The following is a 72089-nucleotide window of genomic DNA, read 5'->3' as shown; positions in this document are numbered from 1 at the left end:
GCTAAATAAGCTAAACCAGAACACCCGAACAAAAAAGCAAAATGGCTGAAAAGACGCGCATAGCATACCTCCAAGAGCAAAAAGCTAGAGCAAAAGATCTGAAAAGATGCTTAGCCCGCCGATAGAGGGTAGCTAAACATGCTAAAACAAACCCAACCAAAAAGCAAAATGGCTGAAAAGACGCCTGACATACCGACGGAGCAAAGAGCTGAAAAGATGCTTGAGCCCACCGATGAGGGTAGCTAATAAGCTAACACCCGAACAAAAAAGCAAAATGGCTAAAAAGATGCCTGAGCATACCGGCCGAGAGCAAAAGAGCTGAAAAGATGCTTGAGCCCGCCGATGAGGGTAGCTAACAAGCTAACACCCGAACAAAAAAGCAAAATGGCTGAAAAGACGCCTGAGCATACCGGCCGAGAGCAAAAGAGCTAAAAAGATGCTTGAGCCCGCCGATGAGGGTAGCTAATAAGCTAACACCCGAACAAAAAAGCAAAATGGCTAAAAAGATGCCTGAGCATACCGGCCGAGAGCAAAAGAGCTAAAAAGATGCTTGAGCCCACCGATGAGGGTAGCTAACAAGCTAACACCCAAACCAAAAAGTAAAATGGCTGAAAATACGCCTGAGCATACTAGCCGAGAGCAAAAGAGCTGAAAAGATGCTTGAGCCCGCCGATGAGGGTAGCTAATAAGCTAACACCCGAACCAAAAAAGCAAAATGGCTGAAACTAAGCCTGAGCATAAATCAGAGCAATTTCAAGACAAGAACCTCCGGCTCCTTGTTCCAAATAGCAAGTGGCTCGAGGGCTACACTCAGAAGATCCCAAGAAGCGCTACACGGTTTTGCTCAAGAAAGCACTCGGATGACGTTTGTTCCTGCTCAACAAGACTTGAAGGAACAAGACGAGGCTTCTAGAACTCAACCATGAAGTGCTCGGGGGCTTGTCGATCCTAGGATGTTTTTGCAACCAGAGATAGGACCAGATGCTGACCACACTCCGAGTTAAGCCAAAAAGAAGAAGCTGGAGATGTCCTAAGTTTTTTTAGTACTAACAAGAACACAAAGTTTGTCAAGACAACGATCTATACCGAGTTGTTTACAAGTCACAGATGAAAGCCAGACAAGCGCTTGACAAATCAAGGAAGTCTGTCAAAACATCAATCTACATATACCGAGTTGTTTACAAGGCACAAACTAAAGCTAGAAAAGCACTCGACAGATCAAGAAAGTTTGTCAAGACAATGATTTACCTAAGCCAGGTTGTTTACGAGGCAAAGAAATACAAACAAAGAAGACATCAACAAAAATAAAGAATCTCCATTCAGTCTTCAAGTATAGTGTTTTATTATAGAAGCTGGAATACAAAGGTTGATTACATCAAGCATTGTCATCAGGAGAAGAAATATCAATGTTAAGATTATCTACAATCTTCCTAGCTAAATCATCGACTTCAGGCTCCAACTTCTCAATAGCATCCAGATACTCTTGACTCTCAGCTTCATCAACAACCTTGGATAAATGAAACTCCGGCGAAAGAACTCGGACCTAGGCAAGAACATTCCTGGTACATAGATGGGCACACCTCTTCACGAACTCCTGGAAATGGGTCAGCACTTAGGGAATGAACTGAGCCCAAGAATGACCATCATCTGCTAGAGTCCGGAGAAGGTCGGCTACTGACCGAAAAGTCTTCCACAAAGCTTTCCAGTTCTTAGTAGCCGTTGTCAACTTGCCAGTCAAGTCCTCAATGGTTTTTTGGGCCTACACAAGATCTCTGTCAGCTCCATGCCTAATCAAATTAGCAAGCGCGAGTTCTTCTTTAGCTCGAGTAATTACCTCCTCAGCCTTATTATGGCTAGTATGAACAAGTGTCTTCATCTCCTCAATACCCTCCGAGAGCTTCTACTTTTCAACTCAGAGAGCTAGACCAAGCAACAAAAGACAAGTCAGCAGAAAGGCGAATTTGAATACAAAGGGAAGCAAAAAAGAACTCGTGATACCATGGCACTCTTTCTTCATGGCCTCCACATTTTTCAAGGCCTCCTGGGCAGCTGCATCCCTCTGCTTTTCTACCTCAGCCACCCGGGCATGGAGAGCCTTCTCCTCCTTCTGATGCGTCTGACGCTCGGTCTCCAACTTGGCCCGATAGAGGTCAAGCTCTATCTTTAGGACACTCACCTCAGAAGACAACTTTTTCTCGATTTTAGACGAGAAAAAGAAGCCGGTATGACCATGAGAAAAAGACTAAGCAAAAAGAGAGAGAGAAAAACAAGACATAAGGATAGAAGAAAAACGAACATCCAAAGAAACAACTTCATAAAAACTTACCTGGAGCTTTTCCCCGAAAGAACTCGCGAAGGTCGCCAAGTTTCCCCAGGCAGCAGTTAGCTCCGACAATCGATGAGTGGCATCAAATTGCTACACCACGTCATCAGCCAAAGGCGGACCACCAGAAGTAAGAAGAGGAGAGGGAGAAGCCAACCGAGGCAAAGAAGGCATGACTAAGGCAATCTCCTAGGAAGCCACGGCCCATCCCTCAGATGAACCTGCCGCCATAGCCACGGTCACCTCAGGAGTCAGCAAATCAGCAGCTGCGTACTCTGTCCCCCTCACAGCCACCTCGATGACCATGCATTCTGAGTCCTAAGACTTAGTACACAAGGGCGCACCAGAGGTTTGACAAGAAGTCGACTAGATGCTCAGGGAGGATGAAGGCCTAAAAGTTGATAAGGAAACTCGCCAATAAGAATAAGAAAAAATGAGAACAGAAGCAAAGAAATAAAACCAGAATTCACTCACTCAGCTATCTTCTTCTTCATAAAACCAAAAGAAGACCTCGCAGGGGGAACCACAGCAGCAAAGACACGGCCACCACCCTACGATGGGAGTAGCTCGGCCGGTACTGGAGCTCCAGAAGAACTCAAACCCGATGACCGCTTACTACAAGGGAACAAAACCAAAGTCAAAACAAAAAGAGGGGTTCAACAACATGAAAACAAGACAACAACTCACCGACGAGTAACAAGGGCGGCATCATCATCCTCCTCTTCCTCACTCTCGACCAAGGCCACCATAGCACCAGCTGAAAAAGGACAAAAGTACTCGGTCAAAGATAAAAACAAAAAACAAAAGGACAGAGCGTATTAATATGCTCACCTAAGAGCATGCTAGCTACAACTGGAGTACCTGGGCGAATACTCGACTGGTGAGACCTCTTGGCAGTAGATGGAGCATAAGAAGAACTATCCACTCACCCCCTCTTTCCGAAAGTGCGAGGAGCTCGAGGAACTAGATGAGGAACATACTCTACATATACATCAAGGTTTGTGGAAGAAACACCAGGAAATATTGTGGTGGTCTGAAACTTACTGGTCAAGGACGCCCCAGCAAGACTACCCCTAGCCTCCACATTTGCAGGGAAATCATCAAGGGGGATTGGATCAGCGAAATTACGCCCCAATTCCTATAAAAGAGTAAAACAACAAGACAAGGAAGATTAAGCAAAAAGTGGATATGACAAAAGACATTCAAAGTACCCGCATAAGAAAAGAACAACTCACAGCAGGGGGCGGGTTGTTAGCACTGTACTCAAGCACCTCCTCATCAGTCAACTCAAGGGCAGGTACCATACGAGAAGGGTCCTCCGCCCTAGAGTACTCAAAACTGTAGTGTTCTCGCTCCTTCAAATGTTGAACTCAGCGGCAAAGAAAACTAGAAATAATCCTGAAGCCGGTCAAGCCTTGTTGTTTCAGAGTGCAAATCCTCTCAAGAAATGACTTGATCATCTAGAGCTCAGCCGCCGTCACAGGATTCTTTTCCCATCGGTCATTAACCAAGGGACCAGATCTAGAATTAACGGAAAGAGGAGGAATCAAGTTGGCGGCATAAAACCAGTCAGCACGCCAATCCCTCACAGAATCAACCAGGTCATAGTCAAAGAATTTGCTCTTAAGACCCTGGCGAAACTGAATCCCATAGCCACCAAGAACATTGGAGCCATCGTGGCGGGGTTGCGGCTTCAGGCAAAAGAAGTAACGAAAGAGAGAAAGAGAAGGAGGAATTCCAAGGAAAGTTTCACAAAGATGAACGAAAATAGAAAGATGAAGGACAACATTGGGAGCAAGATGGTTCAGGCTAACCCCAAAATAGCTAAGAAATCAGTGAAGAAAGGTAGAAGTAGGAAGGCAGAGACCGGCACAGATAAAAGAGACAAAAAAAATAATCTCACCAGGACTTGGAGCAGGGACCCGATGCTCGCCTGGGGCTCTCCAATTAGCAAACTCCTTGCTTTGGAGCAGACCATCACTCACAAGCTCACGCAACTGGTCCTCAGTCGTAGTCTAAGCCGGCTAGACCTTCTGAGCAGCCCTCATGGCCATGGATTCTTGATTTTCAATGACGGAGAGCGATGCTTCCTCATCGACAAAGGTCGCCTGGGACTTACTCACCGACTTCTTCCTACCAATATACTAGCAAAAGCAAGGGGGCACTAAGAATCGAGAAGACTCAGGTGGTAGCGCTGAGATGACGGCGGCAATGGCGACGGTGGAGTTTCGAAGGCTAGGGTTTTCAAGGCAAATGCAAGGTACCAAAGAAGAGGAGAAAGGCCTTTAAATAGATTTTACACCAGTAAAAACGCGGCCCACCAGGCCCGTTCTAACACGGCATGAGGATGCAATAGTCCATTTACCGACGCAGCTAAAATGACAAACAACACAAATCCACACAACGGTACAGTTCAACGAGCAAATTTTAGACTTATCCATCCAGTACCACGGCGGAGTTATCATATTGCTACAAAAGAACTCATCAACCATGAAGCAACGAAGGGTTACCTCAAAAGAAACACAACAACCCGGTCCTTATAGAAAGAACTCGGAAATCTCATAAACAACCGAGACATCAGCATAATAAAGAATGACAACTCAGAAGACAGGATTCTTTCCATTATAAACGGTTTCAAAAAAATAGAAGATTACACATCTTACAAGACCCAATGAATTCGGTACTATGACAAGCAAGGTAGCAAAGAGGAACCCAGACACGGCTAGGCTCTGGAACGACCACATGTTCCAAATTGCTACTAGGTAGAACAAACTGCCCTCGGCTACACTGTTTTCTTCAAAGGATAGACGCAGTGCATCCAAGGCGGAAATCAGCAGCACGGCGGGACAGCATGGAGCAGAGAAGGCCGGCAGGCATCTGTCTACCCAAGACCGATGTGATGCTGGATATGGTGTTAATCTACACCAGACAGTCTCAGGGCAGGCAACGAAGATCAACCCAGAACTGCCAGATGAAGGATCGCATCCCACATCACAAGACTCCCTCCAACTACCGCCACGTACTTCTAAGTATAATGCTGCTGTAGGATTAGTCTACCTCTAATCCATATCACAAGACTACCTCCAGCTATGGCAAGATACGCAAGAACTATAAAATATGCCTGGAGGCTGCTCTATTTCACAAACTACCATATTCATGACTATAGAGACTTCAGACCACGCAACAAAAATGCTCGATGAATCAGAACAACACAGGAGGAGGATATTTATAGGCCAAAGAAGCGGTGCACATAGACCAGGAGCACTAGCGGAAAAAACCTAACAAAGGACACAGTGAAAAGACAGAATTGAATGAAAGAGGAGTCAGGCGTAAAGCAGCAGTACTCGAGAACGAGCATATTTGAAAGAATATACCAATACTATACAACTCATGAACAAACAGCATTTACTATCAACCAGCACCATACAACTACATCTGACAATAGCAGACTACCAGAGAACATGCCAAGAACCTGTATCCAAGTTCTTTTTGATAAAAGAACCCAGCAAGAGGCTCGGGGGCTACACTCAGTGAGTGCACTTTTTTCTTCAAAAAAGCGCACATCACTCAGAAGACTTCCTCAAGACAACAATTTTTCAAACGACATAAGATTCAAGACCCTCCAACTTTTTGTTCCAAATAGCAAGAGGCTCGGGGGCTACACTCAGTGAGTGCACTTTTTCCTTCAAAAAAGCGCACATCACTCAGAAGACTTCTTCAAGACAGACCACTTCAAGGCCACATGACAAAAAGAACCCAGACATAGCTATATCCGAGCTCTTTTCGACAAAGAACCTGGGTATATGCTTAGGAGCCCTTCGACGAAGAATCAGGGTGATTTCAAGAAAAGACCCTCCAGCTCCTTGTGCCAAACAGCAAGAGGCTCGGGGGCTATACCCAAATGGTAGTACTTTTTTCTTCAAAAATGTACACACCACGCGAAGATCTCACGAAACGCTACACGGTTTCGCTCAAGAAAGCACTCGGACGACGCTTGTTCTTGCTCGACAAGACTTGAAGAAACAAGACGAGGCTTCCAGAACTCAACCATGAAGTGCTCGGGGGCTTGTCGGTGCGGGACCCATGGAATACCCCGCAAGAAAGGGAGAAGATCTAGTCTAACTAGGATTCTTCCCCTATAATCTTAGTAGTAGTATTATTCTGTAATCCTACTAGGAACTCTCATTATAAACCGACTAGGATTCTGACCTCCTGACTATATAAAGGAGGGCAGGGTTCCTAGGGACGGGGACTTTTAGATAACGCAACACAACACTTTACAATCAACCCAACGCAAAGGCTAACGCCGACTGGACATAGGGCTATTACTTGATCAACGATCGAGGGTCCGAACCAGGATAAATCGACTGTCTCTTGCGTTAACCATCGAGTTTTGCATACGCTGAAGCCCAAACATACTGCCCCGAATACCCCTATGGCAGGCTATCGGTGGTCAAACATCGATAGATACTTATGTGATTCATGATCAGAATGAATAACAAATTCTTTAGGCCACAAATAATGACGCCACGTCTCTAAAGAACGGATAAGTGCATACAATTCCTTATCATACGTGGAATAATGAAGAATAGGACCATGCAATTTTTCACTAAAGTAAGCAATGGGTTTACCATCTTGCATCAAAACACCCCCAATGCCAACTCCACTAGCATCACATTCTAGCTCAAAAGTCTTACCAAAATTTAGAAGTTGTAGCAATGGTGCATGTGTGAGCTTGTCCTTCAAAGTGTCAAAGGACTCCTCATGTGCCTTTCCCCAATGAAACACCACCCCTTTCTTCGTCAACTCATGCAACGGGGCAGCAATAGTGCTAAAATCTTTAACGAACCGGCGGTAGAATTCTGCAAGACCAAGAAAACTCCTCACATGTGTGACGGTTTGGGGAACCGGCTAGCTCTTTATGGCTTCAATTTTCATCTCGTCCACCTCAATTCCCTATGGAGTTACAACATAGCCAAGAAAAGAAACTCGATCCGTGCAAAAGATGCACTTCTCAAGGTTACCAAATAAACGTGCATCACGTAAAGCATTAAAAACAGCACGTAAGTGATCCATATGTTCAACAAAAGACTTGCTGTAAATCAATATATCATCAAAGTAAACTACCACAAAACGACCAATAAAAGCTCTTAAAACCTCATTCATTAAGCGCATGAAAGTGCTAGGTGCATTTGTCAAACCAAAAGGCATTATTAACCACTCATACAACCGAATTTGGTTTTAAACGCAATTTTTCATTCATCTCCAAGTTTCATTCTAATTTGAGGGTAGCCACTTCGCAAGTCAATCTTAGTAAAAAATTATAGAACCACACAACTCATCAAGCATGTCGTCTAGCCTAGGAATAGGATGATGATACCGAATAGTAATATTATTGATGGCTCTACAATCAACACACATACGTCAAGTTCCATCTTTCTTAGGAACCAAAAGTACAGGAACAACACAAGGACTAAGGCTTTCATGTACATACCCGTGGTCCAAAAGGTCTTGGACTTGCCGCTGAATTTTCTTAGTCTTCTCGGGATTTGTTCGATAGGCAGCACGATTGGGCAAGGTTGCTCCCAGAATCAAATCGATTTGATGCTCTATCCCTCTCATAGTTGGCAGCCCCAAGGGTATCTTAGCTGGAAAAATGTCCTCATACTCCTGCAAAAGGTTAGTGACAGCAAGAGGCACCGAGCTAACAATATCATCAAGCGAAAACATAGCTCGTTTGCATACCAAAGCATAGCAAATATCATCATCAGAAATTTCAGCAAAGACACATTTTGTTGCAAGCATAACACCACCCTTCAATTTAATCCCCTCAACCTTAGAAACAGATGTAGACTTATCCTTTTTAGGTGGGAGAATAGAATTAGCAACTTGCTGATTTTCAGATTGAACATCATTCAAACTAGCAGCACGTTCTCTATCAGTTTGTACAATATGAGCAGGGGTCAAAGGTACCAAAGTAATTTTCTTTCCTTTATGCTCAAAGGTGTATTTATTACTTTTACCATGGTGTGTAGCATCATTATCATGTTCCCAAGGATGACCCAATAAGAGTGAACAGGCTTGCATAGGTACCATGTCACAATCAATAGAATCAGCATAAGAACCAATAAAAAATGAAACTCTACAAGTTTGTGTTACCTTTGCTTTTCCAGAATCATTTAGCCACTGAATATGGTATGGACATGGGTGTGGGCATGTGGTCAAGCCAAGCTTCTTGACCAAATCAGAACTCACCAAATTATTGCAGCTACCTCCATCAATAATGACACGTGCTCGATGGTTGCTGATGACGAAGAAAATCTAGAACAAGTTATGGCGTTGTAGCTTCTCAGGTTGCTGCACTTGTGAGCTGAGCATCTGCTGTACAATGATGCTCCTATAGGCCACCATGGCCTCGTCACCAAGGACTTTGCCGTCCTCCTCATCTGCATCTTGGTCTTCTTCATCCTCAATGTCAGAGGTGCTAATGTAACCATCTTCTATAGCAATATATGCCCGCTGACTTGGGCAGTCCTTCTGCACATGGCCAATGCCATGGCAGCGGTGGCACTGAATGCCCGAAGTGCGTCCCGTCGATGCAACAGATGAGGCACTCTTGGTAGGCACCTGCAAAGAATTTTTACCTGAATCTAAAGGTCATGTGGGAGGTGCCTTAGGTGTAGCGGTAACTCCAGAGGCTGTTGGTCGCTTGCTCGCTGGTGGAGGTGCTCGAAAAGTGGTTGGCTTGGTCAGCCCTGAAGATGGTGCCGAGCATGACGTGTATGTGGTGCTGACCTTGCTCTTGCTATGCTGTTCACGCCCCTGCAATTGCTTTTCTGCAAGCATAGCAAACTGAAACAACTGGTTGACAGTGTTAAATTCTTTATAATCAACAATGTCCTAAATCTCGTGCCTCAAACCTGAATAAAAATGACAAATGGAATCTTTGTTCCCCTTGACAACACTACAATGCATCAATCCCTTTTGGAGCTCACCATAGTAATCCTGTACAGATTTATCTCCTTGTTCTAAACGCATCAATTTCTTACGCAAGTCTCTATGATAAGAAGGAGGTACAAAATGATCACGCATAACTACCTTAAGTTCTTCCCATGAACCAGGTAAAACATCCTGTGCAGCTAGCCCATTCCACCAAATAATGGCAAAATCCTTAAACTCACTAGTAGCTTGTCAAACTCTATGATGCTCAGGCACAAGGTGGGCGCTAAACTTTTGTTCTACTGTCATCTCCCAATCAAGATATCCCTCAGCATCATAATGACCCGAAAAGATGGTATTGTGAACTTAATCTTAGCATAAGGATCATCGGGCACACGGTGATTATTACCTTGATGGTGGTGGACACCACGCATACCTGTCGTGTTACGGTGAAGACATCATCGTAATCTTGCTTGTCGGAAGGCTGATCGATCTATGTTCCCACTGGCATCATGCACCATGTCTTCTAGCAAGAGACCATTGGTGTTGCTACCGGAGACGTCGTTATTGCCCACCACAAAGGTTTCCAACTCAGTAACCTTGTCGGTTAGCGTGGAAATTCGTTTGTCCAATCTCTCCATGCTGTTGCCAACATTGAATTCAATGAGTGCGTCAGTGATGACCTCATTCATCCTTTTTTGGGCATCCTCTACAACAGCTTGTAGTTGCTCTTGGCTGACACACTCGTTGAAACCCTTAGGATTGTTATCTCCAGTCTAATCACTTTCTGCCATTGTAAACACAAAAACAGAAACTAATGGTGAAAGTTATCCCTAACAAATGACTACGTGGTTGCAGTTGCAGTGGTGTCACTTTTCACAGCAAGTGGAAGCATCTTACCAAGCTCTTACAAAGTTCTTACCAACACAAGCAGTGGACGGTACAACCGGCGGTTGATTCGTGATACCTGTGAGGCAGTGGTACCAAGATTGCAAGGCCATTTTTCCGTACTAATCTGAAGAGTTTGTGGAGCTTGGAAGGCATACAAAGAATAATATGTATATGTAGCACATAAGTCAGTAACATAAAGTAATGCTGAATTATAGTCCAGAGTACTTATTCTCGTTGCTGGTCTAAAATGTTCCAAGTACCAGGTGTGTAACAAACAAGTATGATGGATAGCAAGGTGACAGGGGTGTGAAAAACAAGTACGGTGGATGGCAATAGCAACACAAACAAGAAAACAGACAACACACGCTAACACAGCTCACTTTGACCTTCTCTATGTGCTCCTCTAGATATTGTTCCTCTTTTGCCCCTCTCTTTTTTCTATTTTTTGGGCTGTCGTTGTTTTTTGGGAAATTTTGACTTTTTCTTTTTCTTTTTCTGATATTTTTCATTCACTTAGGAGCACAAAAAAAGTAACCATAGAAAATATGAGCCTAAACAAGTGAAAGGTGTGGCCTGTTGAAATTTCAGAAGACGTGCTAAAAATGACGAAAAGCTTGTGACCACGAAAAGGGGATCTTGTGACAAGTTTTTGACCAAAATAAAAATCTTCGACCCCGAAAAGATGAGATGGATGGATCTGATTTTTTTCTGATCTATTTTGATATATGGAACGTCGAAATCCGAGTTCGTATGCGAAAACTAGACCAGTTTTAAGAATTGGCTTCGAATTAGAGGACAAAACGGGAATAATGTGCGCAAAATTGGTCACGGAAGCCAAGATTTGATGGAAACGATGGGGGAAAACACACGAACTGGACTCTAACATGACCTGACCAGCAACAAGACCTCGACCAGGACACAAACTCAACATGACGAGGTCTGAAACTGAAATATGCAAATGCTATGGCGCGGAAGGTTCTAGGACATGATAGAAAAAAGTATGGCACTAGACTATGGGACAAATGCGAAACACTCCAAACTAGGGGATAAATATGAACCTGACGGTATACCTTAGCTTTGATTACCACTTAATGGGAATGGGGATCCCGATCTTCCATCAGGTAGTGATAACTATCATTGCGGCGGAGAATGACACACCGATCCGGCTTCAGATTGAAAGATCGAATCCTGCAATCTTAGCACTACAACTCCTCTGGTTATCAATCAAGACATGGATCCGGTTGACCTCACTAAGAAGGCTAATCCCTACCTGCGCAACGAAGAACATAAGCAAGAACAAGAAAGAAAACAACCAAATTGCAGATGATTGATTAATCTCACGAAGTTGGGGTCTCACAAACCGATGAACGACGAAACTATTCTTGATAGATTAATCTAAGCAAAACCCCATAAAACCTAATGTCGGCGGCGGCGTATGATTATAAAGGTCTTAGGGTCGTCGCCTACCCTAGACACGCCCCCTAATGGGCCCAAACGCGATACACGGTCCATCGGACCAAAAGACGGTATCGCAGCACCCTGGCAGATTCTGGATGCTGACTTATTTCGATGATTCCCGATGATTTTGGAAGCCTTTTGACGTGAAACCACTTGAATTGGCTTCCTTATCAAATTAGCTTTCCAACTATATGTGGATCGTCGAAAACGGAGTTCGAATGCGTCCTGAGTGACCAGTTTAAGGCAGACTGGTCCTGGAGGCCAAGGCAGACTCGAAATCAAGTTGGACCGGGCCTCCTGTTTCTGTTGAACGCCCTTGCTGGTCATCAACGCCTCCACCTCTTCCTCTAAGTCCCTTATGACCCTCTCCAATGTTTCTAAGCAAGATAACATCATTAGGTAGTAGTCTATTCTCAAAAGTATGAAAAGGATCGTTTAAGAACGAGTTCACCTTTAAATTGAGTTGATGCATTCGAGCTCGGGTCATTGGACCTTGCATGATGGTTGTAGGATCAGCGGGTACATCCAAAGGAGTGATGTCCTCATCAGAAGCAAAAGTCGATGTTGGTCGATACACAACCTTGAACTGGTGTTTTGTTTTGTTTTATTTTTTAAGGATTGATTTGATGAACTTTTTTTGTAAGACTGTCCACGTCGTTAGCGGTGCTGAAAATTTTTCTAAGTGCCACCTGGTATCGATGCCTAAACTCCTTTTATACTCGAAGTGGTCACACCAATTCTTTCTTGTGTGTGGACCCCAACCATCAGAACCATCCCCTTCCTTCTCAACTCTTTCTAGCGTGAGAGACTCTTCAGTACTGGCTGGAATAGAATACTTTATTGATCTAAGCACCGAGAAATGAAAATGTGTTGGGTCATGTGAATTTGAAGTCAGCATGGTCGCCACAGCGTCACTACCCGATGCTCCATCTGTTTTAGCATGAAAAAACACTCACGTTGTGGACAGTCTAGCTAACGACTCATAGCTTTGTGCGAGTGGCCCGGCCTGCTGGGTAGAGCGCTACTAGGCGTGCCTTCATTTAGAAAGATTGTGGCCCAGGGCCCGCAACCGCAACCGGCAAGGGGAACGACGGGCAGATGTGGCGGAACTACCAGAAGCCGGTGATGGCGGCCGGCGCCGCTTCGCGGTTAGCTATCCCAGTAGCCCTTGGTTGGTACTCCGCTCCTGCCGTCGCTTTCGTTCGAAGAAGAGGACGAGATCAGGTGAGTTTGGGTCTCGCAAGTCGCAACCCAATGATCTCAATCCCAACCCCATCCTTGCTCGCTTCCTGCCATGCCGATAATTTCTAGCCACAATTCCATCGCTCGCTCGTTCAGTAGCTCCCATCCCATTCCCATCCCGACGAATCGAATCTCCGTGGCCACCTTGCCTAGCCTCCGTCTGCTCCTTCGAACGTGGGAGGAGCCAGACATCAGTCAGCAAGAGGGAAGCCCAAACTCTGGCGCCACTTCCTCTGCACTCCGCGAACAACGATTCTCGACTCTATGGCCGCGACCACCATGATTAGGATTACCACTTTACGTTGCCGCCACCACATTGGCTTAGTTATTACATGACTTCAATCGTCGACTTTGGAGCTATATAGGGAGAAGAAGAAGGACATACACATGGTTTTTATTGACTTGGAGAAGGCTTATGATAAAATATTAAGGAATGTTATGTAGTGAGCTTTGAACAAACACAAAGTCCCAACAAAATACGTCGGGCTCATTAAGGACACGTACAACAATGTTGTGACTAGTGTTCAAACAAGTGATGGAGACAAGAATGACTTCCCGATTAGGATAGGACTACATCAAGGATCAGCTTTGAGCCATTATCCGTTTGTCTTAGTGATGGATGAGGTCACAAGGGACATACAAGGGGATATCCCTTGGTGTATGCTTTTAGCGGACGATGTAGTGCTAGTTGATGAAAGTCGGACAGGAGTGAATCAGAAACTAGAGTTATGGCGTGAGACTTTGGAGTCCAAAGGTTTTAGACTCAATAGAACTAAAATTGAATATATGAGATGTGACTTTAGCACTACTACACGGGAGGAAGAAGATATTAGTTTGGAAGGTCAAGTAGTGCCTAGAAAGGATACCTTTCGATATTTAGGATCAATGCTACAGAGAGATGGGAATATTGATAAAGATGTTAGCCATAGAATCAAAGCAGGGTGGATGAAATGACGCCAAGCATCTAGTGTCCTATGTGATAAAAGGGTACTACAGAAGCTAAAAGACAAGTTTTATAGGACGACGATTAGACCTGCTATGTTGTATCGTGCAGAATGTTGACCTACCAAATGGCGACATGTTCAATAGATAGGTGTCATGAAAATACATATGTTGCGTTGGATTTGCGGTCATACAAGAAGGGATCAAGTTCGGAATGATGATATACGTGATAGATTAGGGGTAGCACCATTGAAGAAAAGCTTGTCCAACACCGGATGAGATGGTTTGGACATGTCAAACGGAGACCTCCAGAGGCACCAGTGCGTAGTGGAATCCTAAGCTAGGATACTAACGTGAAGAGAGACAGAGAAAGATCAAAGTTGACTTGGGTAGAGACAATAAAAGGAGACTTGAAAGGATAGAATATACCCAAAGACTTAGCCTTAGATAGGAGTGCTTGAAAAATAGCTATTCACGTACTTGAACCTTGATTGCTTCTGCTGGGTTTCAACTCTAGCCTACCCCAACTTGTTTGGGACTTAAAGACTTTGTTGTTGTTGTAATCGTCGACTTCGCTAAAGCGACATTTGAAACGTTGGCACTTTTTTTACATGACATTTGGTTCTTTTAATCACTTTTCTCATTTCAAATACATGTATTTTGTCATGGGATGACCATATTGCCCTTCAGTCATATTCACGTAAGAGTGGGCAGGCAGGTGCATGGACTGCCTGGCTGCTGCCGCCGCCTGGCCTGCCTGCCTGGCAGGCTTGCCATCGCCTGGGCAGGCTGGCTAGCACGCTTGCTGCCGCTAGGGTATGTCACACATTATTAAAATTCACAAAAATATAGTAAATTTTGCGGTCCCATTGAGTACACATGAATTCATCTCACATCATAATATTGTTCTACACAAGATTCAAGTCATATTTTTTGCGGTCCCATTGAGTGGGCACTTGGCACTAGCTTGCCTATGACCTTTTTCTCCGCATTTTTTGTAAGTCATAGGTCCTCTGATCATTTTCTTTCCCTTTCCATTTGTTGGAGCTGCATCGTTGTCACATCCCTTCTCACCTTCACCATCGTTGGTAAATTCACCATCTTTGGAACCTTTCTTCCTATGTCCACCTTCCATCCATCCTTTCATTCTTAGTTTCCTTCGTTGTCCAACAGGTAGTTTAGCAAGAGGTGCACCAACTAAAAATGGTAGGTCAACTTGTGGCCATTGTGTTTTATCTATCATTGGCTCAATCTCTCTTTCATAAGCAGCCCTTAATCTATTGACCGGGTAGTAGTCATGCACAAACTGTTCTAGGTCAACTCCCCGATGGCGGGTTACATAGGCCAATACATGTTGACATGGCTTACAAGTGTGCTGCCATTCAAGACAAGTACAGGTCCTTTGGTGTAATTTGATAATATGCCTCTCAGCTCGGCTGCTATGGTCCCACACCTCTGCACTCCAATTAGAACATGGTACAATTTTCAAGTGTCCCAAACCTCTAGTATTTGCCTTTAGCTGAACCATAATAGCTGAAAGTATCCTGCCTTCAGGTAGCCTATATGCAATATTTCTTCTCTTATTCCAAAGTACCATGATCATTTCTCTGATCTTATCAGCAAGGTCAGCAACATGTAAGTCTTTATGGTCTCTAATCCAGTTATTAAATGACTCAGCAATATTACTAGTTATGTAGTCACACTTAATTTCTAGATTGAAACCACACCTATACCATAATAACTTATGATTGGTCTGTAACCATTTCACTGCTTGTGCTGATTCACTTACCATTTTTGCTATATTGTCATAGAATATGTCCTCTTTGTAAGCCCTTGCCGCAAGATATATCTGGCCAAACCCTCTAAATCTCTTCTTGAAATTTCTGACAAGATGATAAAAGCATTCTCTTTGCTCTGCATTTGAGAATACATTCTTCACTGCATTCTCCAAGCCCTTGCAAGCATCAGAACAAACAGCAAGCAGTGGAGGACCACCTATTGCCTTCTTTAATTGTTCCATCAACCAAGTCCAGTTGTTTGTGTTTTCAGAAGCTATGAAGCCATAAGCGAGTGGATACATCCAATTGTGACCATCAACTGCTACAGCTACGGCCAAGTGATCATTCCACCTTCCATTAAATGATGCAGCATCTATGCTCAAATGAGGCCTACAACCTTCTAAAAACCATCAATGCATGGTTTAAGAGCACAAAAAAAAACGGTGGAAATATATTTGACCATCCATAGTATCTCAATCTCAACGACACTCCTAGGGCACCGCTTCATTACCTCGGCCTTCCACCTAAATAACAGCTCAAAACTCTCTTTCCATTTGCCATAAACCTCTTCAAGAGCTCTTTGTTTACCCCGCCATACAGTGTCATATGCAATTTGACACTTGTGATCTGTCTCCAACTTCTTTTGCAATTCCTTAGCACCAATATTTGGACAGCTCTAAGGATACTCATAGCCTTGCTAGCTACCCACTTGCAACTTGGAGTTGTAGTTATCTGCCTCATGCTGGACACACACTCGTGCTTATCGACTAAGACAGATACCTGCAAAACAAAAAATCAATGAGATTGATAATAATTTACATAACAAGTAGAATTAATGAAATAATAAAAAAAATTATTCACCTCCACATTGGCTTGGCCTTTTTGTTTAGTGCCATTTATCCTCCAAAGGCAAGGGCAATCTTCATCACCGGACTTGCAAAAAGCCCTATATATCGTCTTACATGACTTCTCTACTCCTAAATCAAACTCTTTATTGATGGCAAATTGCCGCACTGTCAACTTGAACTCCTCCATTGTTGGGTACAATGTTCCTACCTCCATTGATGGGTTGTTCTTATCATATGAAATGACCATCTCACCTGGTATGGCATCACTAGTAGGAATGGCAGCACCATCAATATCTTGCCCAATCTCATTATCATTCCCCTCTTCATCCATTTGGCAATCAAAGCCTTGTGCAGGTATATTTGTTGTGCCCTCCTCTGTCAAGCCTAAAAACTCACAAATCTACGACTCACTCATAAGTGCAATACGACCTTCGTCATCATGTGTCTCCACTATTTGTATCGTATCCCAATCAACTCTTTCCATATTTTCCACATGATCTACTTGGGACCTAAACAAGTGAAATCAACTTTAACTAATATATACTACTATCGTGGTAAAAAACAAACAGAAAGCATACAAGCATATATACCTTTACACTTCAGGAAGGTTGCACTCTACTGCCGGAAGAGGAGCAGTTGCAAGCAGCGATCTCGCTAGGGCTAGAGCAGTGGACATGCCTTCTGCCGGCTCGTCCAGACCTTTTGTTGGACCTTCTGCTGCCGCATCCACACCTTCTGTTGCCGACGCGGCCAGTGCCGGTCCTGGGATTGTTGAGGCCTAGAGCCAAAATGAAACTCAGACCCCCTTAATATAAAAATCATATCAATAGTACTAAATTTGTAATGGATACTCTCTGACTCATTAATTCATTTACTTCTATAAGAGTGGGTTTTAAGGATCTCTTGAGGAGTTATTCTATCTTAACTGGTTTGGCAAAAAAATTTGTTTCATATAGATTTCTTAGCTTGGATGACTCTTAAAAGATTTATAATGGATACTCTCTGACTCATTAATTCATTTACTTATTCCTTACTCTTTTTTGTCTCCTTTTCTCATTTCTGGAAGACTATTTTTGGCATAAAGTGTTGAAATTTAATAAACGGACAAAAGAAGCAAATGAAACAAAGTCCAAAGGTGACCTGACTGAACCTACCCAGCACTGTGTGACTTTTTTCATGCAGCAATGGTAATCAGTTGCAACCAGAGAAGGTGCATGTGTGACTTGTGAGGATAGGTGCGGTGATCTTTTGAGTCTCTGGCAACTCAAGCTAGCCTTTGCTTTGTGTGTGTTTTGTACGTGTTTTGGTGTTGCTCCTTTAAGAGAGCAGCCAGAGTGACTGTGGCCGGCTACAGGAAGAACACTGCAGATCTCTTTGTGTTCTTGGGAGGAGTGCATGAAGGAGGAGACTCAAAACTGCCATGCCTCAGGTCATGATGCCACACAATCTTATGCTTTCCAAACCATGAAAGCCTGCCCTGAAACAACCTGTGTGTATCTGTTGCCCAAATCTCATGAGCCATGACTTGTGACTGATCAGATCAGCACCGGGTGCTGCTAGTGACCTGGGCTAGCTAGTAACCAGATGGATAATACTACTCCTACTCCAAAAGAAAACAAAAAAAAAAGATGATGGATCAGAGCTAGTAAGATAGAGTAGAGAGATAAGCAAAGGTGAAATCTTCTCTGGGATCCCCACTGCTCCCACACCACACTGTCAATACGTATATACATCGTACATACCTGGGGTCCCTTGGTCTTGGGGCCTAGAGAGGCTGCCCCGTTTGCCCCCATCCAGGGCCGGGCCTAGGCACGGCCATGCCCTCCACTGTCGGCGCGGCCATGCCCTCAGCCAGCCCGTCTAGGCCAGAGGCGGCGGTCGCGGCCACACCAGAGGGCGGCGCGGCTAGGGCACAGGCGGCCAGGCTAGGGCCGGCCAACGCGGCCACGCCTGAGGGCAGCGCGGTAAGGGCAGAGGCGGCTGGCGGCCCTTCTGGATCCGGTGGGGGCGAGTTCGTCTCCTCCATGGGCGGCGCGTCGAGGAGGATTGGGCGGGCGGCGGCGGCTAGAAGAAACGTCGGAAGATGAAACGAAACGTCGGGCTCATGCAAAAGGATACGTAAGGCCAGAAGAGTAAAAGAGTCAATTAAGGAACAAAATACATATATTTTGATTACCAAAGTCAAGAAATACACCAAATATCATCTAAAACAAAATGTCAAACGTTTCAAATGTCGTTTTAGCGAAGTGGACGATTGGAGTCCTGTGTCTCGCGTCCTATACTAGCAACCACGTCGGTCGCCCGCTCCTGCACGCTTCCTCCTAGATGCCGCCGATGTAGACTGCTCGCTCCCCATTCTTCTTGCTGCTCCCCTTCCTCCTCCGTCACCGTCTCCCCGCGCCGGGTTCGGGTCCGCCCAACAGCAGCATTGAAGCGCATCCCTGGCAGCAACACCAGCTGCATGGGTCCAGCCGACAATGGCGCCACCACGCTTCAGCGATCGTCATCGTTCGACCTTCGTCGCAGTCTGATCGTCCCCAACTCCACTGCTGGCACCGGAGACGCCAGTGCTGCTTCCTCAAGACTGCTGTCCGCCGTGAGAAGACGCTTCTTTTCATCTTTTCCTTTATACATTATAAGCTCTTATTAAAATTCATATCTTTTCCTCTCTTCTAGAACTGAACCAGATGCGTGTATGCAGATTCTTGGGGTGGCGCATCTGCTTGTGTCACTGGGCATTGTGTTCGCCACCGACAAATTCCTCAAACAGGCATTCGTCGCCGCGTCCATCAAGTTCCCAAGCGCCCTCTTCGGCATGTTCTCTGTCTTCTCCGTGCTAGTCGTCTTCGACACATTCGTGCCTGCCCTCGCCAAGGCGTTCATGGACTTCTTTGCGCCTGCCACACTATTCATCCAGAGGTGGCTACCCTTGTTCTACGTCCCGACACTAGTCGTGCTACCGCTCGCCGTCAGGGATGTCCCAGCGGCTTCAGGACTCAAGATTTTTGCAATCACTTGTGTATTATTCTCGATCACATTTTTTCTGTCATTGTTTCCCTTTACAGCGAATTTGATTTGTTTCTATCTGTCTAATAACATGATGGAACGACTTAAACTTGAATTGTGACACTATGACTAAACACTTCCGAAACGAACCAGTTCATTTGCAAAAGGTAGATGAGGTTCTCCTCATTATGCAGACCTGCAGAACTACAACCCGAAAGATGCACCCTACTCTTAGATATTGCAGCACGGTACCAGTAACAGTAAGCATTCGCTGCACTGCATGTCATGTTGCAGTACTGTATGATTTCAGGCTCCAGTTAAGTAGCCTGCAGCCCCAGTAAACAAAATTTTGAAAATTGTGAGGTACCTTACCAATTCTTTTCATTGCTATATATATGCTGTCAGGATCTTCTGTGTTATATTTAGCTACCTATGAGATATGATTGCACATGAAACAAATGCTACAGAAGGAATTAGATTCTATTAGGTCCGGGCTCCTTCCCGGCTCCGGCTCCTCCGGAGAAGCCCTGCTAAACGTTTTGGAGGAGGAGCTGTTTTTTATTGAAAAACAGAGAAGCCCCTTACGAGGAGCCCTGCCAAACACCCCCTTAGTTTTTCCTTTCAAAACATTAAATTGGAACAGCTACTTTTATACTGTTTTGATTTTGCCCGCTTTTTCAGTTGGTGGCTGGTTTGCTACCCTCGTGGTTGCAGGATATACAGTGTTAGCTGTGAGAAAACTTGTGAAGACAGAGCTTATTACAGACACAGAGCCCATGAGCAAGCCGTCACCATTTTCTACATCGGAAATCTGGGCATGGTCTGCTATATTCGTTGCATCATTTGGTGTTGCGTATTTCAATCCCACGGCACTTGGTACCACAGCAATAACATGCCTTCCTTTCCTGCTTGCTGCTAATGTGCTGGGATACATGGTTGGTTCTGGGTAATATGCTTATATAAACTCGATCAATAGGATCCAAAGTATGCAAACAGTTTATTCAATTTTGTCTGACGATCTGGGTATTTTCAGGTTACCAGCTGGTGTAAAGAAAGTGTTATGCCAAAGGACCTCTACTCCAACTGGTTAGAGCGTCCTGGCAGCACTCCTCAGGTCCTAGGTTCGACTCCCTGTGGAAGCGAATTTTAGGCTGGGATTAAAAAAATCCCCTCGTCTGTTCCACGCCAAAACACAGGTCTTAGGACCGGCCCGTTCTCACAGGGTGACGGTGCCCCTGTGTAAGGGTGGCACTACTGGAAACAGGGCCTTTGCCGAGTGCAAACTGCTTTGCCGAGTGTCAAAAATCGAGCACTCGGCAAAGACCGCACTCGGCAAAGAACAATTTGCCGAGAGCCGGGCACTCGGCAAAAAAGGGCACTCAGCAAAGGACTTCTTTGCCGAGTGCCAGGCTCTCGGCAAAAGCGCGGCACTCGGCATAGGCTGCCCCGCGTAACGGTGTTCGGCCATGTCTTTCTTTGCCGAGTGCCTGCTGTTACACTCGGCAAAGATTTTTTTAGAAAATACTTTGCCGAGTGCCCCTGACACGGCGCTCGGCAAAGATTCAATATTTTTTTTCAAATGTCTTTGTCGAGTGCCTAACAGCTTCGACACTCGGCAAAAGGAGGAATTAAAAAAATTACATTTTTTTAAATACCTTTGCCGAGTGCTCCTGTGAAGGCACTCGGCAAAGAGGAAATTTCAAAAAAAATTAAAAAAAACCTCTTTGACGAGCGTCTTATTCTTGGAACTCGGCAAAGACCCCCTTTGCCGAGTGTTATGCTCCGACGCTCGGCAAAGTTTTTTTTTGTTTTTGGCCTCTAATTTTTTTGTGCAGCCCTTTTAAAGGGCTGCATAAAAAATTTGGAGGCCAAAAATTAAAAAAAAAACTTTGCCGAGCGCCGGGGCATGGCACTCGGCAAAGGGGGTCTTTGCCGAGTGCTAAGAATAAGGCGCTCGGCAAAGAGGTTTTTTAATATTTTTTTAGAAATTTCCTCTTTGTCGAGTGCCTTCACAGGGGCACTCGGCAAAGGTATTTCAAAAAAAAATATATACCGACGGTCGGATCGGGGCACTCGGTAAAGTTGCCTTCTTTGTCGAGTGCCTCCCTGATCCGGCGCTTGGCAAAGGGGCGGGTGGGGGCACTTAGGCGGGCAGTCCAAGCCACACACACACAGATAGCCGCCGCTCCTGGCCGTCCCCGCGCTCCCACCCGCCAACGTCGGGCTGCCCCCACGCCGCGTGCCGCCCTCCCCTCCCCGTGCGTCGCGCCCGCGGCGGCCCCCGCGCCCGCCATCCACCGGGCCGCCGCCGACGCCGCGTGCCGCCACCCATCCCCGCGTCGTGCGCCGCAGCCCCTCCCCGCGCCGCGTGCCGCCCTCCCTCCCCATGCGCCGCGCCCATACCCGCCCCGCACCCGCCATCCACCGGGCCGCCGCCGACGCCACGCGCCGCCCGCCGCAGCCCTCCTCGCGCCACGCGCCACCCTCCCCTCCCCGTGCGCCACGCCCGCCAGCCAACGGGCCACTGCCGACGCCCTTCCCCACGCCGCGCGCCGCCCGCCGCAGCCCCTCCCCGTGCCACGCGCCGCCCTCCCCTCCCCGTGCGCTGCGCCCGTGGCCGCCCCCCCACTCGCCAGCCACCAGGCCACCGCCGACGTCGCGCGGCGCCGCCCTTCCCCACGCCGCGCACTGGCTACCGTAGCCCCTCCCCACGCCGCGCGCCGACGCCTACCCCCACCCCCGCCCCCATGCCCACATGTGGCCGAGCATGGCCAGCTCACCCACGTCGTCCCGCCAACGCCGGCGGGTGGAGGAGGGGAGGAGGAGGGGGAAGGGGAGGAGGCGAGGAGGAGGAGGAGGAGTAGGAGTCGGTCCTGCCCCCGGTCGCGCCCCGTGGACCGCCTGCCCCGACGCCGCCCGTGCCCGACCCCGTTCCCAACTCCGGCGACCCCGACCCCGACGCCGCCCGCCCCTACCCCCGGTGCCCGTCAGGTATGTCCTCTCTCTTGTTGTTGTCGTGGTGGTGATAGTTGTAGTAGCATTAGTTGTAGTAGTAGTGCTAGTGGTAGTAGTAGTATTAGAAGTAGTGGTAGTAGTAGTAGAACTAGTGGTAGTAGTAGTAGAACTAGTGGTAGTAGTAGTAGAAGTAGTGGTAGTAGTAGTAGCAATAGTGGTAGTAGTAGTAGTAGAACTAGTGGTAGTAGTAGTAGCAATAGTGGAAGTAGTAGTAGAAGTAGTGGTACTACTTGGATATATTCTTCTGCATGGATTGATATCCAAACTACATGGCTTCTCTTGAGACATATGTGCTTGTCGACCATCGTGCCGTTGTTTTTTGCAGGTTTTGGAAACCTCACCGTGCAGGGGAGGTTCTGCCGATTTTTTTTAAATGATAGTATTTTGTTCCATTTTTATAGAGAAGAGCCCGTTGGAGCCGAGTCGGAGTTCCCGTTGCCGTGCCGGTCTACCTGCACCGCGTCGCCTCACCACTACACCGACCCACCATGGCCCCGCTAGCCTGACTCCGCCGCCACCCTAGGTATAACCCCTCTTTCCGTATCATGGTCGTAGATCGCGTAACCCAATTAGGCGTCTCCTGTTCGAAAGAGATACGGTTGGAGGTATGCAGATCTTTGCATATCTATGACTGTATCTATTTTGGATTGTCCATGTTTTTTGGACAGCTCGCAGATGCGTAGATGGGTTAGTTTTCATGGTCTGCTCCGATCCGAGATAGAGTTTCGGCATCTCCTCCCTGTTGTTCTCCAGATACGCACTCTTCTTTGGCAGGACGTGTATCTGGAGAACAGCGGGGAGGTGCTGCCGAAATTCTATCTCGGATAGGAGTAGAGCATGGAAACTAACCTCATCTATGCATCCGCGGGTGGGATTAGGACCTATCCTCACCTATTAGACAGTAGGAACACCATGTAGATGCAATTGATGGTTACATTACTCGCTGATACATATGTTAGAGGATGGATGACCATCAGTGGATGTACACAGGCTGGAGAAGTTAGAGTGATTACACCATAGAATGGATGAACAAGACCGATGCTTTCTTGAACAGTGCATTTGGCAAGGCTACTAAAGGACATTGCCTAGTTTTGTGTCCCTACAGCAAATGTGGAAACAGGAGAAAGGTAAACAAGGTGGAAATGGGTAAACACCTTGTGAAGAATGGATTTACGCCGGACTACACCCGGTGGGTCCACCATGGCTCGTAATGTACGTGTCGTGCTAGCAATAGATGGGTTCAATCCTTATGGAATGATGGCTCCCCATACACATGTTGGCCCATCTTCGTTATCCCCCTTAATCTCCCCCCAGTGTCTCCTTTCAACGACATAACGTATTCTTGTCATTGATAATTCCTGGACACCCAGGGAGTAATATGGGTGTGTTCATGGAGCCCGTGTTTGATGAATTGGTCCGTGCTTGGGATGAAGGGGTATGGACATATGATCGAGCTACAAAGACAACCTTCAAAATGTACGTTTGGTACCACTACTCCCTGCATGACTTCCTAGCGTATGGGATATTCTGCGCCTGGTGTGTTCACGGGAAGTTCCCATGCCCAATATGCAAGGAAGGTGTGAGGTTCATTTGGTTGCAGAAGGGTGGCAAGTATTCGTCGTTCGACAGACATCGTCAATTCCTACCTCTGGACCATCCATTCAGACAAGACATCAAGAACTTTATGAAAGGTGTCAAAGTGACAAACCCTACACCGCGGATGATGACTGGTGCCAAGGTTCATGCTCAGATAGATGCTCTCGTGCCCAATGAAGAAGGTGGTTTTGTGGGATATGGTGAGCAACATATGTGGACTCATATCTCAGGCATGACGAGGCTCCCCTATTTCGATGACCTTCTTCTGCCACATAACATTGATGTAATACACACTGAAAAGTATATCGCCGAGGCACTTTGGGCAACACTTATGGACACTAAAAAATCTAAGAACAACCCTAAGGCTAGAGTAGACCTAGCAACATTGTGCGATAGACCAAATCAAGAGATGCAGCCTCCTAGTCGTGGCAAGACCTGCAGAAGGCCTAAGGCCGATTTTGTCTTGAAAAAGGACCAAAGGAGGGAAGTACTTGAATGGATCCAGACGCTAATGTTCCCTAATGGGTATGCAGTGAATCTAAAGAGGAGAGTGAACTTAGGCACTCTGTGAGTCAATGGGATGAAGAGTCATGACTACCATATATGGATGTTGACACCGTTTTTTTGCACGTATCAAAATAGTCGGAGTGGGCTAATCGGCAAGGGGAAAGTTATTGAATACTTTGATAGCCGATGAAAGCCAGCTTGTAAAGGTGGTTGCCGATAGCTGGTGATGGTCGATGGAAAGGTTGATTTGGACTCGGGCGTTGCCGATGAGGTTGGAGGTGTTATTGTCGATGCCGATGAAGGAAGGCTTGAAGGTTACTGCCGATACAGCAGTAAGTATGCCGATGAAGGAAGGCTTGAAGGTTACTACCGTTACAGCAGTAAGTATGCCGATGAAGGAAGACTTGAGGACTACTGCCGATGAAACAGGGGATATGCCGATGGGAAGGAAGATGGCGAGATTTTCATCGTAATTGAGGCGGACAGGGAAATAGATAGGAGTTAATTTCCTTTTCTATATTTGTTAGAGTATGGTTCATGTAAAAGTCACGCGTTTCCTTAGATATGGGCTTGGTGTCCTAGTTGTGTTCGGTTGTGTCTCTTTAGATCAGGGTATAAATATGGAGTGAGGGGCAATGTAATAAAAAAGATCAATCAATATCAAAACCAATTTTTACTCCTATTTGCATCTACTTACTTTTCGGCGACTTCGTCAATTTGCATATTTTTCCTTTTTTTTATGAGTTCTCATTGATTCGGCGAGCTGCATCGTTTCAGTACGACCTTCGGCGATTCTCGAGTTCCGCGTGAACACCTCTTGGTCGTGACTTCCGGGCGTATCGCTGTTGTCAGGACTAAAGTGTTCGTATCTTCTTCCTTGTCGATTAGCAGGTCAAATCGACTGGCACGCTTTGGATATCGATTCGGGTATTAGCCCTTTGTGTTTGCAGATCCACTTTTGCATCAACACATCTTTTGGCACGCTCGGTGGGACCAATCAATCAATATGTTCAATCCCGAGATCGATTCAGGGAACATTATCGCAGTATCAGAAGAAGATCTCAAGGAAGAACAGAGGCAGGCTATGGAAAAGGCTGTAGAAGAATACAAGCAGCTTTGTCTGAGATCGTTTAGCTTGAACAAGAGTGGACAAGTCATCTAGAAGCAAGATTTGCCGTTGCCTCGGCAGGTTACCTTTGGCTCCAATCCTGGTAAACTTCAAGAGATGGTTAATTCTGCAGTAAATCATGCTTTGATTAATCATTCCAATGTGCTGTCCAATACTGTTCATAATGCTGTGGTTCGAACTCTCAAAGAGGGACAAGCGGCACCACATTACGTTGGGCCTGCCTATCATCAACCAGAGCAGACATCTGTCAAAACTCCATCGGCTCCTTCGGCCGTTGTGGGTACAGAAGTTACTTCCCCTCCAGTATCGGCAGGCTCACCTAATATTCAATCTACACCGATACGATCAGATCAGGTATTACCAGGAGGGCGAATTCAGCTTAATACAGATCTATCGGCATCAGCTATGTCAGGCCCTGTGTCTCAGAATAGCCAGATTCCTACTAATTGGTGGGGATATGGCATGCCTCCGGAGTCATCTGCTTTCAATCCTAGATTACCTCAAGGGTTTGATGCAGTAGGAAGAGCGCCTATACCATCGGCTGTTTCGCCGATGGCTCAAGTGCCTCAATATGTCGCAGCTACTTCTGTGCAACCAACTCCAGGAGGTTTCCAGATGCCTATGGTTCAAACATTCAATTCAAGTCCATCGGCGAGCTTACTGCCGATGCAGCAGAAAGCCCCTGCTATGAGTCAAACTGGGGTTCAGTTCATGCCTCAAACCGGTTATAATTATCCAACAATATCAGCAAATTACCAGCCATCGGTAAGTTTTGTACCGATGAGTTCTAATAATGATTGGTCAGGACAGTTACCTGTTCAACATACAGTTCAGCGAAATCAGCAGGTTGCAGGGATTCAACAAGGTCATATGCAAGCTGGTTTCCAGAATCAAGCATCGGCAGCTCAGCCGATGAATCCTTTCCAACAGACTAATGGACCACAAGTAACGGCAAATATGCCGATTGCTGGAGATCGTGGGCCACAAAGATATGTGGAGGGATGTCAGCAGGCACCTCCGGTAGAAATTCAGCCAGTTCGTCAGCAGGAGGCTGATGCTTTTTGGGCCGATAAGATAGCAGAAATTATGAAGGATCAGTTTGGGATAAAACCCAAAGTCAATACTTATTCTTATCGGACTCCATACCCTCCTGCATACGATTTAATTCCTCTCCCAAATTGGTACAAGGTACCGGATTTCACTAAATTCTCTGGGCAAGATGATACATCAACAATGGAACATGTCAATCGCTTCATTATTCAATGTGGAGAGGCAGCTAACAGAGATGAATTAAGAGTTCGATTATTTTCATCATCTTTGTCTGGATCAGCATTTACATGGTTCATTTCATTACCACCAAATTCTATTATTACTTGGGTTGATCTAGAAAAACAATTCCATAAGTATTTCTTTGCTGGAATCCATGAAAAGAAGCTTACCGATTTGGTAAAATTGAGACAGCGTAATGATGAATCGGTAGAAAGCTTTGTACAAAGGCTACGAGATGTAAAAAATAAGTGCTACAGCCTTGTGCTGGATGATCGGCAGCTTGCCGATCTGGCTTTCCAAGGGTTATTGCCACATCTTAAAGACAGATATGCTTCTCAGGAGTTTGAAAGCCTCAGTCATCTTGTGCAAAGGATCTCTGATCAAGATACTAGGGTTTTTGAACCTAAAAAGAATTGGAGTAAAAAGGTATCATTTGTCGAAGAAGTAGGAGATTCTGACTCTGATGAAGAACCAGTTATCGGCTTAGCTGAGTGGGTTAAGAATAAAAAGCCGATATCATGTCCCTTTGGTCAAAAAGAGCCAGAAAAGTTTACCTTTGATATCACCAAGGCCCAGAAGCCGATGAAAATTGATCAACACCCTTTTCCAGCAAATATGTTGGATGCCAAAGGAAAGACCAAGATATTGACGTCAGAGGCTGCTGAGAAAAACGCGTCAGTGGACCCACAACATCGGATAACTACCGATGATGCAAAAAGTAAGGGTTTGCTAGGAGAAAGCAATAATTCCAAAAATCCTCCTCGACCTGGCATTGTGATTACTCATCGAAGGCAGCAGGAGGGTTGGCGTCAACGTAATGACCGATATCGACAACAGCAAAAAGTGAGACGTCAGGAAGAATGGAATCGACATAAAGATCATTGGAGGTGTCCGTTTTTCATCCATTGCTGGGAAGAAGGTATTAAATTGCTAACTGTTGAAAATTGCCCTGAGTGTAATGGTTATTACGGGGTCAATCGCTCAGAAAGGAGGTTTCAACTTGGTAATCAGGGTTTGTCTATCAATGAGCCGATCAGAGGCAGAGCATTAGTGCATGATCGGCTGGGGGGCAGATTTAGTGTACATGAGAGGCTTGGTAAACGCGCTGGATATTTTCCAAGGAATCAAGAGGAGCTTGAGGAGATGGCAAACGCAAGAGTTCCCGATGAGGAAATATTCTACAGGGACCCTAATATACGTCGTGTAGAACCGACTAGGACTTGTTATCAGCCGGTTTGGAAAACCAAGTTTCCTCGATGGTGCCCAGAGGGTCTGACAAAGACGCAGAGAAGGAGGATGCAACGCGAGCGTCAGGAGGATTTATACCAAGAGGAAAATTCCTCCAATGAAAGGCCCGGTCATCAGCAGTGGCAGGTAAAACACAAAAATAAGGGTCCATCGGCAGATGTTAATATGGTATTCATGTTGCCGATGGAGTTTTTGGCACTATCTGATAATGAGGAAGAAGTTGTTCTCTCTGATCAAGTAGCTCAGTTAACACTAGATCCAATGATGGCTGTTTTTGAGAAACCTACCGATGACGAGAGACAGCATCTTAAGGCTTTATTTGTGAAGGGCAGAGTTGATGGGCAGCCTGTGTCTAAGGTACTTATTGATGGAGGGGCTGCGATTAATATTATGCCTTACGTGATGTATCGGAAACTTGGTAAGGGAGATCAAGACTTGACCAAAACCGATATGATGTTGAAAGATTTTGAAGGCAATGTGTCACCGGCTAAAGGGGCAGTGTGCGTTGAATTGACCATCGGCAGCAAAACCTTGCCAACGACGTTCTTTGTTATCAACGGCAAGGGTGCATATAATTTGCTTCTAGGGAGGGATTGGATTCATGCTAATTGTTGTGTTCCTTCTACAATGCATCAATGCCTCGTGCAGTGGATTGGGGATAAGATTGAGGTCGTCCCTGGTGATTCTTCTTATATCATTGCATCGGCAGAATCAGATACTTATGAACGAACTAAATGCATATCAGGAGAAGCTTGGGAAAAGGAGTTCCTTAGAGTTGCTGATTATGAAATTCCACCGATCCAAGCAGTCGGTTCTGAAGAGGAGTTTTAATGGATAGGTTTGCCGATGATGGAAAATTAGGTCAAGGGTTCACGTCGGCAGATGATTTAGTAGAAGTAGATATTGGTAATGGTGATAGGTCAAGACCTACTTTTATTAGTGCTAAGTTAGATTCCAAGTGTAAGCAGTGAATAACAGATTTGTTAAAAGAATATAAAGATTGTTTTGCTTGGGATTATACTGAGATGCCCAGATTAGACCGATCGATAGTTGAACATCGGTTACCTATCAAATCTGGATTTCGGCCACATCAGCAGCCAGCGCGCCGATGCAACCCTAATGTACTTCCTGACATTAAGGCCGAAATAACTAAATTAATTGAAGCAAAGTTTATTCGGCAATGTCGATACGCAGAGTGGATCTCTAATGTGGTTCCTGTTTATAAGAAAAATGGAAAACTTCGTGTCTGTATTGATTTCAGGAATCTCAACAAAGCCACACCGATGGATGGCTATCCAATGCCGATTGCTGATTTGTTGATTGATGCTGCGGCTGGACATCGAATTATCAGCTTCATGGATGGTAATGCAGGTTACAATCAAATATTCATGGCTGAGGAAGATATTCCCAAGACTGCTTTCAGATGTCCAGGTCATGTGGGGTTGTTTGAGTGGATAGTCATGACGTTTGGTTTGAAAAATGCCGGTGCTACTTATCAAAGAGCTATGAACTTTATTTTTCATGAATACATCGGCACATTAGTGGAGATATACATTGATGATGTAGTGATTAAGTCTGGAGATATCACAGCACATTTAGCCGATCTGCAAAAGATACTGGAGTGCACAAGGAAGCATGGATTGAAGATGAATCCTAATAAATGTGCATTTGGTGTATCGGCAGGACAATTCTTGGGTTTTATGGTGCATCAGCGGGGCATTGAAATCAGTAGGAAGTCTATTGATGCAATTAACAAGGTGATTGCTCCTGCCAATAAGACTGAATTGCAATCTTTGATCGGTAAGATTAATTTCATTAGAAGATTCATATCTAATTTGTCGGGCAAGATCAAGGCTTTCAGCCCACTACTTAAATTGAAAGCTGATCAGGAATTTGTATGGGGAGTTGAACAGCAATTAGCCCTTGATGAAATTAAGAAATATTTATCAAATCCTCCAGTGCTAGTTCCACCTCAACATGGGAAGCCTTTCAGGTTATATTTGTCAACCGATGATACAGTTATCGGTTCAGCTCTTATTCAAGAATTTGAAGGGAAAGAACGTGTTATTTATTATTTGAGCAGAAGATTAGTGGATGCTGAGACGAGGTATTCGGCCATCGAAAAATTGTGTCTGTGTTTATACTTTTCTTGTGTCAAATTAAGGCATTATTTGTTATCTGCCGAATGTACGGTCATATGCAAAGATGATGTGGTCAAGTATATGTTGTCGATGCCGATATTAAGTGGTAGAATCGGCAAATGGATTTTAGCATTATCAGAATTTGAACTACGTTACGAATCAACTAAGGCAGTTAAAGGGCAAGTGATGGCTGATTTTGTCACTCAGCATTGTAATACGGTGGACTCTCTGGGGATTGCTCCCTGGACACTTTTCTTCGATGGGTCCACATGTGGTGAAGGAGCAGGTATCGGCATTGTGTTAATTTCACCTCAAGGAAGGAAGTATGAGTTTTCATTGCCGATTGTTGCTACAGCGACAAACAATCAAGCTGAATACCAAGCCTTGATAAAAGGGTTAGAATTGCTGAAGGAGATACGTGCCGATGTTGTTGAAATCTTTGGTGATTCTATGCTAGTTATAAATCAATTGGCTGGAATTTATGAATGCCGAAGTGAAGCTTTGATTTCGTATTATGAGAGATGTTTGCAATTGTTGAAAGGATTTAGAGGTTTTCATCTTGAACATATCTCTCGATTGCATAATGAGGAAGCTAATCGACTAGCTCAGCATGCTTCAGGGTATCAGCCTATTCAGGAAGTGCTAACATCGGCAGTTGATACCGATGACTGGAGGAAAGAGATTGTCGATTATTTAAAGGATCCATATAGAAAGGTTGAGAGACGTATAAGGTTCCAAGCTACCAAATATGTGCTCCTCGATGATGAATTATATTATCGAACTATAGATGGAGTTTTACTTAGATGTGTTAGCAATGATGAATCGAAAAGCTTGATGGGTGAAATTCATGAAGGAGTATGTGGGGCACATCAATCGGCTTTCAAGATGAAATGGATGATCAGAAGGAATGGGTACTATTGGCCGACTATTCTTGAAGATTGTTTTAAATATTTTAAAGGATGCCAGGGGTGTCAAAAGTTTGGTAATATTCAAAGAGCGCCTGCATCGGCTATGAATCCTATAATCAAACCATGGCCGTTCCGGGGATGGGCTATTGATCTCATTGGTCAGATTTATCCGCCATCGAGTAAAGGACATAAATTTATTCTGGTTGCTACCGATTATGTCACAAAGTGGGTTGAGGCAATTCCTTTAAAAAAGGTGACATCGGTCAATATGATTGATTTTGTGAAAGAACATATTGTTTACCGATTTGGTATTCCTCAGACTATCACTACCGATCAGGGCACTATGTTTACATCAGGAGAATTTGATGAGTTTGCTGTAGGTATGGGAATTAAAATTTTAAATTCTTCTCCGTATTATGCTCAAGCTAATGGTCAAGCTGAGGCTTCTAACAAAGGGATCATCAAACTCATTAAGCGCAAAATTAAAGAAAATCCTAGGAGGTGGCATACAGTATTAAATGAAGCCTTGTGGTCATATCGGATGTCATGTCATGGTGCAACCAAAGTAACGCCTTATCAGTTAGTATATGGACACGATGCAGTATTGCCTTGGGAAATCAAGGTTGGCTCTAGACGAATACGTTCTCAAAATCAGCTGACAGCCGATGATTATAATACTCTTATGAAGGATGAGTTGGAAGATGTGGCGGGTCATCGGTTAAGGGCTTTGGTTAGTATCGAAGAAAATAAGAAAAGAGTAGCTAGATGGTATGACAAGAAGGTGAAAGTAAAAGAGTTTGCCGATGGAGATCTGGTCTGGAAATTGATTTTACCGATTGGGACTAAAAGTTCAAAGTTTGGAAAGTGGTCTCCTAATTGGGAAGGTCCATATCGGATAAATCAGTCTGTTCCTGGTAATGCATATATTTTAGAAACCCTCGAAGGGGTTGTGTTTCCCAGAGCGTTAAATGGAAAATATTTAAAGAAATATTACCCTAGTATCTGGATAGACGTATAAAAGTATAAGTGCCGATAATAGTACTATCGGCTAGAATTATGCAAGGATGTCAATGTCTCATAAAGTGCCGATACAATAAATAAGATTACATGTTCAACAAGGATTGGATAGCTAATATCGCACGCAGGCGAATCTGGTCGGCTTCCTCCATTTCTTTGATATCGTCATCGGCAGCACCCTCCACAGGCTTGAGTTTTTTCTTCATGACCAAGGCTTTGCGAGCCTGGATGTCTCTTTCTTGCTGAAGGGCCTTGATGGCATCGGGTAGCTGGCTTTCTTCTTGTTGGGCATGAGTTAAGGCTGCCTCGACTTCTTTCAATTCAGCCAATAGAGCCATCTTCCTTGCTGATAAATCCAAGATTTTCTGCTTAAGTTCAGCGCCCGAAGTCTGCAAGTTGCCGATGCCCTTGTGCTTCTCATCGGCAATCTGTTTCAGTTGTAGCATCTCTTCTTTGAGTTGAGCCTGAGCTGCTCTATCGGCAATGCGCTGAGCAGCCCGTTGATATTGCAGTTGGCGGCTTTCTAAGTGAGCTGCTGGGAAAAGTACTTCTTCAACATCGGCAGGGACCTGGCCACGAATTGTTTTGAAAATTGCCTTTGCGGGGTCCGAGTCATCTACCAGTTGGGCGGTACCTTGTTGTAGCAAGTTCAGGAGGGTTTCCAACTTGGATTTAGTCTCTGCCGATATTGTTCCCAGTGCAAGGGAAGAACTTGTCTCCTCTCCATCGTCGTCAGAAATGTCGATGGCAAAGGAAAATAGGCTGTTCGAGGAATCTTGTTCCTGAGAGAGAGAAAAGGAGATCAGTTAGGGGTAAGTATGAGTATTGTAAATCAGCTAGGTTGATCGGTTTACCTGTTTCAAGGCAATTTCCTGTGCTTGACTGGAGGAAGCAACCTGGAGTATGTCATGTGGGAGATCGGCTGAGCTTGCCGATGGGATATCCTCTGTGACTTCATCGGTGGTGGGCTCTTGAGGTATGATGGCCAATGACATTGGGGCAGATGTAGGGATCGGCATAGATCTTTGTCGTTTTGGCTGTGCTTCAGTATCTGTTAAAGCTTTGCGCTTTGCTTGGGCATCGGCAACGATTGGCTGGGGGGCATCGACACTTGTTGGTTGTGAAGCTTGGACATCTGGTACGTTTGCCGATGTACCCAATTGTTGCTGCAAAACAAGTGTAAGAGATGATATTTAACCGATAAAATGTAAAGTCAAGAAGCTACCTCTGAAGGTTCATCGAAAGAAGTGGTGCTTGATATCGGCGGAATTGCCGATGATGATCCAGTAGCAGCTCTTACCCCCTGATGATTAAGGTTAATATAGTTTGTGATCGGCATAAGTAAAAATAAACAAGATTGTTACCTTAAATGCTTTGACCAAGGTTGTAGCAGCAGCCGATGGAGTAGCCCTGGATGTAGCCAATTTGGACTTGGAAGTGATGGTCTTGGTACGAATCTTCTGGTGGGTCAAAGCGGCTAAGGTGGGAGCGTTGTAGCCGATCGGCGATGTTGGGGAAACAGGCCGGAGATTGAAGGGTTTCCCACTTTTGCTCACCGATGGTGCTGGGTTGTTAACCTGTTACAAGAGAGTCAGTTACTGATATATGAAGGGAAAAGCAGAAGGGAGTTAAAAGAAACTTACCGCGTCGTCAGGGATGGCATATTCAGGGTCGATCATGTGCCGATATGTGTGAGCAGAAGTTGCGAACAGTTGTTCTTTCCACTCTCGCCACCATTGCTTATATGACTCGGTGATGAAAGATACTGGTGTCCAGGTGGATATATCAACATCTGTAGTATCGGCATCGGGAGAGAGTTGTACTACCTTATTCCAATCTGTTCCGCAGGTGATTGTTTCCCTGGGTTTGATCACATCGGCAAAGCAGAGTTTGATGGGCAGTTGCCCAAAGGCCAATTGGCGGGATACTGCCGATGGGTTTTAAAATTCATACGTAATGTTGGTGTTTTTCCCGCTGCCGAATGTGTTTACTGGAATTGCCCTGGGAGTGATGATAGCCATCATGAGCTCATTATCTTGATTCAGAGTGTCATCGGCAAAGTTGAAAAGAAGGGGGAATCTGTTTTCTTCGTCAATATAAGGCACCCAGGCCCTATGATCACGAGAGAGACCATTGTAGAAGCTTTGAAAGAATCTGCCGATTTGATCTTCGTTGGCTTCTGTTCCAGGAAGGACAATTATGGCTTCACCAAAATTGAGGGGTGAGCGTGTTGCCGATTCATCATCCCCGAGCACATAGTCTTCAGCAATTTCTCGTGGGAATTGTTGAGCAAAAAAGTCCCATTGCAAACGTTTGTGCATATGGGCATTCAGCCACATGTTGATAAACCACCACGGGCCTCCCAGGTTGCCGATGGGTTCACCAAGCAAGAGTTTCTGAGACACTTGATGAAGAAGATGATAAGTGGAGCTCAGAAGGTATCGGCCAAGAGGAAACCTTACGCCATTAGCCAAAAGTTCAGCTGCAGGAAGGAAGGCGTTGGTTGGTCCTACTGATCGACCACAGAAGATAAATTTTTCTAACCACATATTCAGGAATGTGGCATGTTCCCTCTGGTTAAGTGTCCCGGTCTTCTGGTATTCTTGAATATATCCTGTCCAACCGCCGATGTTGCGGGTATTCACCCTATATTCAGACTTTCTACCATAGATGGAGCCTTCATCGGCAGTTGAGATGTCCAAGCCAGTAAGCATGTGGATATCGGCAAGGGTAGGAGTTGCTGGGCCATGTCCAAACATAAAAGTGTTGGTCGTGTCTGACCAGAAATAAGCAGCTGCAATTATCATTGATTCATTTTTCTGCATATCGGCAATAGATAGCCTGATGCATTGGTCTAACCTTCGTTCTGCCCAGTATACTTGCATCGACCTACTAACCCTCAAGTACCAATCTTTCCACCCTTTGGTGGTTTTGGGCCAAGATCGGAATGTGTCTTTCCACAAATTCAGAGAGAAATTTTGGGCTCTAAAGGGGATTCTGTTAACCTCCGCATTGATCAGATCGGTTGGATCTGGGTTGCCCATTGGTCCAAGGCATTGGACGTGCGGCTGATCGGTTGGGATAACTAATTTGTTGCGCAGTTCCTAAGGTTATGGAATCCAGAGAACAGAAGAAAAGAAAAAATCACCAACTGAATGAATTTGCAAAAAGATCAAAGTAAAAGGTAATGGAAGTGGAGCGAACCACGGGGACGTCGAAGTTGATGGCCATTGTCTTGAGGAAGGTGGAGGTACGAGCCGGAGACTTGAGGTTAGCGCCGGAGAAGGGTTCTTGTTGGTTGAGGTCGCGCAGTTGGTCGTCGGAGTCGCCGCCGGAGAGAGAGAATGCCAAGGATTGGAGGCTGAAGATAGAAAATGAGGGTTCCGGAGAAATCTATTTATAAGCCGCCCGGAATAAGGGTATTTTGGACTTATCTCTATGTCGCGCGCACATAGGTCAAGGCGGTTCAGATGGATATGGTAACTGTTCGCGCGATAATCAGGGGATTGTGCAGATGAGTTGATGACAAGTAATCATGACTTGGAAGGGATATCGATACAGGATATTTTAATTCTGAAAATGGCAGCATTATCATGTTAAGATCTTGCCGATGGGTTATTGTTTCGGTATCTTAACCATAATCAAGGCAAGAGTGGTTGGCGATTGTGCGATATTTACTGAAGTGCGTGAATCAAGATTAGATTTGATTGGATTTGATAACAAATCAAGTTTTGGCTTGGAGAATGAGTTACAGTAATCGGGCGAAGGCAAGTGTTATCTGGAGTAAATTTCGGAGCATTAATGGTTTTATACTCCGAAATTGGGGGGCATGTGTTGACACCGTTTTTTTGCACGTATCAAAATAGTCGGAGTGGGCTAATCGGCAAGGGGAAAGTTATTGAATACTTTGATAGCCGATGAAAGCCAGCTTGTAAAGGTGGTTGCCGATAGCTGGTGATGGTCGATGGAAAGGTTGATTTGGACTCGGGCGTTGCCGATGAGGTTGGAGGTGTTATTATCGATGCCGATGAAGGAAGGCTTGAAGGTTATTGCCGATACAGCAGTAAGTATGCCGATGAAGGAAGGCTTGAAGGTTACTGCCGTTACAGCAGTAAGTATGCCGATGAAGGAAGACTTGAGGACTACTGCCGATGAAACAGGGGATATGCCGATGGGAAGGAAGATGGCGAGATTTTCATCGTAATTGAGGCGGACAGGGAAATAGATAGGAGTTAATTTCCTTTTCTATATTTGTTAGAGTATGGTTCATGTAAAAGTCACGCGTTTCCTTAGATATGGGCTTGGTGTCCTAGTTGTGTTCGGTTGTGTCTCTTTAGATCAGGGTATAAATATGGAGTGAGGGGCAATGTAATAAAAAAGATCAATCAATATCAAAACCAATTTTTACTCCTATTTGCATCTACTTACTTTTCGGCGACTTCGTCAATTTGCATATTTTTCCTTTTTTTTTACGAGTTCTCATTGATTCGGCGAGCTGCATCGTTTCAGTACGACCTTCGGCGATTCTCGAGTTCCGCGTGAACACCTCTTGGTCGTGACTTCCGGGCGTATCGCTGTTGTCAGGACTAAAGTGTTCGTATCTTCTTCCTTGTCGATTAGCAGGTCAAATCGACTGGCACGCTTTGGATATCGATTCGGGTATTAGCCCTTTGTGTTTGCAGATCCACTTTTGCATCAACAATGGATTGAGCGGCTTCTTCCGGTGATGGTTCGAGGCTATGTCCTGGAGCATGTTTGGCAAGTGCTGGTAGAGTTGAGCTACTTATTCTGCCAGCTTTGTGCCAAGAAGCTCTCTCGGACTGTCATTGATGACTTGGAAAAAGCGGCACCCGTGTAGCTCTGTAAGTTGGAGAAGATCTTTCCACCCGGCTGCTTCTTGCCGATGCAGCATTTGATTGTGCACCTCCCATATGAGGCACGGATGGAGAGGCCTGTGCAGGACCGTTGGTGCTACCCAATCAAGAGATGTCTGAAGACTCTTTGCAAAAAAAATGTAGAAATAAAGCCAAAATTGAGGCTTCTATTGCAGAAGCATATATTCTAGAGGAGGTGTCGAACTTCACAGAGAAATACTACACTGAGAACCTTCTTAGCGTTTATAATCCACCCTCTCGTTACAATGCTGGCGAAAATGAATCAAACCTCAGCCTTTTCCAAGGGCAACTCAGAAGCACAAGTGCATCGACCACTAAGCAATTGAAAAATGAAGAGTGGTGCAGTATCATGCTACATGTGTTGACCAACCTTGTCGAGGTGTAGCCATTCATTGGGTAAGTTCTGAACGAACTTGTTTCATTTCGCCGTATGTCCTTGTTTCTTCATCCAACCCCCTTGTTTCTCGTTGGTACAGGGAATTTCTTCGTCAATCCTGGCATGGATCAAGGCAACCTACCCCGCAAGAAAATGATACCCTTCTTTCACAGGGTGTGGGACCAGAGAGCCCCGATTTCATTTGTTAGTTCAAACAGAAAGCCCAAACTGATGCGCCTATAAGTGACGAGCTGAGATAGGTTGCAAACGGCTGTGCCGTTAGGGTCAAGTGATTTACCGGTTATGATGTGAATGGATATTGTTTTCACACAGCAAGCTACGAGTAGAGTCGGCCCAATCGAAAAACCACAAACAGCGGAGTTGTTACACCCGGCACTGATGGACTCGACTATTATGGAAGAATTGAAGAAATCTACGAACTAGCATTCTATGGTTCCAAACCTCTTACTCCTGTCATATTCAAATGCCACTGGTTTCATCCTGGAGTAATGAGACGGACCCCTAAGCTTGGGCTAGTCGAGATTTGACAGGATTCCATCTATCCAGGAAAAGATGTCTACTTTGTGGCTCAACAGGTCATCCAGGTTTATTATACGTCATACGCGTGCAAAGACACCGAGCATCTCAAGGATTGGTCTATTGTGCACAAGGTATCGCCACACAGTAAACTACCTGTCCCAAACGATGAAGATTACAACTTCAACCCAAACACATATGATGGAGAGTTCTATCAAGAAGAGGGGCTATAAGAGAGGTTTGACATAGACTTAACCGAAGAGATAGGAATGGAAGTAGACAATGAAATGGATGATGACGAGGACGCTGGAGACGAGGTGCGAAATCTGAAGGACATACAAATGCTTGAGCGATTACGTTTAGGCAATGACAATGAAGACAACATTCCTCATTCGGATAGTGTTGATGAGTTGGACAATGTTGATAGTGATGACGAGACCTATGATCCAGCTAATCACAATCATGAAGATTATTTCTAATACATGTAATACTATGTTTTTGTAATTATGTTTTGTTCATTTTTGCATATATGTCTAATACATGTATTACTATGTTTTTTGTAATTATGTTTTATTCATTTTTTCACTTATTTCTAATTACGTCTTGTTTTTCTTTTTTATTGCAGCTGGGTTGTTGGTTCCACCTCCGCCTCCGCGTCCTGCAGCTGCAGCCTCCGCGTCCTGCAGCTGCAGCTACTCCTATGAGTATGAAAGTTTTTTACTTTCGCTTGTGCTTTGCTTATATGGCCTCTACCTTTCTAGATTAGCTATCCAAATAATCTTGTCTCACATGCAATCTTTTCTCCTTTGTGCAGTCTCCATCTGACGGTGGTTCGAATAATCCACCTCATGCACCTCCGAATGATGGAGCTAGGCCTTCACCACAGTTGCAGTGGCCGAGATGAGTGCACGTTGTATTTTTTTTATTTATTGTTCACTTGGTGATGGACTTGTGATATATTTGTGATGTACTTATAGACTTTGATGGACTTGTGATGGACTTGTGGATTTATTTGGATGGACTTGAGCACTTATTATTATATATGTGATATATATTGTGATGGGTGTGATATATGTGGATGGATGTGTGGATGGATGAGATATATATGTGATGTATGAGATATATATGTAATATATGTTTGTATGAATTTATTTATCATGATGGAATGTAAAAAAATTAAAAATTATCGTTTTGGGGCATTTTGCCGAGTGTTGCACTCGGCAAAGGACCCCGTTGCCGAGTGCCATGGTCACAGCACTCGGCAAAGCTGGAAAAATGGGCGCTCGGAAAACCATTTTTCCAGCTTTGCCGAGTGCCATGACCATGGTACTCGGCAAAGAATTTTTTTTTAAAAAAAATTCCAAACTTTGCCGAGTGCCAGCCAGGGGGCATTCGGCAAAGAATTTTTTTTAAAAAAATTCAAACTTTGCCGAGCGCTGGCCAGGGGCACTCGGCAAAGAATTTTTAGAAAAAAAATAAAACATCTTTGCCAAGGGCTGGATAGAGGGCACTCGGCAAAGAATTTTTTAAAAAAAATAAAAAATCTTTGCCGAGTGCCTGCAGGGTTGGCACTCAGCAAAGCGACCGTCAACGAGTCCGACGCCATGACGGTCGCTTTTCTTTGCCGAGTGCCCCTGGGGCTCTCGGCAAAGCCTTTGCCGAGTACCCGATAAAAGACACTCGGCAAAAAGGGCTTTGCCGATCAATTTTTTACCGTGTGTTCTTTGCCGAGTGCAATTTAGCCTTTGCAGGCACTCGGCAAAGAACGTGAATTAGTAGTGTGGGGCAAGGGTTCAGGGGTAGTTCTCATAGGGTGACGGTTGCCCCTGTGTAAGGGTGGGGCAAGAGTTCGGGAGTTTTCTAGGCCTACGTGAGAAGGTCTTCTTCTTAATGCAATACTTAGAGGTGGTCATACCTGGCATGTCCGGTAAAGAAAGTGTTACATCCAATCATCTCCAGCGCACTTTCTGCAGATTTGGCAGCAGTAGCGTATGGATACCTCTCCGGGTCTGGACTTGCTGCTGTGCTAGCTTCATAAGCTATAAACCCTAATATATAGTCCTACAATTATATCACAAATTTTTTTAGTTTCAGAAGAGTTGCCTTCAAAGCATTAGCGCTGGAGTAACATAGAACATACACATGATATCACTGTGCTCTCAGAAAAAAGTGGTTGTCCAGGTGATTACCTCACAAAGGCGCCCTCTAATCCTGGAGCCGGTGACGTACTAATGGGTTTCCTCGGGTCTGTGATCATATCATTTGCATTCTCAATGTTCAAACAGAGAAAGGTACTATTGCACATGGTTATCTTGTGACATCATTTCGATTAAGCTCTGTTCCGCTGCTAATGCCTTTTATCTGATCGTCAACTTGTCCATGCTCCTGAGCACTTATTTCAGCTTGTAAAGAGGCACGCAGCAGAGATTTTCACATCAGTTGCCATTGCATCGACATTCTCTCTGTACTCAACTGCTGTCATAGGGCGCCTGATTGGGCTAGAGCCATCATTAACCATATCCATATTGCCAAGGTGTATAACTGTGGCGCTGGCTTTGAGCATAGTATCTTTCTTTGAAGGTAAATCCTGGCAGACCATCCTCCTGTGAATTTGATTGTGTTCCTATAGTAGAGATGAGGAGAGTGGGTTATCATGATATCCCTAGCTTGTATCGACAGGCAAGTTAACCATAGGTCAATTACTTGACCTAAACATGTAGTGATTGACTTAATCCTTAGTGTTAAATCTTCCCTCTATGTGTCTTTGCAGTAATTTACCGAGGGGCACTGATGGTTCATGGTTTCTTGTTGTTCAGGTGTAAACTCTACACTAACTGCTGCCGTGGTTGTCCTTACCGGGCTCATTGGAGCGAATTTTGTGCAAGCAGCTATGGATAAACTTGGTCTGAACGACCCCATCGCCAGAGGAATAGGGACAGCTTCCAGGTAATTTGCTGGATATAATGTCGTTCTGCATCATTTGGTAATTCTTCATTTGTGAGCATGATTATGCCCTGTCTGAAAGTAATCTTGCTTGGTTGATGGTGTAGTGCTCATGGACTGGGGACAGCAGCACTATCAGCCAAGGAACCTGAAGCACTCCCGTTCTGCGCCATTGCTTATGGTCTCACGGGAATTTTTGGCTCGCTGATTTGCTCGGTTCCAGCAGTGAGGCAAAGCTTGGTATTCATAGCTGGTTAAGAGCATCTCCTGATGATCTGAATTTGAGGATTTGATTCTTTAGATAAAAAAGATGACCACTAAAAATTTCCTCGTGAACCATAGATCAATATCTTGACCATTTAGATTTTCAATCTTGATCATTTTTTGGGTCACGGCTGGAAAAGAGGTACAACCAAATTTGAAATATCAGCTCATAAGAATTGAGGCTCAACTCTAGTACAAATTTCAAAAAGTGAAGCAAGCAGCACAAATATGACTCGATTGTTCGTTTTGGTTTAACTTCTGCAACCTGCTTTTGCTGTCAAAAAGATGACCACTAACCAAATGGGTATTTATAGATTCTAAGCAGCTTTCACGAATGCCGCTGCGTTCTTACAATGTATTTTCCATAGCAGGTGACACCCTGCCTCCACAGCAGTGGAGTCTAATGTTTCATGAAGACTACCAATGTTGTCATCAACTCAGCGTCAAGTCATATTGTTTTGTTTGTTTTCTTCCCTATCCCGAGCCACTCTTCAACGTGATAAGGAGTTTAATAGATCTGATGCACATAAGTACCTACTATAAGTGACATATGCGGTGACACAAAAGACAGGAGATAAAGGTCCTAAAGTGAACAGTAAGAGTATCTCAAGAGTCCTTCTAAAGCTCACCCACTAGTAGAGAAACGAGTTGTACTCTCGGTTCTCAACCCTCTTCAGTCCTGGTTTTAGAACCAGAGCACAAATCCGGGACTAAATGTCCATCTTTAGTTCCGGTTGGTAATACCAACTGGGACTAAAGAGGACTCCTGGCCTGGCCACATGGGTCGTCACTTTATTCCCGGTTGGTATTACCAACCGGGACTAAAGGTTTTATTTTTTTTCTTTTTTTATTTCTATTTTCAATTAATGATTCGTTTTGGTTTTCGAATACGCATTCTACGCTGCTAATAATATACATATTCTACACGTTTATAATGTTCGAACATTTTGTACAAACTAAAGTATGAAACTAACGTATATATTACATGCATATATATATATTGTATGTAATTTTATGGACATATAATATGTATGTATATATATATATATATATATATATATATATATATATATATATATATATATATATATTACAAATAAAGCTTGCATTGTATATTCTGTCATATCCTTGGGATAACAAATTCACTCCATCTGGTTTGGCTTCTATGTTTTATTGACGTCATTGTAGAACTCGCCGGCGGGGTTGAGGACCTGGTCATTAAGAAATCCTGCTAAGGTCTCTTGAATTGCTTTTAGTTGGTCACGTCGTATGACTTTTTCCTTCAACCATAAAGTCTTCAATAAAAGTTAAAGGAAAAGTATTAATATATATATGTGTTGGTCACATGATTACTTATATATATTAGCAATAAAAGAAATTGTAAATATATGAATATATTTATATAACGTACTTTGAGGTTCTCTTCATGAGTTCTTTTTGAGTACGTCATGATGAACTCGCAAACATAGTATCCGCAGTAGTTGTTCCCCTGTTCTTGCCTCCGAACCCACTTTTACGAGAAAAAAAATCCGGTGAATTGAAAGCATGCATGGTGTTAATTGAATTATATATATATAAATGTAGCTGGTACTTACTTTGTGTGCGATTACATCTAGTGACGCTTTGCAATGTTTCATGTATTGTTCCTCAATGAAACTTTTCCAAACACTGCGCCCAATAAAATAAAAAATTAATTTGGCCTTTAATAATTGTTGCAGTTAAGAGATCGGAATATATATAGTTGCTAGAGAGACCAAATTATCCTTGAATAATATCTATCATGTCTTGGACTCTGTTTGCTCTTTTCTTAACGAGTCTAAGATACACAACCGACTATTGGCCATATCGATGACCATCAATATCCAGTGATTGCTGCATATATTTTTATACACAAATATGATCGACATTAACTAGAGTCAACATATGTATATGTGGGAGATAGCTTAGCTAGTAAGCAAATAATTGAACAAATGTCCATATGATCGACATTAATTATTTAACACTCACTTGAAGTTGTAGGGGAATAGTATGTCCTTGTTTTGTTGGTTCACTAAGAACCTCATGAGATTTTTCTCGAGTCCAGCTTTTCATCCAGGCGGCGGGGGATCAGGGTGTTTGAATACGACATTTGGATCAACGAAACCAACATCGTTATCCTGTCTCTTTCTGAGTTCTGTCATCTCATATCTGCATATATAAAAATATAGTGTGAGGATATATAATTTATATATATACACTTTAATAGTAGAAAATAATTACACTTACAGACAATAGCAGCTAATGAGATTTTTATCGAGAGAGTCCAGATGGCATAGTTAGTGTAATTCTCCAAACTCGACATATATAACGTCATCGCCACGGAAGTAATGTTGGTTTCTAATTCTGACAGAAACAAAGTTCTCTCCCCGTTTACACGCCGCCATGTACCACTTGTTTAGCAGGTACATTTGCGTACCCAGTTCACCTAAGGCCTCAGGGTTGTATAGACTCTTTTCATGTTTAAATTTCTTCTAAGGATCCACTTTCGAAGCAAATGGTCCTTCAGCCAGCACTTGTGCAAGGTCGAAACCTGTATCCTCGTAAAACCGAAGCAGTTCCTCAAAATCGACGTCTGGTAAGTCTAAGTTTGAACCATATTCATTACGAATGACAAGAGGGGGGACTAATTGTTGTGATTGTTGTTCGAGTTGTGCAACACCTTTCCTTGCTCTAGTTTTTTTCTACGCCCCCTCAAATGACTTGGTGAGAGAGCGGTCGTAGTCCGATTTTGGCCGGGTCTTTTGAGATTTCTGCTTTTTTTCCACCTTCTTTCTTAGAAGATCTAGATCTAGGTAGAAGTACGATTTCTCCGGGTTCTCCTTCGCTTGTCGTTGCTTTCTTACATTTTCGAAGAAACTTTTCACATCTTTTTGTACTTCAGCCTTTAATTCCTTTTCACTTTTCTCGTAAGACAGTTTTCGGAGAATAACTGGATTAGAGGAGGCTTTCTTTTTTGCCGGCTGGTGGGCCTCTTAGGAGCTGGAGACCTCCTTGGAGGCGGTGGAGACCTCCTTGGAGGTGGCGGCGGTGGTGGCGTTGCATAATCATTGCCCGGAGCACTATGATGATCTGGAGATTGAATAATTAGACTTAGGTTGGCGGAGGCCCTACTGTGTGATTACAAAAAAGAATAATTAGGTATAAGAAATTGTTATTATTAATCATGCATGTCAATAGAAAATTTGTGAAAAAATTGTTTCATTCACTTTTGTCCGCACCTATTGTCTGGCAGTTGAGGAGACGGTGGTGGACTAGAGACCCCGGGAATAATGATGTAGCGCTTGGGCCATAGTATGAATGTCTTCTCTGCTTCTCCTAGAGTCTTCTCCCCATCACCTCCTGGAATGTCAAGAGGCAGATCACTAAAACTTTTGTTAACTCTATCCACTAAGACGCTAACATATCCAGGTGGTATTATTGCCCCATGAATTCTTGGTGTCTTGGTAGGATCTGGAGGAGAAAAAACACTGAGAGCCACCATGATTGTGGCATTCTCTTTTGGAATATGTAGCTCACATGTTGTAAATGGTGCAGTAATGTCATCCACGGGGAAACGTAGCATTGCGTCATCTTGATTTGGCAACTCCGTGGAAGCGCAACTGCTTTTCAACTAATCGAGGGGGCTAATATTAATGTTGATTCCTGGATCTGATGCCTGCCTTTGGGCACTCATTGCTATTTGCACTTGCTTTCTGATTTCGTCATGCATTCTAGCTTGCATGTCTTTTTCACGCTCCTGTGCTTGAACCAACGCCTCCCGTGACTCATGAACCAATTCCTCCAACCTGCTGATCCGCGCTGTATCCTCATCCTTCCTTCTCTATCGGCTTCTGTAGGTATCTCTGTCATCAGGGAAACCATGCTCCCAAGAAATGTTCCGTCCTAAACCTCTCGTTCGGCCACTGTGTTCAGCGGTCCCGAGGGCATACATCAGTTCATCCTTCTCTCTATTGGGCCTGAACGCACCAATAGCTTTATCTTGTAGAGCATAAGACAATCTTTGTGTTGCTCTTTTGAGTTTTGTGCCATGAACCAGCTTCCCGGTCTCTAGGTCTAGTCTTCCCCCATGAGCGAAAAACCAATTCTTCGCGCATGTGGGCCAATTGAGTGATTCCGGTGCGATACCCTTGGCAAGAATATCCGCTTCCATTTTCTCCCACTTGGGAATGGCAGTCGCGTAGCCAGCTGATCCCATGCCATGGTGGTATACCTTATGTCGGACATTCTCTTGGTTCCTTCTCACCCGTTCCTCACCCTCTTCTGATGTCTTGTACTGTACAAAATCATTCTAGTAGGGCCTCAACTTCGCGAGTGGGCCGCTAGTATTGAAATTGGGCGTTAGGTTCTTCTTGACGTATTTCATGTATAGGGATTTCTTCCAAGTCTGGAATTGTGTGGCCATCTTCTTCATAGCCCACTTTTGAACTAGTTCCTTCAATTCATCATCGTTGATAGCATCATAATCATCCGCTTGCAACGTAAAATGTTGAAGGATATCATCCCAAATTAAATTCTTATAAAGATTAGAGACAAAACTAACATGAGGCTCGTTGATCTTTTGCTTCCATTCACGGGCACTGATCGGAAGTCTGTCCCTTACAAGGCACCCACAGTGTTGCACGAATTTTCTTACATGTGGACCAAGTGGTTCGCCTGTCTCGATATTGAATTCCGATATTATACGACATGCATGCTACCACATAAGGTATTAATTTGTGAAAGTCTCGCTACAATGTAGACAATCCCAATTACCACTAAAAAAACTAAAGCTAAAATGCACTTTAGCAGCATAAGGATTTCGCGACCAATCCCAACTAAAACAGACAGATCATGCGTTTGTTCAACATCTATGGGCTTCTTCCGCAGGATCACTGCCTCATCAGCCGCCGTAGCCACCTATGGAAGAGAGTTTTGCACATGTTCAATATACTCTTCCTCCCAGTACCTGCCTGAACATCCAGTGCCATCCCACTAAAATTAAAACAAAAAATTAGAACTTTAATCACAATCATCATGAAAATAAGTATAAATTAACCATAATCATCAAATGTGACAAAATAACTCACATTACGATCCGGACACTTGTAGAAGATACGACCCTTGTTAGGACACTCCTTCCTCACCCGGTACTCCATCACAATCTTCTCCTCACACTTGCCGTATGCAATGAGAGGAAGGTCCGGCCTCAGTCGCTTTGGAACCCGATGAGAGGCCGAGGACCCGGAAGCAGTTGCCATCTACTCTCTATACTCATTTTTAATATAATATAAATTTCTTATTTTATAAACAAATAAAATTAAAAAAACTCTAAAATTCTCTATATCTCTAAACCATGAAGTGTGCTATGCATGCTAGAATTGAAAACTCAATACTAGTTTTGAATAACTACTTTAACCTTCCTTCATCCAAATACGCAAACTTTAAAGTGATTTTGAGCTTAAATGGCTTACAAATAAAAAAAATCTACCATAAAAAAACAACATATATCTAGTCCACAAAATGAAATAAGCTACTGATGAAACATGAGAGTATAAAGTTGGTAACCTTTAGAACCGAAGAATCGATGGAGGAATGGAAGAAATCTTGTGATACACCGGTGATGAGGAAGAAGAGAGGCCGGCGATGAAGCAAGAACACTGAGCTCAAAGTGGCTCGGGCTCGGGGAGGAACAAGGGCTATATAGGAGGGAACCTTTAGTCCCGGTTGGAGACAGAAACCGGGACTAAAGGTACCTTTCTAGTCCTGGACGGAGCCTCCAGTCGGGAGTAGACTTTTACTCTCGGTTGGAGGGACCAACCGAGAGTAAAAGTTAACCTTTAGTCCCGGTTGGTAACTTCAACCGGGACTAAAGGTCCCCTGCAGCAAAAGTCTGCCGCAGTAGCCGTTGGGCAGGGACCTTTAGTCCCGGTTAGAGCTACAAACCGGGACTAAAGGTATCTCTAGTTCCGGACGTGAAAAATACCGGGACTAAAGCCAAATTTCGAGGTGGGATCAAAGGTCGTTTCTCTACTAGTGACCCTCTAAATCATCACTTGGAGAGTCATTTGCATAAATATCGTTTTCTATATCTTTTCGCTCTCCAACAGTTTTTCTATATCTTGTCTGCATTCTAGAGTGTCATTCTCGTTTTCTATCTCTGGCTAGCAAGAAATTTGAAATAGAATATGACTATATTTGGATAACCAAATAAAGGAGTTGTTGGAGCATTTTTTCATCAAAATCTCTATTCCTAACAATTAGAAAGGATATAGACAATCTCTTGAAGTTGCTCTAAGGATACCACAAATATCATTCATAATAGGATAGTTGATGCTTTGATTAGTGAGAGAGCGATGGTTTTGTTGACGGGAGACATCATTACGTGAACGGTGTATTCTATACTAATCTCACTTTCTATTTACATGGATACGAATGCAATATATTAAAAAATTAATTTTTTTTCCAAAAAGATAATTTTCATGTATACCGTAAGATCAGTTAACAAATAAATAGCCTCTAGATTTTAGGGTGTTGCAGACATTTTCTTTAGACCAATAATTTCACCGATGTTCCAATAAAATAACTTACATCTTTCCCCCCAACTTAGTAGCTTTCCCACATTCCATAATCAAACCAAACACACCTTCAAAATCTCTAATACCATGAATGGTTTTCGTGGCTTTATATGTCCCATGGAACAACAAAAGTGGAAATCATAACCTTGGTTCGGTGTGTTTTTTAGACTGATCGAATCGGTGAAACTTGCTAGTAACAAATGGGGCACATGCACCGTTTGTGCTAGTGGCCTGGCCTGCAAGGTCGAGCCCTACAGGGCTTGGCTTTCATCTGAGAGGGCCTATGGCCTAGGGCCCGTAACCGCAACAGGTAAGGGGACTTGTCAGACGAGTGGTGGGGCAGCCTAATCGGAGGGGGAAGAACCGTCGGAAACTGATGATGGCAGCCAGGGGCGCAGCACGGTTAGGGCGTCCCCAATGCACCACCAGCATGGAGTGCTACCTCAGAGTCCACGTCTGTATAAGTTCTCCATGTCATTGTAAACTATAGCCCCATAGGGTGATAGAGCGTCTTGTCTTGTAGAGAGAACAAAGCTTTAGCTTACAAAAGCTGCGGGGCGGTGATGGAGACCACGTTGTGGCCTTGTGTGTAGCCTCTGCACAACATCTTCCCGTGCATCTGTCAAAAAGTAACGCGAGAGAGAAAGAAAATCAAGTGGACATGTCATGGCCTTCAGCAGCAGCAGGAGGAGTGGTCTACATTGAGAGCCTAGGGGTTCTAGGCTTTCTATGTCTAGCTGTACTGCTACTTTAGACTCAAGCCAACACGCTTGGTAGCCTGTGTTGGACCTGTTCTTAGCTATTTCAGTAGCGCCTTAGTTGGTACTAGGTTTGCAGGCGGGACGGGTTTTTATGGAACCTGCATATCTGCCCCCACAAAATCATATTTTATGGTAGTTTTGTTTTTGAGAAAATGTTTTGTGGTAGATGCAGACCAGCTCCAACTTGTTTGTGGCGTCATGTGAGCTGTTCCGCGAAGCCCATTGGACGAGAGCGCAAGCCCACAATCGCCCCGCAAGAACCTGCAACGATATGGTTATGACCTGCCTCCGCCGAATATCCAACCACAACCCGCTCCTTGTTCAGGCCAGGCGATGTGCCGGCGGGTGTCCATCGGTTGGGAGCTCAGGGTGTTGGGCGCGGAGGGGGACGAGGAGTTCATCTTCCCCGGCGGCGACTCCATGGAGCGTAGGGTGCTGCAGGGCCCTGGGTAGCACGGCCGATGTCGCCGTCCACGCATGGCAGCCGGCGACGTCCACGAAGTTCGAGCGCGGACGACGAGCACGCGCAGCTGGCCGCTGCGGTTCTGTCCGTTTCCGGCTGTCCGCCCTGGGTTGTGGACAGCCACAAACCCGACCCCGGCCGTCGCTTTCAATTCGTTGGAAGAAGAGGATGAGAGATTCAAGTGATCGATCACTCGTAGCCCAACGTTCTCAATCCCAACCCCATCCTCGCTCGCTGCCATGCCGATAATTTGCAGCCACACTTCCATCGCTCGCTCTCGTTCAGTAGCTCGCATTACATCCCGACAAATGGAGTCTCCGTCACCACCTTGCCCAGCCTCCTCCGTCTGTTCAGGATGAGGGAGGAGCGACACATCAGTCGGCAAGAGGAAGCCAAACTCTGCCGCTTCTTCCTCCTCTTCACCCCACGAACTCCAATCCATGGCCGCGACCGCCATGATTGGGATTACCAATTTACGTTGCGGCCACGACCCGCTCTCCGCCCTTCCCCGTGCCACGTCGGCCGCTCGCTCCTGTGCGCTTCCTTCTCGACGCCGCCGATGCAGACTGCTCACTCCCCGTTCTTCTTGCTGCTCCCCTTCCTCCTCCGTCTCTCCGCGCCGGGTCCTCCGACCAACAGCAGCACTGAAGCGCATCCCTGCCGGCGACACCAGATTCGTGGGTCCAGCCAACAATGACGCCACCACGCTTAACCGATCATCGTCCGACCTTCGCCGCCGCCTGATCGTCCCCAACTCCACCGCTAGCACCGGACACGCCACTGCTTCCTCAGGAGTGCTGCCCGCCGTGAGAAGACGCTCTTTTCATCTTTTCCTTTATACTTACTAATAATAATGCTCTTATTAAAATTCACATCTTTTCCTCTCTAGCTTCTAGAATTGAACCCGATGCGTGTATGCAGATTCTTGGGGTGGCACATCTGGTTGTGTCGCTGGGCATTATGCTCGCCGCCGACAAGTTCCTCAAAAAGGCATTCGTCGCCGCAGGCATCAAGTTCCCAAGCGCCCTCTTCGGAATGTTCTGTGTCTTCTCTGTGCTAGTCGTCTTCGACACATTCGCGCCTCCTCTCGCAAAGGCGTTCATGAACTTCTTTGAGCCTGCCACAATGTTCATCAAGAGGTGGCTACCCGTGTTCTACGTCCCGACACTGGTCGTGTTTCCGCTCGCCATCACGGAAATCCCAGCGGCTTCAGCATTCAAGATTTTTGCAATCACTTGTATGTATTATTCTCGATCACATTTTTCGTTCTGTCATTGTTTCTCTTCACAGCGAATTTAATTTCAAAACATTAAATTGGAACAGCTACTTTTATATACTGTTTTGATTTTTTTATGGAAATACTGTTTTAATTTTGCCCGCTTTTTCAGTGGGTGGCTGGTTTGCTACCCTCACAGTTGCAGGATATGCAGTGTTAGCTGTGAGAAACCTTGTGAATACAGAGCTTATTCCAGATACAGAGCCCGTGAGCAAGCCGTCGCCATTTTCTACATCGGAAATCTGGTCATGGACTGCTATATTCGTCGCATCATTTGGTGTTGCATATTTCAATCCCACGGCACTTGGTACCACCGCAAAAACATGCCTTCCTTTCCTGCTTGCTGCTAATGTGCTGGGATACATGGTTGGTTCTGGGTAAATATGCTTATATAAACTCGATCAATATGATCCAAAGTATGCAAACAGTTTGTTCAATTTTATCTGACGATCTGGGTATTTTCAGGTTACCCGCTGGTGTCAAGAAAGTGTTGCATCCAGTCATCTCCTGCGCACTTTCTGCAGATTTGGCGGCAGCAGCGTATGCGTACCTCTCCGGCTCTGGATTTGATGCTGTGCTAGGTTCATAAGCTATAAACCCTAATATATAATCCTACAATTATATCACAATTTTTTTTAGTTTCAGAAGAGTTGCCTGGAAAGCATTAGCGCTGGAGTAACATAGAACATACACATGATATATATCACTGTGCTCTCAGAAAAAGTGGTTGTCCAGGTGATTACCTCACAAAGGCGGCCTCTAATCCTGGAGCCGGTGACATACTGATGGGTTTCCTTGGGTCTGTGATCATATCATTTGCATTCTCCATATTCAAACAGAGAAAGGTACTATTGCACATGGTTATCTTGTGACATCGTTTCGGTTAAGCTCTGTTCTGCTGCAAGTGCCTTTTATCTGATCGTCGACTTGTCCATGTTCCTGAGCCCTGATTTCAGATTGTAAAGAGGCACGCAGCAGAGATTTTCACATCAGTTGCCATTGGAGCTACATTCTCTCTGTACTCGACTGCTATCATAGGGCGCCTGGTTGGGCTAGAGCCATCGTTGACCATATCCATGTTGCCAAGGTGTATTACTCTGGCGCTGGCTTTGAGCATAGTATCTTTCTTTGAAGGTAAATCTTGGTAGTCCATCCTCCTGTGAATTTGTTTGGGTTATCATGATAAGTTCTCTAGCTTGTATTCACAGGCAATTTAACCATCGGTCGATTACTTGACCTAAACATGTAGTGATTGACTCGATTCCTTAGTGTTAAATCTTCCAGCTATGCGTCTTTGCGGTAATTTGCTGACGGGCACTGATGGCTCATGGTTTCTTGTGGTTCAGGAGTAAACTCTTCAGTAACTGCTGTCGTGGTTGTCCTTACCGGGCTCCTCGGTGCGAATTTTGTGCTAGCAGCTATGGAGAAAATTGGTCTCAACGACCCCATCTCCCGAGGAATAGCGACAGCTGCCAGGTAATTTGCTCGATATATGTCGATCTGCGTCATTCAGTCATTCTTCATTTGTGAGCGTGATTAGGCCCTGACTAAATGTAGTCTTTGCTTGGCTAATGGTGTAGTGCTCAAGGACTGGGAACAGCAGCACTGTCAGCCAAGGAACCTGAAGCACTCCCTTTCTGCGCCATCTCTTATAGTTTCACGGGAATTTTTGGCTCGCTGATTTGCTCGGTCCCAGCAGTCAGGCAAAGCTTGATATTCATAGCTGGTTAAGAGCAGCTCATGATGATCTGAATTTTAGGATTTAATTCTGTAGATAAAAGAAGCCGCTTTCTCCGTGTAAAAGAAGTTATGTTCAGAAGATGAAGAAGCAACGCGCCACATGTTGGGTCAGGATCTATTATTTATAGGGGCTTGAAAAAAGGTGAATAATTCTGTAATCAGGATGTAACTAAAATACTACAATTTTTGTGACAAAATACTACTACTAGAGCAACATGGATCCATTATTTGTTTGATAGTTTGTGATATCGTCTTTCTCCCTTCCTAGAAACAAGAGATATAAAGTAGTATGTTTGATAAAAATCAACATTTTTCAGAGACAAATTATGGTATGCAGTCGGATAAAAATTATTCTAGCTTTAGTTGCGGAGTAAGCACACTTAGCTAGTGGACGGATAACTTGCTGGAGATGAGGTTGACACTTGACAGTCACATGGGGCCACCGTGGGTGTAGTGTGTAGTATAGGTACTAACAAATCTAGCAAACATGGGTCAAGTGGTTGTGGATGATGTTTACAAAGCATGTGTTGTGACCATCTAAGAGGCTTAGGTGATGTGTTAGGGTTGTGCAAGCTAGAGGTTGAGTTCCTAATCAAGAGATAAAAGTAGTGACTAGGGATTGAATCAACTTTGAGAAAAAGAAGAAAAATCATGAACTTGGGCATGGCAACTTAACTCTTGAGGTTTGAGTGGTCCTTGGGTCACCAAGATTATGGTTAGGCCTTGCTCCTTCTTGCTTCCAAGTGAGGGAGAGGATTTGACCAAAATGAAGAATCTCTTGTACAACCCACACAAATTCAATTAGAGAGGAGATTTGATTCCATGAGATGATAGAGCAAGAAAGGGACTTGAGCTTACACTTGAGATGGTGGAGCATCTAGTAACCTTCTTCTTCCATCCATGCATGGAGAAATCAAGAGTTAGGGTTTGAGGGGAGATTCCAAGGAGAATGAGAAGGGGATTTCTTGAGCTCACCCAAGAATGGAGATGAGATGATCTTCTCCTTGAGATGTTGAAGTTTGGTTTCATCCTTGATCTTCTTTTTCTTCTTTTCTTTCTCTCCTTATTCTCACTTGTTCTTGCTCCTTCACTTGAGATAGATAGAGAGAGAGAGAGAGCATGCGTGAGTGAGTGAATGAATGGGAGGGTGAGTGGAGGAGGGCTGGATCACTAGATGGGAATCTTCATTCACTTCAAGCTGACAGGTGGGTCCAAGGCAAGGGATAGATAGACAACTCATCCAAACTGATTCTGACGACTAAGTGTTCATGACGATCCGACATGACACTAATTTTGGGATTTTGGATTTGAAGGAAGGAGGTTGATGTTAGGACCATGATCTTCACATAGAGAGTTAGTAGGAAACTTTGGAGAGTTAGGGAGGTGCTTCTTGGGTGATACCTTGGAGAATCTCATTGAGTCAACTACAGAGTTGACCAAGATTGATTTTGGTTGGCTTAGGCTAATTGAAGGAGATCATGAGAGTCGATAAGTGAATTTTGAGTCGTTGTCCTATAGAAAGTGGATTAAAGGCTTGGGTTAGAATTCAGTGAGGGTTTTGGTGAGGGTCTTAGGCTTCGAGGGGCATTTCTTAAGAACTTTAAGTTGGAACAACCATTGAGTCATGAGTCATGACAGGACTGGTCCTCTACTCCCGCCTTGCCCCCATCATCTCCGCGTGCTCCGCGCACCTAGACCTCCTCCAATGCTACATGTCCTACATGCGGCTTTGCACCCTGCCTTGACGACACCCTCTCCCTCGATAAGGCCCTTCTCCTCCATGGATGCCATTCGCTCCCGCGCCGCAGGTGCTTCTTCCCCACCTACATCCAAACTCTTGCCTACCAATCCCTTCTCCTCGCTTCTTAACGCCGTCATCCGATGGCCCAAGGAGGGGAAGTGTCAATCATTCTCCTGCCTACCGCCATCGCTGGGCTTCGACGTGGCACGCACGAATCCTCCGCATGCGCGGGGCCCTTAGACCTGATGATGCCGCAACTACTGCGGCTAGCCTCGCTGAGTTAGATGGGGCCCATTTGGTTTGGGATCGGTGGCAAGGGCACGCTGGCGGTGCGGCTCAAGAAGCTTGCCAACGCCACAGTGCTGACGAACACCTTGAACCTAGCATGACCTACTTGGAGGCGAAGATGGCGCGCGAGGTGGTGCCGCTGCATGTGCTGCTGGAGCAATGGTTCCCAGTAGGAGACAGGACCAAGGACGTGGTGCGGACGGGGCATGTCGTGAACCATTGGTTCCTGGATGTGGTGCTAGAGTTCCTATGGTATGATGCCGACCGTGTCTTGTGCCTAGGCGGGCTGTTCTAGGTGGACCAGTTCTAGTGCCAGAGGAGCGACCTAGAGGGCGTCTACGTCGCCATGCTGTGAAAGCTCGGCTACAAGACCATCAAGTGGGTCACCGCCAATAAAGAGCATCGCCAACGGCAATAACAGTGGCAAGGACGAGGTCTATCTCACCGTTTATTTGGGGAAATGACATCCATCAACGAATATCTTCTTTGAAGTTATCCAATGCAAGTGCAATGCCTGCAAACTCGCAGCATTCAGCTTGTGTATCTGATGAGTACAGGCCCGATCTTCCGAGAGGTAGCCGGTAAGTTCGATTTGTGGAGATCTCGACGTTGGCGATCCGGCTTCAAATCAGACGCGATTCGAACCCTGCAACCGTTACACCACTGCTCCATTGGTTATCAACCAAGCACAACTTGATTGACCTCGCCAAGAAGGCTTTTCCTGCAAGCGAATCGAAGAGCACAAGCAAGAAGGTAAAACACGCAATCTGATATTGCAAATATGAATGACGCGAATATCAATAGAGGGTTCTAGAACTCGGTTCCAAAGGACTAATCGACACAGTGGAGGAGATCAAGAACGTGGGCCCTAGATCACTGTAAAAGGATTTGTCACCACAGTTACAATGAACGATTCAGTTTCTCGATAGAAAACTAAACTCTAAACAAAACCCAATTGTGTAGCAGCGGCGGCAGCTGTGTTTATAGTCTAAGACTCGACCTAGGGTTGGGGACGATCAGGGGTTGGGCGCCCACAACTTGGGCTTAAGGCCCGACACGATACATGGCCAAGTTGGCCCAAATAGGTGACGCAGCACCTTGCCGTGGTCACACAGAATGATCCACGGACCTTCTGGAGCTGGGACCAGATCCAAAACGATGGCGTCGTCGTCCCCTTTCCAACGCATCCAAGAACGGCTCGTTTCGATGTCGTATGTGAAAGTTATGACCGAAATAGTGACGACGTGTCTGCTGAATCCGAGGGCGACGTGGCAGCTGAGTTGGGAACGAATTACAACTTGGGGAAGACCATGACGTAAGTGTGTCCAGCATGGCGATGTCCTCATCATCCTCCCCTTCTCAAATTGGAGTCGTCCTCGACTCCATCTTGGCGATGTCCTCATCAGTATCCTACTCCTAGATTTCTATCGCAATGCATATGTGTGCAATAATGTAAGCAGTAGAACCGAGGGTGCCCCCAGTGGTGGTGAAACCGCTAGCTCAGATGATTTTCTATTGGTCACAGAGGGGGGAGAATAACACACTAGCTCGCTAGTCTCACATGCACCCAAAGGAGGCATCCTCTCTCAGTTTTGATCTCATATACCTGCGCTTTTAGTTTTTTTTCTTGTGTTTATTGTTTTTAGCTTCCAGCTCAGCTGAGGATTTGATCGTGCCATCGAGGACATCCTAATGTACAAGCTATACATTGGCAAAATTTATATTATTATATGAGTTAAATGCATCATTGGTCCATTAACTTTTAGCTATGTTTCACTTAGGTCCATCAACTGTGAAAGTGGTTTTTGGGCCCATAAACATTTTAAGTGATGCATCTATAGTCCATACCCCTTTGTTTCTATTTTTAATCCAACGTGGCTGTACACAGTGGCGATGATCTGGCTTTGGAGGCACCAACAGCGCACGTGAGCAACACATGAGGGCTGGTATATTTGCACTCAGGTCCCTGGCTTCTCTCCCTCATTTCATTTCTCTCCCTCCAAAATATCATCGTGCTTGTCAAGACGGAGGGGAGGCGAAGGTGGTATGGTGGCTGTGGCCGACGGTGGTGGTGATCTTCTGTGAGCGGCGTCGATATGCCGATGAAGTAGGGTGGCGGCGCACCTGTCACTGGTGGGTGCTGCTGTGGCCCACGGTGAGTTCGTAGGATGGTGGCCACCAAGCGCAAGGAAGGGGAATCCCCACCCCAATATGGTGAGTGCATCCGTGACCTACTCACAACAATTAGTGGTTGGAAGCCATAGTTCTGAAGTTGTGTTTGATTATGGGTGATGAGATTGCAACCTTTTGATGGTTAGGGTTTCGGATTTTGATTTCCCCTCTTTTTGTTGCCTGTTTAGGTTTTATTGATCTGGTTGTGGGTTCGTGTAGTAGGGGATGATGATGAAGAGTTCATTGTAGAGTTGCATCATGGCGGGATGTTTGTTGGTCAAGGTCAGAACAGGGCTTATATTGATGGGAAAATCAGTTGGTTTGATCACTGTGAAGTAAACACATGGTCTCTAGTGTGGCTAAAAGATTTTATTTTATAGTTGCACTATCCAAAGACTCCATCAACAAAAATGCACTGGTTGCTGCCTAGTCTGTCCCTCTCAGAAGGCCTTAATGTGGTGGAATCAGATTCTGATACACTGGTTATGGCGTCACTTCTGCACAGAGTCAAGACCTTTGTAGTGTATGTGGATCATGATGGTACTCTAGATGGTTTCAATTGGGATGACATAGTGGCAAACCCAATTGCATCTTTGCCTAGGGTTATGACCCCCTAGAAGCCTCATTTTGTTGGCAGTAACAAGGAAAGACCGACTATAGATGATGATGAAGAAGAGGAAGACAATGATGGTCGCAATAGTGGGAATGATGATGACTTAGATTTCAAAGATTCAGACTATGAATTAGAAGAGGATGACGATGACGTATTTGTTCAGTGTGTAGATGACCAAGTGATAAATGAGGGGGTTGGTAAGGGGAAGGTCATAGCACTAGGCAAGAAAGGAAACAAAAGAAAGCTACTAGACTGTGATGATGATGTGTCTACAGATGATGAAGAATTATAGCTACCAGACTCTAATGGTGAAGGGGACGAAAACTTGAGGTTCAGGTCTTTCAAGGAGCAAGACTTGAGCAATCCAATATTCAAAGTGGGCATGCTCTTTGAATCAGTTGAGCTACTTAGGAAGGCTATCACTTAATACAGTATAAAGGAAAGAGTTCAAATCCACTACTCTAGGAATGAGTAGAAGAGGTTGAAGGCACACTATGAAGAGGGTTGTCCCTAGATGCTTTATGGATCAGTTGATAGCAGGGCTCATGGAATGGTCCTGAAGACATATAATGGCACACACACTTGCCAGAAGAAGTGGAAAGTCAAGAGACTCACCTCCAAATGGTTAGCTAACAAGTATGTTGAATCCTTCAGGGCTGACTAAAAGATGACCCTAGTCAACTTTTCAAGAATTGTCCAAAAAGAGTGGAACCTTACTCCGTCAAGGTCTAAGCTGCAAAGGGCAAGAAGGCTAGCCATGAAAGCTATTTTAGGAGATGAGGTTTAATAACACAAGATGTTGTGGGATTATGGCAATGAGCTAAGGAAAAGCAACCTAGATACCACTTCCTTTTTCCTGACCTTAGAGAACAATATCTTCATTACATTGTACATGTCACTTGATGCTTGCAAAAGGGGGTTCTTGGGTGCTTGTCGACCTATAATTTGTTTAGATGGCTGTCACATAAAAACCAAGTTTGGGGGTTAGATTCTCACAGCTATTGGTATAGACCCAAATGATTGCATATACCCAATACCAATTGGAATTGTTGAAGTTGAGTCATTTGCTTCATGGAAATGGTTTCTGTAGACACTAAAAGATGATCTTGGCATTATTAACACATTTCCATGGACAATAATGACAAACAAGCAAAAGGTCAAGTGATAGATTGTATATTTTTGCATTGGCATTGTTACTGCCACCTCTCCATTACTAATTTGAGTGTTGTTTTTAGGGTCTCGTACCAGCAGTGCAAGCAGTGTTTCTAGGATGAAAACATAGGTTCTGTGTGAGGCACCTCTACTCCAATTTCCAACAACACTTCAAAGGTGAGAACCTAAAAAACCAACTTTGGGTTTGTGCTAGGTCAAGTTCAGTTCCTCAGTGGAATAAAAACATGGAAAAGATGAGAACAGTAGACCATAAAGCACATGAATGACTTGAGAAAATGCCACCATAAACTTGGGTTAGAGCCTTCTTTAGTACCTTTTCCAAAGTGTGATATTCTGCTGAAAGGTCCTTGTTTGGTTTTGGTAATTGAGTGACAACCTAGGTGGACTAATTCTGTTTATGTGAGATACACAGGTGATTAGTCCATAGGTACATGTGTATGAGCAACATATGCCATGGAGGTGAAAACGGCTTGGAGATGTTGCAAAGCTCACACATGTGATGATGAAGGAGCTCATTGCACATGAGATATGACACTGAGTCATGTGATCAAGGTGGAGAAGATCAAGACATGACTTAGCTCGATGGACCGGTTGCAAGGGTGAAGGGCAAGTTGAGTGATGACTTGGCGCCGATTGACCGAAGCAATGGTGAAGAGCAAGTGAAGTCAAGATCGATGAACCAATATGATCACGTGATGATATGAAGTGGATCATATCATTGTTGATCATGTTGGTGCATGTGTTGCATCAAAATTGGTGGAGATAGAATGGAATGCGCAAGGCAAAGGTATAACTTAGGGCATTTCATTTCACCGGTCATAGGCGTGTAGAGAAGTTGATGACCGGGTTTAGGATAGATGGCCATACTATTAAGAGGGGCAAACTTGTTTGCATATTGGTCATATAGTGCCACTTGAGATATCTAACTTTGCATACGTGTTAGGATTGAGTGGCGTGGTGAATTGAGTGCTAATCCTTTGGAAAAATGTTTGTGAAAAGCTAACACATGTGCACAAGGTGGTGTGAAATGATCCATGATTTCCTTGAAGGGAAATTCATAGATTATATCATAATGTGATAGTCCAGGAAGACCAAGCTGTCACATTATCATTATTCAGTTGATACCATAGTTCATACATCGAGAAATTACAAGTTCACAAGGTATTACAACACTTGATATCACACCTAAGTACAACACACACTATCAGAAATGCACACAGATTAGAGTAGATGTAGTGCGTCGATGGGTGAAGGCTCCTCCTTCATGGGCAATCATCAGAGTCGGCGTAGAAAGTCAGTGGGGGTAGACTTCATCTCCTCAACCAAACTTGAGCCTAGGAATGAGACCACATATTTTAGTATGATTTGTACTAGCCACTGGCTCCCACCCTATGCTTTGCTTTGCTTTGTGGTAAGTGGAATGCAAGGGTAGAGCAAAAGGCCTATTTATGGCTGTAGTTTTCCTATGCCAGTTTCATCAATATTTTATAATGGTTCATCAAGTTTTAATCTATCTCATTCACACGTTCACCCATTCCATCACACTCGTCTCACCACACTCTCACTCTCTAGGTGGCAAGGATGACTCCCTCTCATGCCTTGCCTCAATGGCCAAAGTCAGAAACCAACACCAAACCCATGGGGAGATGAAGAAAGGACTCCTCTCACTAATCAAGGGAAGCGTAGGTCATAGGAATGTCCATATCTAAGGACTCGGCTATATGTATAGATCAATCAACTCTGTAGAGCGTGTACACCTAGAACCACAAGATCACCATCATCGACGGTGCCTCGTCTAGGCTGATACCGATTGCCTCCCAACCGGTATGGTGCCATCCTACCACTCAGGCCTAGGCCACCTCGGAGTCCACTGGCATGCTGAGACTATGAGACATAGTACCAGGCCCCTAGAGGTCACTATGCTACCTTAGGAGGGTGTGGGCCATATGCCTGTACCTCCCTACACTATCCACTTCCAACCTAGTAGTAATGGCCCCGTCCTAGTTGGTCGGGTAACCGTCCCCTACCCATTCAGGAGCGAGTGGTGTGTATGTAGGGTCCTATGATATGGTTCTCTCAACATACCGGTCCTTAGGGGGGCCAGATAGGATATCTTCTCAAAGGGGATAACCAACACCCCGTGCCTCGATGGCACCTCCATCTCGAAGAGTCGCCTCCTCAGAATATACTCCTCACACATGTACTCGCCATAGGTACCTCTCGTGGGGAATGCCTAGGTCACATCCCCCTGGCAGGACTCATCCAAAGACTTGTCGTAGAATCCTGTCTGATTGACTCAACCCTCACCACACACCCAAGACACACGCTAAGATCTCCCCAAGTTATCACTAGTTTTAGCGGCACCATGTGCCTTAGCCACTCACAAACAATCCTCCACCAAGCATCACATCACATATATAATGCGTAGTAGAAGTAAGCAGTAAGTAGCAAGCGAGCATCTAGGCTAACAGCGGGTGTGCAGGGATAAAGGTTGCGTCAAGGTAATGGATTCAAGCAATTCTACCATGCAACCTATCATAGTTCATTTGAATGAAAGTAAAGCACTAGTAGCTACATTATTGCATGTCTAATAGGATTCTACGAGGTTGGGTGGGATGTGGCACCTGTTGATTTGTTAACTCTAAGAATCCTCAGTGTACTTATAGTTGTCCTCCTTAGAGTCCTATTGTCATCTGCATCTCCTCCCTCCAATGGATTTTGGTTCAATCAACGTCATTCCTGATGCAACTACCTCGTTCGTACGACAAACAAAGCAAAGGAGCAATCAACCATTAACCAAGAAAGATTGCAAAAGAAGAGGCAATAAGGCACAGGAAGATTGAATAGCACCAAAAGAACACCAAGGGGGAAAAGACTTAGCCCTAGCGGAAAACTTCTGATCCTTGGGACAAAAGAGGCAGACTTGGTTGTTTGCCAAGCACAAGCTCAAGTCACAACCTAGCCAGTACTTCCTAGGCCAATCGTGTTGACCTGTATGGCCTCAAGAATAATGGCCAAGACCCAAGATCAACTTAAGCAAACACCATGGAATAACAAGGCTAGCCCTCACGAAGCAAGTCTGTATCCTTGGGATTATAAAGGAGAAAGTCAGCTAGGCATGTCCATGTCACATCCTCGGTAGAGACGACACTCTAAAGATCGATTGGGTCAACTCGCATGGTTCCGAGGACATGACATAGACCATAGCTTTGCTAACTAGATCTAATAGTCTGATCTTTGATCCGATTGTCATGGCTAAGGATAGGATCGAACAGAGTGGGCTAAGGAGAAGGGAAAAAGTTCTAATCTCTCTCAATCCATATGCCATTGTAATTGATGAGAATCAAAGAGAGGGTGGAACAGAAGGAGAGGACCTAGACTTGGCAGACCATAGCTAGAGTAGGGGTGGTCACCGGATGTGATGGTGTACACCGCCATGGCAATGGCGGTGCACCACGGGGTGTTGTACTGTGCCACCATCGTGTTTTTCCTGAGGCTGGCATTTTTGGTGTTGAGCTAAGGAGGTCAACACCATGGGCACTGCTACCCTATGTTCGGTGCACCTCCCTATTAATCCAATGAGGGAGGAAAACGGGCATGAGCACCATCAGGGGCACCACCGCCCCTGGGCGGTGCACCGCCCCTGCTTGTCCGGTGCCAAGTCTGCAACGACTAGTTGAAATAGTTATTGGAATTTGACTATTGGGGGCACCGCCATGTCCGATGCCCTCGCAGAAAGTGTAGCTTTGCTCCAACACTCTATTTGGCATAGGGGCTATAAATAGAGGTGGAGCTCAAGCATTTGGCTAGTTGAGCACCCTTTGGGACTAAGTGTCCATGCTTGGGGGTGCTTGGAAGCCCTCTAACTTACTTGTGCTTAATACTGATCATCCAATCGAGTGAGTGGGTGATTCTAGTGTGATTGCATTGGCACTAGGTGATCATGTTGCAAGCCGGTGGTGCTTGTTACTCTTGGAGGTTGCCACCTCCTAGATGGCTTAGTGGCTTGTGACTCCATTGAAGCACGCGAGAAGATTGTGCGGTGCTCCGGAGGAGGATTTGTGAGGGGGATTGTGCTCACCTCATAGGGATCGTGAAGAGCAACTCTAGTTGAGCGTGTCATTGAGCTACCCTCACTTTTAGGGTAGGTTCTTGTGGTGCCCGATGTGCGGGCTTGGTAGGTGATGCCAATTAGCCGCCGAACCACCAAGTGAACGATCGACACAACGGGGACTAGCGTGTTGGCAAGCACGTGAACCATAGGATAAAATCATCGTGTCATCCTTGTTTTCCCATTAGTTTGCAATCCCTTTACACAAGCTTGTAATTACTTTTATATACATTATGCTTGTGTAGTTGCTCTTGTAATTAGTTAGCTTGTGTAGTTGGCTTGCTAGTTACCTTCTTGCTTGTGTAGCATAGAAGTAGCTCCCTTGTGCAACTAATTTGGCTTGAGTAGCCTTGTTGGTTGTATTGCTTAGTTTGTGTAGCTAAGTAATTTGTGCTCTCTAATTTGGCTTTTGTAGCCTTGTTATTGAGCATTGCTAGTGAGCTTAGGAGCTTTATGTGCTTTGCATCACTATTTGTGTGGGAGCTCCCCCGGTTGCTTGAAGTACTAGTTGCATAGGTTTGTGTGACCTTGTAATCTAGAATTGTTAGGTGAGCTCTAGCTAGCCTGATACCTTTTTGCTTAACTAGGATCTTTTATAAGGTGCTTGAGAACTTAGATAGAGGGTGTAGTCTTGGCTAGACTGATAGTTTTAATTTCGCATTTGTTTTGGTTAGCCGGCGCGATTAATTTTAGAAAGGACTATTCACCCTCCTCTAGTCTGCCATCTCGACCCTACATTTGGTATCAGAGCTTGGTCTCTTATTTGTGGTCTTCACCAACCCGAGAGGATGACAAACTTTGGGCTAGATGAGTGTGACACACACATTTTTTATGGCACACACTTTGCACGGTGGAAACACCATATGCTTGATCATTTTTGTGCAAAGGGACCTAAGTTTTGGTGGGTTGTCATAAGTGGTCTCACCCATGTCTTGGACCATAAAAATCTAACCAAAGCTCAAAAGGTTCTCTTTGAACTTGATTCTGATGCTTATTTATTTCTAATGGATGCTTTGAGCTTTGAGTTATTTTACACGGTGAACCACAAAGGAACCACCCATGAGTTGTGGGAATCAATCAAGCACACCTTCGGTGACTCCTCATAGGATGATGGCAAGTTCAAGAAGGAGGATGAGTCCAAGGTGGAGGCGCATGGGTGTGTTGAGCATGACCACAATTTAGTGATTATGGAGGATTGCTCCACCTCATGGTCAAGTGATGATGATGATCGATCCACTACAAGTTCACTTGACAAGATTGATGATGATGCCTCAAGCGATGCAAATGATGATGCTACTCCATACACACTTGATGGTGATGATGATGGATCATGCTCGGATGACATTGCTACCACAAGCTCTCCTACATCGCCACATTGCTTCATGTCACAAGGTGACACAAAGGTACAAAATACTAATGTGGTTGATCATGTTGATTCATATGATGAGCTTGTGAGTAGACTTGCTAGCATGACCATGTCTTTAGAAAATGAGAAAGCTAAAACAATGAAATTGGAAAATAAAAACTCATTTCTAAAGAACTCATGTGAAGAACATAAGAAATCACTTGTTCTTAAATCTTCACATGGTGAGCTAAAATTGACTCATGAGACACTATTTGCATCTCATGAGACACTATTTGCATCTCATGAAGAATTATTAGATCAACATGCTTCTCTCATTAAAGTATTTACAAAGAAACTTAAAAATAGTGTGAGCTCATCACATGGGTCACATGATCAATCACATATTATTGCTAACCCTTGTGATGTAGGGAAGAAGCATGTATCCACCTCTTGTGATGATTTAGGAACCGTTTGGCCGGGCTCCTGTCGGCTCCGGCTCTGGCACTGTAGCAGGGTGTCGGCCGCTGGGCGGCCGACAGGAGGCTGCCGGAGCCAGAGCCAGTGGAGCTCGAATTTCTGGCTCTGGCTGCTGCGACCGCGTCTGTGAGTGGGGAGGAGAGGAGAGAGAAAAAGGGCTTCGATAAACAGTGAAATATGTATAGATGAACAGTGATTTCGGCACAGGAGCCGAAGCTACCCGCAGCCAGCCAAACGGGTCCTTATTAGAAATGCCATGCTTTTCACAAATAGATGCTCGTTCTACTTCTATGTCTTGTGAGACTAACCTTTAGAAAGGGAACAATGAGCTCAAAAGAGAAGTGAAGAATTTGAGCAACAAGTTAGAGAGGTGCTACAACTCAAAAGTCACCTTTGAGCATATGTTAAAAACTCAAAGAAACTTCGGTGACAAGAGTGGCCTTGGCTTCAAAAGGAAGATGACAAAGGGCGAAAGAAAAAGGGCAAAGAAGATGAAGAAGCAACTACAATTGAACTTGTCTCACTCCATGTGCTACCGGTGTCATGAAGTGGAACACCTTACAAATGGTTGCCCAAACATTAAGAAGCTCAAGAAGATGAAGGAAGGAGAGAAGCTCAAGCATGTGAAGTGCTTCAAGTGCTGTACTTGGTGTCACCTTACCTCAATGTGTCCAACCAAGTAATTGGTGAAGCAACAAGAAGAGACTCAACCAAAACCACAAGTTGAGCAAGAAAATACACCCCAAGAGCAAATCAAGATCAACCATGAAGATGGTGGTGACTTGATGATGATGAAGAAGAAGACAAGAAGGGGTGAAAAGGCAAGGCATCCAATGCAAATTCAAGATACCAAGATGATGAACAAGAATGAAGAAGAGAAGAAGATGTATGCTCACATCAAGTGCTTCAAGTGTGGAGATACGGGACACTTTGCCTCGAGATGTCCTACCAAGCTTGAGAAGAAGGCTCAAGCAACTCATGAGAGGTAAGGCAATGAGGAGCACCATATGACCAAGGAAGAAAAGGCTCAATCAAAAAGGAAGTGCTACTCATGCCGAGAAAGAGGACGCATGGCTCATTCATTTTCCCTAGGTAATAATTCTAAGCCTATTTCATTTGATGATCATGATGTGCTTAGAAAGGATGGCAATGGTACCTCATTGATTAGAATTGCAAAACATCCCACTATTCATACTAAGGCTATGCCTAAGTATGTTGCTCCTAACTTGAGAGGACCCAAACTAGTTTGGGTACCATCAAAAAGTGAATAATTGTTTATAGGTACCATGGGCATTGGAGGCTTGGTTCAAGTGGTATTTATTGTGTTGATCATGTGATTGAGCCAAGTATTGACAAATGATGGTTATTATCCCAATGCCATGACAAGATAGTGAAGTCGAAGAGCTATCTACATACAAGTGCAACATTCATATTGTGGATGATTTATTGATATATTTGATGGCTTGCAAAGATATGAGTTGAAGCTTGCTAATTGGATGATCATGAGCTAACCAAGGTATATTTCTTGTTGATCATTTCGTTTGGGTGCATATGAGTTGATTGAATTAGATAATTATGCAATATTGCTTGCTATAAGATGTTTGAATGGATAAATGCTTAGTAATCAAGTTTGGATTAATTTGTGTTGGATAAATTCATGAGATAACTTTTAATAAGTGTATTGAATGGATATATGTCTTGTGAAAGTATTCAAACAAGTTAGTTTCAAGTTTGATTCATATATGATAAAGTCTAGCTCAAGTTATTGAAATATGTCCTAAATTAAAAATCTGAGATCAAGTCTGAGTTTGAGTGATCAAATCTATTTGTATTGGCTTAAAATTTGGTATGCATACTCTAGACTTATGGTATAAGATGCTATACAAATTTCATGAGAATTGGATAAGAGATGCTTCGGTTTTAGAGTAGATCTTGTCAGCTATAGTGCAGCAATTTTCAGCATGTAGCAGTGGTGGAAGAATTGAAATCTGGTAGCAATCTAGAAGTCAAATGAAGCCCAAATTTTTACAGCTGCTAGAATGTGCCAAAAAAGTGACATCTATTGGATTGATCAAGAGTCACTTTGATTGAAAGGTCCTCAAATTGGAAACATGTTTATAAGTGTTTAAGGTACCTAAGCTTAGTTTTGGATTGATCTAGAAGCATGACAAGCAAAGAGTACAAGGCCATTTGATTGTGGAATATACTTGGCACACATTTGGTACTCAAATTAAAGATCAAGACCAAGCTCAAGATGAAGATGAAGTTTAGAGATTATTGGAGATCTTTTAGTAGAAAGAAAATGACTTAAACAAGTAGAAAGAAAATGACTTAAAGAAAGAATCAAGGTTACTCATCAAGTTAAGTCCATACTTGGATCAATCAATCAAATTATTTCAAGTGAGTATCAAGAATGGCTCTGTGGAGAGAGGTCACTTCTCCCTAGTGTAGGGACTTGCCACCTATGTGTAGGAAAACCAAGTGTGGTACTTGGAAGGCTAACATGGAAGTGGTGATCCGAGGGACATTTGAGATGCTTAGTTGAAGCAATCAAAAGGGTTGATCAAGAAAAGCAAGCAACACCCAAAAGAGAGCTAGTCATGATATTTCAAGTGATATTCCAAATAGTGCTCTCATGCAAGCATTGATCAAGAAAAGAAGCAAGCCAACCACAACAAGAAAGTGCACTTGATCATTAGTGGTTCTCAAATCATATGGGTGAAGAATGAACTCCATCTATGATGATTGGTCTTCACCAAGCTTATAATTGGACTTCACATTGTCATTGGAGAAATGTATTGGAATCTATGTGACTATCCTCTTCTTCAACATAGCAAAGGTATCATTGTAATGTGCATGATCATTTTCATCCCTTACTAGTATGCGGTTAGTGCATATAGTACATACTTATTAGGATCACACATGACAAATGAAAATCTTTAAAAAATTCATAGCCTACCACTTTTGCTTGAATGATTAGTTAAAACTAGTGGTAGTGTATGAGTTTGTTCATGAGCTAGTGAACCCAAGTATTTGATTTATTTTGGATTGCTAACAAGTGACAAGTACAACATTAGCAAGATAACCCTTGTAAGAGGTGTGAAGAAACTTGTCATTGGTTCAAATCGGACTTGAAAGCTTAGGCAAATCAATTTAGTTCAAGTCACAATAGAAGCTCATGATGGTGATAAGAGTACAAGCACAAGACAATAATTCAAATGGATATCTAGTTTGGTTGTTTTAAGTAGTATCTAGATTCAAATGATTTTTCATCAAGAATTTACAAGTGGTGTCTAGATCAACTTACAAGTGATATCCTACAAGTGGTACTCATGAAGATAGCAAATGTTCAAGCAATGGTTTTTATTGACAAATCAACCCTACACGTGGTATCACATCTCTACACATGGTATCATTCATTCAAGATGGTGGTTCCACAAGTGATCCTTAACTTGAAGTGATCATCAAATGAAGAATGCATCCCTTGCATACAAGAGCTCAACTTTATCAAGTGGATGACCCATGCTATGACATAGGGGGAGGTGTCCCATCAATTGGTATCAAGGTCAAAGATCCTATGTGTGGTATCTCAAGAGCTATACAAGTGGTGTCATTCCAACACATGTAGTGGTGTCCATAAAAAATGCAAGATTCAAGTGTCAACCATCTACCCCAAAGTGCAACCCTTTGTATCAAAAGAGGCATACCTTTTGTGGAAATTGATGACAAAGGGGGAGAGATTGGTACAAAAATATGAAATATGCAGGAGGTATTAGGGAGAAGTTGGATTTGAACATGGATATAGACAAAGACAGAGGAACATTGAAGAATTGAGAAGGATCAAAGTTCTTGGATAAAAACATCTAGGTTCTGTGTGAGGCACCTCTACTCCAATTTCCAACAACACTTCAAAGGTGAGAACCTGAAAAACCAACTTTGGGCTTATGCTAGGTCTAGTTCAGTTCCTGAGTGGAATAGAAACATGGAAAAGATGAGAACACTAGACCATAAAGCACATGAATGAATTGAGAAAATGCCACCAACAACTTGGGTCAGAGCCTTCTTTAGTACCTTTCCAAAGTGTGATATTCTACTAAAAGGTCCTTGTTTGGTTTTAGTAATTGAGTGACAACCTAGGTGGACTAATTGTGTTTATGTAAGATACATAGGTGATTAGTCCATAGGTACATGTGTATGAGCAACATATGCCATGGAGGTGAAAATGGCTTGGAGATGTTGCAAAGTTCACACATGTGATGATGAAGGAGCTCATTGCACATGAGATATGACACTGAGTCATGTGATCAAGGTGGAGAAGATCAAGACATGACTTGGCTTGATGGACCAGTTGAAAGGGTGAAGGGCAAGTTGAGTGATGACTTGGCGCCGATAGACCGAAGCAATGGTGAAGAGCAAGTGAAGTCAAGATCGATGAACCAATATGATCACGTGATGGTATGAAGTGGATCATATCATTGTTGATCATGTTGGTGCATGTGTTGCATCGAAATTGGAGGAGATGGAATGGAATGCGCAAGGCAAAGGTATAACCTAGGGCATTTCATTTCACCGGTCATAGGTGTGTAGAGAAGTTGATGACCGAGTTTAGGATAGATGGACGTACTATTAAGAGGGGCAAACTTGTTTGCATATCGGTCATCTAGTGCCACTTGAATGATCTAACTTTGCATACGTGTTAGGATCGAGTGGCATGGTGAATTGAGTGCTAATCCTTTGGAAAAATGTTGGTGAAAAGCTAACACACATGCACAAGGTGGTGTGAAATGATCCACGATTTCCTCGAAGGGAAATTCACATATTACAACATAATGTGATAGTCCAGGAAGACCAAGCTGTCACATTATCATTATTCTGTCGATACCGTAGTTCATACATCAAGAAATTACAAGTTTACAAGGTATTACAACACTTGATATCACACCTAAGTACAACGCACACTAGCAAAAATGCACACAGATCATAGTAGATGTAGTGCGTCGATGGGTGAAGTGTCCTCCTTCACGGGCAATCATCAAAGTCAGCGTAGAAAGTCAGCGGGTGTAGACTTCATCTCCTCAACCAAACTTGAGCGTAGGAACGAGACCACCTAATCCTTCTATCCTCCATTGTCGTCGTCGTAGGTGACATACAAACCTACCAAATATATTTTAGTACGATTTGTACTGGCCACTGGCTCCCACCCTATACTTTGCTTTGTGGTAAGTGGAATGCAAGGGTAGAGCAAAAGGCCTATTTATGGTTGTAGTTTTCCTATTCAAGTTTCATCAATATTTTATAATGGTTCATCAAGTTTTAAGCCATCTCATTCACACATTCACCCATCCCATCACACACATCTCACCACACTCTCACTCTCTAGGCGGCAAGGATGACTCCCTCTCATACCTTGCCTCAACGGCCAAAGCCAGAAACCAACACCAAACCTAGGGGGATAAGAAGACAGGAGTCCTCTCACTAATCAAGGGAAGCATAGGTCATAGGAATGTCCATATCCGAGGACTCGGCTATATGTATAGATCGATCAACTCTGCAGAGCGTGTACACCTAGAACCATTAGATCACCATCATCGGCGGTGCCTCGCCTAGGCTAATACTGACTGCCTCCCAACCGATATGGTGCCATCCTACCACTCAGCCCTAGGCCACCTTGGAGTCCACCGGCACGCTAAGACTATGAGACGTAGTATCAGGCCCCTAGAGGTCACTATGCTGTGTTAGGAGGGTGTGGGCTCAATCCATATCTTACTAGATCGATGAGGATCGAAAGAGAGAACAAGAGAGGATAGAAGAATGGTCCCCTATTGCTTCAACCTGCTCGACATGGTAATGGTCGAAAGTTGAAAGAAGTTGAACCAACAAAAAGAGAGGTAGGGTAGCAAGGCCTACCACTCTTTGATTTACTCGTCTTGGCAAAAGGCGGTAACCGAGGATATGCCTCAGCAGTCCACTACCTTTTGATCCACTCATCATGGTAATGGATGGGAACTAAAAGAAATGACGCACAAGAGAGTTGACTCGACAAACACTCACAAACGACACTCCATGCCAACCCATAGGGCACCATGACCTATGTGCAACTAGATCAACACTTTATTATTCCTAGGGTTCATAGCGGTATGGTTGTCACCGCAAGAACCAAAGAAATGCTATGGTCAATGTGGCACAAGCATACGAGTTGGTTAGGAAGAACAAAAGAATAAGGGAGAACATAAGAGCAAAAGAGGTAGAGCCTGATGGTCATAGCGAGGCAACTCATGGCCATGAGCTTTACCTAAATAAGTTGGCTTCCATGAATTCCATGATGGTTGTCCCCTATTTTGCCCCTATAGACTAGGTCATGATGGGCTCATCATGTGCGGGTGGAGGCGCACCGATATCGAGCCCATGGTGACCATGTCCTAGAGCCATAGGAGGGGCCAACAGTCGCGACACCACAAGGCCAACTAAGAACGAGGGGTCGAGTTATGCTCGACATCATGACCATGGCGGGACGAACCCACGACCGAAACATTTGAACAAGGTATGATCCCTCAACCAGCTCGAAGGCTCGGTCCACAGATGACAACAAACAACACACAATCAAACCCATGACACAAACCACAAAATGGAGTAGCACATTTCCATAGCACAAGAGGTAGATACCATAGCATAAGAGATAGACCGGCACGAAGGCATGGCATAGGCATAGATAGATAGACAATGTGTATGAACAAGTATGAAATGAAAAGCAGAGTTTTGCCAACATCGAGGACAGCGTCGACTGGGTTCAAAAGTTCGACCTTGGAGGTGTAGGGCTACATGCTTGGTAAAGGTGAGGGATTGGTGCTGAAAGCGCAGTCTTGGGGTCCGCTGCAACACTCCTGCAGGTCCGGCACACACACGATAGCAGCATCCTGGTCCAGTGGCTTTGGCACCGGGTTCCACAGTAGGGGCACATCAAAGTGGTTCTATAGGCTCAGCTCCTGGCGACAACTGCTGAAGTGGCAGCTTAGTGGTGCCACGTCCACAAGCAGGTGTCAGGTGCTACAGACTGGCCAGTAGTGGAGCAGACATGTTGCCGAAGGAATCATTGCCCTGGCTGCTGGCCACCGCATGGTGATGATGTGAAGGCAAGGCTGTTTGGTTCAGTGTTGGGCTACTACTAGAGACATCGGTGGTGATGAGAAGGGTTGCAAGGCCGCAGCTTTGAGCTCACAGCAGGACGCAGTCAGGGGTGTTAGGAGCAGTGGTGGGTTCCAAAGAAAACAACGAGCTTTGGGATCAGGGCTCACCTAGGATGAAGGGGAGCTGGTCAACGGCGAGGTGCTGGGTCACCATGGTGACTGTGATGCTCCTGGTCATGGCTCTTGGGTGTCATGGCGAGGTGGTGCTACTAGGAAGCGGTGTCTTGGCGATGAGTAGGGCAAGGTTGGTGTCACGATCGGGGTCTCGGGCCGGACGGAGCAGGGGCTCATGGTGCAGGGTGAGGTTAGCGTGGCAAGGGAGATTGGTGGTGCATAGTCGATGTCATGGCATGGCAAGATAGTGAAGGTGAGCTGCTTGTTGTTGGCTCCTAGAGTGGATGCCATGGTGAGGATGAAGGGGCACATCGAGGACAAAGCAGAGCTAGCATCATGGTTCCATGCTTGAGGAAGGAGAGCTGCAGGAGGGGCTCAACGAGGCTCTACCAGACGGATGTGGCATCACTGACTCGGAAGCAAAGACACAACATTGTGGGGTGGAGGAGTAGGTGGGCACAAAGGCAGAGCTCTAGCTCAGCATGGTCGCGGTGGACGATGTTGTAGCAATGAGGAACTATGGCTATGGGCAGGCAAGGCACCGCTGTGATCGGCTAGGGGTGGCTAGGAGCAATACTATGGTGAGGTAGAGCTATGATGTCAAGGTGAGGTCATAGTTTAGGTATGGTTGACTGCTATAAGGAAGAGGAGGGGTGGTGGTGGATGGGAAATGGATGGGGGCGACAGCTGTAGTGGTTTTTATAGCGCGGTGAGGGCTAGGGTTCTAGGGTGTTGATGGCAGGATGCCTCAGCATCCATACTCCTT

The 72089-nt window shown here is 44.6% G+C and overlaps 2 protein-coding genes and 1 pseudogene across 2 annotated transcripts; all 3 read left to right on the top strand.

Moving 5' to 3' along the window:
• Positions 1-13117: 13117 nt before the first annotated feature.
• Positions 13118-41266, top strand: LOC136539264 (plastidal glycolate/glycerate translocator 1, chloroplastic-like). Its single transcript, XM_066531202.1, has 10 exons — positions 13118-13177; positions 18682-19017; positions 19123-19438; positions 20109-20373; positions 20461-20482; positions 39999-40093; positions 40245-40356; positions 40468-40645; positions 40882-41011; positions 41116-41266. The coding sequence occupies exons 1-10, from the start codon at positions 13118-13120 to the stop codon at positions 41264-41266; spliced, it is 1665 nt and encodes a 554-aa protein (XP_066387299.1).
• An 8110-nt stretch (positions 41267-49376) lies between these two features.
• LOC136527211 (plastidal glycolate/glycerate translocator 1, chloroplastic-like) lies at positions 49377-52351 on the top strand. The gene is made up of 8 exons (XM_066519841.1): positions 49377-49895; positions 50011-50326; positions 50478-50742; positions 50831-50946; positions 51101-51210; positions 51322-51499; positions 51712-51841; positions 51946-52351. The coding sequence occupies exons 1-8, from the start codon at positions 49530-49532 to the stop codon at positions 52094-52096; spliced, it is 1632 nt and encodes a 543-aa protein (XP_066375938.1). The 5' UTR covers positions 49377-49529; the 3' UTR covers positions 52097-52351.
• Positions 52352-53736: 1385 nt separating this feature from the next.
• On the top strand, positions 53737-54598 carry LOC136536826 (probable methyltransferase At1g29790; annotated as a pseudogene).
• Positions 54599-72089: the final 17491 nt, after the last annotated feature.

This window comes from Miscanthus floridulus, chromosome 2 (assembly GCF_019320115.1).
Source record: "Miscanthus floridulus cultivar M001 chromosome 2, ASM1932011v1, whole genome shotgun sequence".
Lineage (NCBI taxonomy): Eukaryota > Viridiplantae > Streptophyta > Magnoliopsida > Poales > Poaceae > Miscanthus > Miscanthus floridulus.
The sequence above is the reverse complement of the archived record's forward strand: the minus strand, read 5'-3'. Positions and strand labels throughout refer to the sequence as shown.

Excerpts from the sequence above, each read along its gene's own strand:
- LOC136527211 (XM_066519841.1), top strand. The coding sequence starts at position 49,530 with ATGGCCGCGACCGCCATGATTGGGATTACCAATTTACGTTGCGGCCAC. Across the intron at positions 49,896-50,010 it reads CCTCAGGAGTGCTGCCCGCC|ATTCTTGGGGTGGCACATCT; the intron begins GTGAGAAGACGC and ends GCGTGTATGCAG. Across the intron at positions 50,743-50,830 it reads GGATACATGGTTGGTTCTGG|GTTACCCGCTGGTGTCAAGA; the intron begins GTAAATATGCTT and ends GGGTATTTTCAG.
- LOC136539264 (XM_066531202.1), top strand. The coding sequence starts at position 13,118 with ATGGCCGCGACCACCATGATTAGGATTACCACTTTACGTTGCCGCCAC. Across the intron at positions 13,178-18,681 it reads GCCGCCACCACATTGGCTTA|TCCTGTGTCTCGCGTCCTAT; the intron begins GTTATTACATGA and ends GGACGATTGGAG. Across the intron at positions 19,439-20,108 it reads CAAGATTTTTGCAATCACTT|TTGGTGGCTGGTTTGCTACC; the intron begins GTGTATTATTCT and ends CCGCTTTTTCAG.